Source organism: Phaenicophaeus curvirostris, chromosome 34 (genome assembly GCF_032191515.1).
Source record: "Phaenicophaeus curvirostris isolate KB17595 chromosome 34, BPBGC_Pcur_1.0, whole genome shotgun sequence".
Classification (NCBI taxonomy): Eukaryota; Metazoa; Chordata; class Aves; order Cuculiformes; family Cuculidae; genus Phaenicophaeus; species Phaenicophaeus curvirostris.
In genome coordinates, this window is record NC_091425.1 from 1 (window position 1) to 68,595 (window position 68,595).

Here is a 68,595-nt window from a genome sequence, read left to right on the forward strand (position 1 = left end):
GCACGCGCGGGGCGGGTGCATTTCCTTATAAGGTCAACGCGTCGCTGGGCGGGAAGAAAAAAGGGGGCGTGGCTAAAGCAGCCCCGGGGGCCACTTCCGGTTCCGGTCGGCGGCCCCGGTTCCCCCCCCCCCCCCCCGCCATGGCCGCCCCCAGCGCCATGTCCTGCGGGTAACCCCCGAGCCCCCCAGGCCCCCCCCCCCCCCCCCAAAAAAAAGGGGCCGCGATGTCGTCCCGCTCCGCCCTGGCGGCGGGGAACGAGCGGAACGCGGAGACGGTGAGCGGGGGGGTAACTGGGGGGACTGGGGAGACTGGAGAGGGACTGGTTAGACTGGGAGGGGGGCGCTGGTTAGTGGGGGGGGGCTGGTTGGAGTGGGGGGGGCTGGTTAGACTAGAGAGGGAGGGGGGAACTGGTTAAACTGGAGAGGGAGGGGTAGTGGGTCCAGTTAAACTGGGAGGGGACTGGTTAGACTGGAGAGAGAGGGGGGTCCAGTTAAACTGGGGGGGGCACTGGTTGAACTGGGGGGGCACTGGTTATACTGGAGAGGGAGGGGGGAACTGGTTATACTGGAGAGGGAGGGGCAGTGGGTCCAGTTAAACTGGGAGGAGGACTGGTTAACCTGGGGGGCACTGGTTAACCTGGGGGGTGGGACTGGTTATACTGGGGAGGACTGGTTATACTGGAGAGGGAGGGGGGAACTGGTTAAACTGGAGAGGGAGGGGCAGTGGGTCCAGTTAAACTGGGAGGGGACTGGTTAGACTGGAGAGAGAGAGGGGGGCACTGGTTGAACTGGGGGGGCACTGGTTGAACTGGGGGGGCACTAGTTATACTGGAGAGGGAGGGATTAACTGGGGGGTACTGGAGAAACTAGGAGGGACTGGTTATACTGGGGAGGACTGGTTGTATTGGAGAGGGAGGGGGGAACTGGTTTAAACTGGAGAGGGAGGGGCAGTGGGTCCAGTTAAACTGGGAGGGGAGTGGTTAGACTGGAGAGAGAGGGGGGTCCAGTTAAACTGGGGGGGGCACTGGTTGAACTGGGGGGGCACTGGTTATACTGGAGAGGGAGGGGGGAACTGGTTATACTGGAGAGGGAGGGGCAGTGGGTCCAGTTAAACTGGGAGGGGACTGGTTAGACTGGAGAGAGAGAGAGGGGGGTCCAGTTGAACTGGGGGGGGCACTGGTTGAACTGGGGGGGCACTGGTTATACTGGAGAGGGAGGGGCAGTGGGTCCAGTTAAACTGGGAGGGGACTGGTTAGACTGGAGAGAGAGGGGGGTCCAGTTGAACTGGGGGGGCACTGGTTATACTGGAGAGGGAGGGGGGAACTGGGGGAGGACTGGTGAAACTAGGACGGGCTGGTTATACTGGGGAGCACTGGTTATACTGGAGAGGGAGGGGGGAACTGGTTAAACTGGAGAGGGAGGGGCAGTGGGTCCAGTTAAACTGGGAGGGGACTGGTTAGACTGGAGAGAGAGGGGGGTCCAGCTGAACTGGGGGGGGGACTGGTTAACCTGGGGGGTGGGACTGGTTATATGGGGGGAGACTGGTTATACTGGGGAGGGAGGGATTAAGCTTGGGGGACTGGTTAAACTGGGAGGGACTGGTTATATTGGAGAGGGAGGGATTAAACTGGGGGGGACTGGTTAAACTGGGGGGGCTGGTTATACTGGAGAGGGAGGGATTAACTGGGGGGGACTGGTTATACTGGGAGGAACTGGTTAAACTGGAGAGGGAGGGGTTAAACTGGGAGAGGAGAACTGGTTAAACTGGAGAGGGAGGGACAGTGGGTCCAGTTAAACTGGGAGGGCGACTGGTTAAACTGGAGAGAGAGGGGGAACTGGTTGAACTGGGGGGCACTGGTTATATTGGGGGGGGACTGGTTATACTGGAGAGTGAGGGGTTAAACTGGAGAGGGAAGGGGGTCCAGGTAAACTGAGGGGGGTTAAACTGGGGGTGGGGGCGACTGGTTAAACTTGGGGCGACTGGTTAAACTGGGGGAACTGGTTATACTGGAGAGGGAGGGGGTTCCAGTTAAACTGGGGGGGGGTAGTGGTTATTCTGGGAGGGACTGGTTATACTGGAGAGGGAGGGGGGTTAAACTGGGGGGGAACTGGCTAAACCTGGGGGGGGACTGGTTATACTGGTATGGGACTGGTTAAACTGGAGGGGGGGTTATACTGGAGGGGAACTAGTTAAGCTGGGGGGGTCTGGTTAGACTGTGTGGGGGACTGGTTAAACTGGGGAGGGAGGGGGGAACTGGTTAAACTGGAGAGGGAGGGGCAGTGGGTCCAGTTAAACTGGGGGGGGGACTGGTTAGAATGGAGGGGGGGGTGCTGCTTAAACTGGAGAGGGATGGGGGGTTAAACTGGGGGGGGAACTGGTTAAATTGCGGGGGACTGGTTAAACTGGGGGTGTAGGGGGGGTTAAACTGGTGGGGAACTGGTTAAACCGGAGAGGGAGGGGGGTCCAGTTAACTGCGGGGGGTGGTCTCAGCCCCCTCTCTCACTGCTGTGATGAATTGGGGGGGTCTCAGCCCCCTCTCTCACTGCTGTGATGAGTTGGGGGGGCTCTCAGCCCCCTCTCTCACTGCTGTGATGAGTTGGGGGGTCACTGCTGTGATGAGTTTGGGGGGGTCTCAGCCCCCTCTCTCACTGCTGTGATGAGTTGGGGGGGTCACTGCTGTGATGAGTTGGGGGGGTCTCAGCACCCCACTCGCTGCTGTGATGAGTTGGGGGGGTCACTGCTGTGATGAGTTTGGGGGGGTCTCAGCCCCCTCTCTCCCTGCTGTGATGAATTGGGGGGGGTCTCAGCCTACTCTCTCACTGCTGTGTTGAGTTGGGGGGGTCACTGCTGTGATGAGTTTGGGGGGTCTCAGCCCCCTCTCTCACTGCTGTGATGAATTGGGGGGGTCTCAGCCTCCTCTCTCACTGCTGTGATGAGTTGGGGGGGGTCTCAGCCTTCCACTCACTGCTGTGATGAATTGGGGGGGGTCTCAGCCTCCTGTCTCACTGCTGTGATGAGTTGGGGGGGGTCACTGCTGTGATGAGTTGGGGGGGATCTCAGCCTCCTCTCACTGCTGTGATGAGTTGGGGGGGGGTCACTGCTGTGATGAGTTTGGGGGGTCTCAGCCCCCTCTCTCACTGCTGTGATGAGTTTGGGGGGGTCTCAGCACCCCACTCGCTGCTGTGATGAGTTGGGGGGGGTCACTGCTGTGCTGAGGTTTGGGGGTTCTCAGCCGCTCAAGTCACTTGTGTGATGAGTTTGGGGGTTCTCAGCGGCACCAAACACTGCTGTGATGAGGTTTTTTTTTGGGGGGGGGGGTTGTCTCACCTGTCTCTCCCCACCCCCCCCAGGTGTCGGGCCTGGGGGGCAGCCGCTCGGAGAAGGGCTCGGGCTGGTCGAGCCGCTCGCTGGGGGCTCGGTGCCGCAATTCCATCGCCTCGTGCCCCGAGGAGCAGCCCCACGTGGGCAACTACCGGCTCCTGAGAACCATCGGCAAGGGCAACTTCGCCAAGGTCAAGCTGGCCCGGCACATCCTCACCGGCCGAGAGGTCAGGGGGGGATCGGGGGGGCCTGGGGGGGTCCTGGGAGGGGGAATTGGGGGGCCTGAGGGGGAATGGGGGGGGGAAATGGGGGTCTTGAGGGGGAATAGAAGGGTGATGGGGGTCCTGGGGGGGGAAATGGGGGCCCTGGGGAGGAATTGGGGGGGGAATTGGGGCCCTGGGTAGGAATTGGGGGGGGGGAAATGGGGGTTCTGGGAGGGAAATGGGGTTCCTGGGGTGGAATTAGGGGTTAAATGGGGGTTCTGGGGGGGAAATGGGGGTCCTGGGGTGGGATGGGGGGGAGGAATGGGGGTCCTGGGGAGGAATTAGGGGTCCTGGGGTGGGATGGGGGGGAAAATGGGGGTCCTGGGGGGGGCCATGGGGGTCCTGGGGTGGGATGGGGTGGAAATGGGGGTCCTGGGGGTGGAAATGGGGGTCCTGGGGTGGGATGGGGGGGGCAATGAGGTCCTGGGGGTGAAATGGGGGTCCTGAGGTGGGATGGGGGGGGAACTGGGGGTCCTGGGGGGAGAACTGGGGGTCCTGGGGTGGAACTGGGGGGGGAATTAGGGGTCCTGGGGAGGAAATGGGGGTCCTGGGGTGGAACTGGGGGGGGAATTAGGGGTCCTGGGGAGGAAATGGGGGTCCTGCGGTGGGATCGGGGGGAGGAAATGGGGGTCCTGGGGAGGAAATGGGGGTCCTGGGGTGGGATGGGGGGGAAAATGGGGGTCCTGGGATGGAATTAGGGGTGAAATGGGGGGCCTGTGGGTGAATTGGGGGAAGTGGGGGGTCCTGGGTGGGAATTGGGGGTCCTGGGGTGGAATGGGGGGGGAATTGGGGGCCCTGAGGGGGAAAGTGGGGGCAGAAATGGGGTTCCTGGGGTGGGATGGGGGGGAGGAATTGGGGGTTCTGGGGAGGAATTGGGGGTCCTGGGGTGGGATGGGAGGGGAAATGGGGGTCCTGGGATGGAATTAGGGGTGAAATGGGGGTTCTGGGAGGGAAATGGGGGCGTCCTGGGGGGGAAATGGAGGTCCTGGGGTGGGATGGGGGGGAGGAATGGGGGTTCTGGGGAGGAATTAGGGGTCCTGGGGTGGGATGGGGGGGAGAAATGGGGGTCCTGGGGGGGGAAATGGGGGTCCTGGGGTGGGATGGGGAGGGAACTGGGGGTCCTGGGGGGAATTGGGGGTCCTGGGGTGGGATAGGGGGGAGGAATGGGGGTCCTGGGGAGGAATTGGGGGGCCTGGGGTGGGATGGGGGGGAAATGGGGGTCGTGGGGGTGGAACTAGGATTCCTGGGGTGGAATTGGGGGGGGATTGGGGCCCTGGGGAGGAACTGAGGGGGGAAATGGGGGTCCTGGTATGGAATTAGGGGTGAAATGGGGGTTCTGGGGGGGAACTGGGGGGAAATGGGGGGTCCTGAGGGGGAATGGGGGGGGAAATGGGGGTCCTGGGGAGGAATTAGGGGTCCTGGGGTGGGATGGGGGGAAGGAATGGGGGTCCTGGGGTGGGGTGGGGGGGGAATTGGGGGATTAGGGGTCCTGGAGTGGGATGGGGGGGGTGGAATTGGGGGTCCTGCGGTGGGATAGGGGGGAGGAATTGGGGGCCCTGGGGTGGAATGGGGGGGCAACGGGGGTCCTGGGGTGGGATGGGGAGGGAACTGGGGGTCCTGGGGGGGGCAATGGGGGTCCTGGGGTGGGATGGGGGGGGAACTGGGGGTCCTGGGGGGGAATTGGAGGGAAATGGGGGGTCCTGAGGGGGAATGGGGGGGGGAAATGGGGGTCCTGAGGTGGGATGGGGGGAAGGAATGGGGGTCCTGGGGAGGAGTTAGGGGTCCTGGGGTGGGATGGGGGGGTAATGGGGGTCCTGGGGGGGAATTGGGGGTCCTGGGATGGAATTAGGGGTGAAATGGGGGACCTGGGGTGGGATGGGGGGGAGGAATGGGGGTCCTGGGGAGGAACTGGGGGTCCTGGGGTGGGATGGGGGAGGAATTGGGGTCCTGGGGAGGAATTGGGGTGGGGAAATGGGGGTCCTGGGGGAGGAAATGGGGGTCCTGGGATGGAATTAGGGGGGAAATGGGGGTCCTGGGGGTGGAATTGGGGGTTCTGGGGTGGAACTGGGGGTCCTGGGGGAGAACTAGGGGGGGAAACTGGGGTCCCAGGGTTGCCTGCGCCCTTACCCCCCCCCCGCTTTTTCCTCTCAGGTCGCCATAAAAATCATCGACAAGACGCAGCTGAACCCCACGAGCCTGCAGAAGGTGGGGGGGTTCTGGGAGCAAGGTTGGGGGGGGGGGTCCTGGGTGCAGGGGGGGGTCCCCAGCCCTCCCTCACACCTCTGTTACCTCTCCAACCCCCCCCCCCCCAGCTTTTCCGGGAAGTTCGGATCATGAAGGGGCTGAATCACCCCAACATCGGTGAGGGGGGTGAAAAGGGGGGGGCACTGGGGAGATGGGGGGGGTTGAGGTGGATATTGGGGATTGGGGGCGTCACGGGGAGTTTGAAGGGGTTTGGGGGGGTCACTGGGGGGGTTTGGAGGGCACTGGGGGAGTTTGGGGGGTCACTGGGGATTTTGGGGGGGTCATTAGGGGGGTTCTGGAGGCTCACTGGGAGGTTTGGGGGGGGCACTGGGGGCTTTGGGGGGGTCGCTGGGGAGGTTGGGGGGCATTGGGAGGGTTTGGGGGGGCCTGGGGGGCACTGAGGGGATCACTGGGGGTGTTGGAGGTTCACTGGGGGTGGGGGGTTTGGGGGGGCACTGGGGGAAGAAGGGGATGGGGGGGGGGGTTGGGGGGCCGCCAGGAATTCTGCGGAGGGGTTTCAGGGGTCCCTGACCCTGCCCCCCCCCCCGCCCCCCCCAAACCCAGTGAAGCTCTTCGAGGTTATCGAGACTGAGAAAACACTTTACCTGGTGATGGAATATGCGAGCGCAGGTGAGACACCCCCCCCCCAAAATCTGAGACAACCCCCCCCAAATATAGGGCTGAGACCCCCCCCCCCAACTCTTAGACCCCCCCCCCAACTCTTAGACCCCCCCCAACTCTTAGACCACCCCCTTGTAGTCTGAGACACCCCCACCCTCAACTTTGAGACCCCCTCTCATGTTTTTGGGGTCAGAAAGGAGGGATTTGGCTCTGGGGGGGTGGGTTTGGTGGGGGGGGGGGGGTGTCTCACCTGTGCCCCCCCCCCCCCCCAACCTGTGCCCAGGTGAGGTGTTCGATTACCTGGTGTCTCACGGGCGCATGAAGGAGAAGGAGGCGCGAGCCAAGTTCCGACAGGTGGGGGGGTCTGGGGGGGTCTTGGGGGGGTCTAGGGGCACTGGGGGGGGGTCTAGGGGGAGGTTGGAGTGTCTGGGGGGGCTTTGGGGGGATCTGGGATGGGGCTGGGGGGGTTTTGAGGGGGGTTGGGGGGCTTTTTGGGCTTCTGGGGGGTTTTGGGGGGTCTTTGGGGGGAGTCTGGAGGTGTTTTGGGGGTCTGGGGGCACTTGGGGGGGTCTGGGAGGGTCTTGGAAAGGTCTGCAGGGGTTTTGGGGGGTCTGGGGGTCTTGGAGGGGTCTTGGGGGATCTGGGGGCACTGAGGGAGGGTCTGGGGGTGGGAGTTGAGGATTCTGGAGGTCTTGGGGAGTCTGGAGGGGTTTTGGGGTGTCCTGGGGGTGTCTTAGGGGGGTCTGGTGGGATCTGAGGGGGGTTTGGGGGGGGTCTGGGGGTGTTTTGGGGTGTCTGGGGCCCCCTGGGTGGCCGCTGATGTCCCCGTGTCCCCAGATCGTGTCGGCCGTGCACTATTGTCACCAGAAGAACATCGTCCACCGCGACCTCAAGGTGGGAGCTCGGTCCCCGTCTTGGTGTCCCCATCCTGGCCATGGTCCCCATCTTGGTGTCCCCATCCTAGATGTGGTGTCCCCATCGTGGCGTCCCTGTCATGTTGTCCCCATCCTGGACACGGTCCCCATCCAGGATGTGGTCCCCATCGCGGTGTCCCCATCGTGGTTTCCCTGTCTTGGTGTCCCCATCCCAGACGTGACATCCCCGTCTTGATGTCCCCCTCGTGGTGTCCCTGTCCTAGACGTGGCATCCCTGTTGCAGCCCTGGTCCCCGTCGCCGCGTCCCTATCGTGGCATCACTGTCTCGGTGTCCCTGTGCTAGATGTGGTGTCCCCATCGGTTGTAGTGTCCCTGTCACAGTGTCCCCATCCTGAACATGGTTCCCATTGCCATGTCCTCATCCTGGACGTCCCCATTGCAGCATCTCCATCGTGGACACGGTCCCGGTTGTGGTGTCCCCATCCTGGACACGGTCCCCGTCATGTTGTCCCCATCCTGGTGTCCCCATCCTGGACACTGTCCCTGTCACAGCGTCCCCATCCTGAACATTGTCACCATCCTGGTGTCCCCATCCTGGACGTGGTCCCCATCGTGGTGTCCCCATCCTAGACGCGGCGTCCCCATTGTGGTGTCCCCATCTCAGTGTCCCCATTGTGGCGTCCCTGTCATGGTGTCCCCATCCTAGATGTGGTGTTCCCATCCTGGCCATGGTCCCCAGCTTGGTGTCCCCATCCTAGATGTGGTGTCCTAGATGTGGTGTCCTAGATGTGGTGTCCCTTTTGCCGCTGTGGTCCCCATCGCAGTGTCCCTATCGTGGTGTCACTGTCTTGGTGTCCCTATCCTAGATGTGGGGTCCCCATCCTGGACATGGTCCCCATCCTGGCGTCCCTGTCATGGTGTCCCCATCCTGAACGTAGTCACCATCATGGCATCTCCATCCTGGACATGGTGTCCCTAACCTAGATGTGGCTTCCCCATCGTGGTGACACCATCTTGGTGTCCCTCTCCTAGATGTGGCATCCCTGTCGCAGTGTCCCTGTCACGGCATCCCCATGCTGGACATGGTCCTCATCTTGGTGTCCCCATTGTGGACGTGGTCCCCGTTGTGGTGTCCCCATCACATCGTCCCCATCCTAGACGTGGTGTCCCTGTCCTAGACTTGGTGTCCCCATCGCGGTGTCCCCATCATGACGTCCCCATCCTAGACGTTGCGTCCCCATTGCAGCATCCTTGTTGGTTGCAGTGTCCCTGTCATGGTGTCCCCATCACGGATGGTGTCCCCATCGCAGTGTCCCTATCCTGGACACGGTTCCAATCCTGGACGTGGTCCCCATCGTGGTGTCCCCATCTTGGTGTCCCTGTCCTGGACGTGCCATCCCTATCGTAGATGTGGTGTCCCCATCCTGGATGTGCTCCTCATCACGACATCACCGTCCTGGCGTCTCCATCGTGGATGTGGTCCTCATCCTGGTGTCCCCATCCTAGATGTGACGTCCCCATTGTGGCCTCCCTGTCACAGTGTCCCCATTGTAGACATGGCAGCCCCATCACGGTGTCCCCATCCTTGACATGCTCCTATCTTAGACGTGATGTCCCCATCGCGGCGTCCCTGTCGTGTTGTCCCCATCCTGGACGTGGTCCCCATCATGGTGTCCCTGTCACGACGTCCCTATCGTAGATGTGGCGTCCCTTTCCTGGATGTGGTCCCCATCGTGGTGTCCCCGTCGCAGCGTCCCTAACCTAGATGTGGGGTCCCCATCATGGTGTCCCTGTCTTGGTGTCCCCATCCTAGACTTGGCATCCCCCTTGTGGCATCCCTATCATGATGTCCCCGTCGTGGACATAGTCACCATCTTGGGGTCCCCATCCTAGATGTGTCCCCATCCTAGACGTCCCCATCGCATTGTCCCCATCCCTCCACCGTGGTCCCTGTCCCTCAGCCCCTGTCCCCGTCATGATGTCCCCATGGTGGTGTCCCCATCACGCTGTCCCCACCCCTCCACCCTGGTCCCTGTCCCCTTCGTGGTGTCCCCATCCTGGACACGGTCCCCATCCTGGACCTGGTGTCCCTGTCTTGGTGTCCCTATCCTAGATGATGTCCCCATCCCTCCACCCTGGTCCCTGTCCTTCGCCCCCTGTCCTCATCGTGGTGTCCCCATCCTAGACCTGGTGTCCCCATTGTGCTGTCCCCATCCCTCCACCCTGGTCCCTGTCCCCATCGTGGTGTCCCCATCCCTCCACCCTGGTCCCTGTCCCCATCGTGCTGTCCCCATCGTGCTGTCCCCATCGTGCTGTCCCCATCGTGCTGTCCCCATCGTGCTGTCCCCATCGTGCTGTCCCCATCCTAGACCTGGTGTCCCCATCGTGCTGTCCCCATCCCTCCACCCTGGTCCCTGTCCTTCAGCCCCTGTCCCCATCGTGCTGTCCCCATCGCAGACCTGGTGTCCCCATTGTGCTGTCCCCATCCTAGACCTGGTGTCCCTGTCTTGGTGTCCCCATCCTAGATGGTGTCCCCATCGTGCTGTCCCCATCCCTCCACCTTGGTCCCTGTCCCCATCGTGCTGTCCCCATCCCTCCACCCTGGTCCCTGTCCTTCAGCCCCTGTCCCCGTGGTGGTGTCCCCATCACACTGTCCCCATCCTAGACCTGGTGTCCCCATCGTGGTGTCCCCATCCCTCCACCCTGGTCCCTGTCCTTCAGCCCCTGTCCCCATCACACTGTCCCCATCCTAGACCTGGTGTCCCCATCGTGCGGTCCCCATGCTGGTGTCCCCGCAGGCGGAGAACCTTCTCCTGGACGCCGACGCCAACATCAAAATCGCCGACTTTGGCTTCAGCAACGAGTTCACGCTGGGCTCGAAGCTGGACACCTTCTGCGGGTCCCCCCCCTACGCCGCCCCCGAGCTCTTCCAGGGCAAGAAGTACGACGGCCCCGAGGTCGACATCTGGAGCCTGGGGGTCATCCTCTACACGCTCGTCAGCGGCTCCCTGCCCTTCGACGGACACAACCTCAAGGTGGGGACGGGATCCAGGGTTGGGGACGGAGCCGGGGGGGACCCATGGCCGTGGGCGGCACCGGGGATGGTTCTGTGGGGCCGTGGAAGGAGCTGTGGAAGGAGCCGTGGAAGAAGCCGTGGAAGAAGCTGTGGGGTCATAGAAGTTAGGGAATTGTGGAAGAAGCTGCAGGGCCATGGAAGTTAGGGAATCGTGGAAGAAGCCGTGGAAGTTAGGGAATCGTGGAAGAAGCCGTGGAAGTTAGGGAATCGTGGAAGAAGCTGTGGGGCCGTGGAAGTTAGGGAATTGTAGAAGAAGCCGTGGGGCCATGGAAGAAGCCACGGGGCCATAGAAGTTAGGGAATCGAGGAAGAAGCCGCGGGGCCGTGGAAGAAGCCGTGGGGCCATGGAAGTTAGGGAATCATGGAAGAAGCCGTGGGGCCATGGAAGAAGCCGCGGGGCCATGGAAGTTAGGGAATCGTGGAAGAAGCCAGGGGGCCGTGGAAGAAGCCGCGGGGCCATGAAAGTTAGGGAATCGTAGAAGAAGCCGCGGGGCCTTGGAAGTTAGGGAATCGTGGAAGGAGCTGCAGAGACGTGGAAGTTAGGGAATCGTGGAAGAAGCCGTGGGGCCGTGGAAGTTAGGGAATCGTGGAAGGAGCCGCAGAGACGTGGAAGTTAGGGAATCGTGGAAGAAGCCGTGGGGCAGTGGAAGTTAGGGAATGGTGGAAGAAGCTGCGGGGCCATAGAAGTTAGGGAATCGTGGAAGAGGCTGTGGAGCCTTGGAAGAAGCCGCGGGGCCGTGGAAGTTAGGGAATTGTGGAAGAAGCTGCGGAGCCCTGGAAGTTAGGGAGTTGTGGAAGAAGCTGCGGGGCTGTGGAAGTTAGGGAATCGTGGAAGGAGTCGTGGAAGTTAGGGAATCGTGGAAGGAGTCGTGGAAGTTAGGGAATCGTGGAAGGAGCCGTGGAAGTTAGGGAATTGTGGAAGAAGCCGCGGGGCTGTGGAAGTTAGGGAATCGTGGAAGGAGCTGCGGGGCCATAGATGTTAGGGAGCCGTGGAAGAAACCGCTGGACCGTGGAAGAAGACTTTTGGCCGTGGAAGTTAGGGAATTGTGGAAGAAGCTGCGGGACCGTTGAAGTTAGGAAATCGTGGAAGTAGTTGCATGGCCAGGGAAGTAGTTGCAGGGCCGTGGAAGTTAGGGAATCATAGAAGAAGCCGCGGGGCCGTGGAAGTTGTTGTGGGGCCTTAGAGGAAGCTGCGGGGCTGTAGAAGTTAGGGAATCGTGGAAGTGAGTGGTGGGATCGTGGAAGTGAGTGGTGGGATCGTAGAAGAAGTTATGGAGCCGTAGGAGTTAGTTATGGAGTCCTCGAAATGAGTGAAGGAGTCGTAGAAATGAATGAAGGAGTTAGTTATGGAATCGTAGAAGTTAGGTAGTTAGTTATGGAATCGTTGAAGTTAGTTCCTTAGTTAGTTATGGAATTGTAGAAGTTGGTTAGTTATGGAATTGTAGAAGAAGTTATGGGATCATAGAAGTGAGTGGTGGGATCGTGGAAGGGATGGAGTCTTAGAAGTGAGTTATGGAATCGTTGAGGTGAATGATGGAACCATAGAAACGAATGATGGAATTGTAGAAGTGAGTGATGGAATCGTAGAAGAAGTTATGGACTTGTAGGAATAGTGATGGAATCAATCGTAGAAAGTGAAGGAGGGAGTTGCGGAAATGGAAGGAAGGAGTCGTGGAAGGGATGGTGGAGTCGTAAAAGTTAGGGATGGAATCATCGCGGAAGAGGGTGGTGGAATCATCGTAGAAGTTTAGTGATGAGATCATAGAAGTTGTTAGCGGTGGAATCGTAGAAAATGATGGGAAGTTAGTTGTGGAGTTGTAGAGGAGATGGAATTATGGAAATGACGGAATCAGTCATAGAAATCAATGAAGGAGTTGTGGGAATGGATGAAGGAGTTAGTTACAGAGTCGTGGAAATTAGTTACGGAGTCGTGGAAATTAATTATTCAAGAGTTGTAGAAATTATTCAGGAGTCATAGAAATGAATGAAGGAGTTAGTTGTGGAATTGTAGAAGAAGTTATGGAGTTGTAGAGGTGAATTATGGAGTCATAGAAGTTTCTTATGGAATCAGAAGTTAGTTACGGAGTAGTAGAGCTGAGTGGTGGAATTGTAGGAAATGATGATGGAATCATGGAAATGAAGTGGTGGAATCATAGGAAGTGGTCGAGTCGTGGAAGTGAAGGAGCCGTGGAAATTAAGGAGTCGTAGAAGCTGGTGACGGAATCGTAGAAGTGAAGTAGTGGAGTCGCAGGAACTGATAGAATCGTAGAAGGGAGTGATGGAATCGTAGAAGTGATGATGGAGTCGTGGGAAGTGGTGGGATCGTAGAAAATGGAATCATGGAAGGGATGATGGAATTGTGGAGGGGATGGGATCGCAGAAGACGTTGCTTATGGGATTGCAGAAGAGGTTATGGGATCGCAGAAGAAGTTAGTTGGTTATGGGATCGCAGAAGACGTTAGTTGGTTATGGGATCGCAGAAGACGTTAGTTGGTTATGGGATCGCAGAAGACGTTAGTTGGTTATGGGATCGCAGAAGACGTTAGTTGGTTATGGGATCGCAGAAGAAGTTGGTTGGTTATGGGATCGCAGAAGAAGTTGGTTGGTTATGGGATCGCAGAAGACGTTGGTTGGTTATGGGATTGCAGAAGAAGTTGGTTGGTTATGGGATCGCAGAAGACATTAGTTGGTTATGGGATCGCAGAAGACGTTAGTTGGTTATGGGATCGCAGAAGACGTTGGTTGGTTATGGGATCGCAGAAGAAGTTGGTTGGTTATGGGATCGCAGAAGAAGTTGGTTGGTTATGGGATCGCAGAAGAAGTTGGTTGGTTATGGGATCACAGAAGAAGTTGGTTATGGGATCGCAGAAGAAGTTATGGAGTTGCAGGAGTGAATTATTGACTCGTGGAAATAGTGGTGGAAGGAGTGGTGGAGTTGTCGTGGAAGAAGTGGTGGAAGAGTCGTGGAAGGAGCGGTGGAATCTTCGTAGAAGAGATGGTGAAATCATGGAAATTGTGGAAACGTAGAAGTTGGTGGTGGAGTCGTGGACGAAGGTGGTGGTGGAGTCGTGGACGAAGGTGGTGGTGGAGTCGTGGACGAAGGTGGTGGTGGAGTAGTAGGAAGTGATGGAGTCGTAGGAGTTAGGGATGGAATCGTGGAAATAGCGGAATCGTAGAAGTGAGTGGTGGAGGAGAAGCGAGTGGTGGAATCCAACCCGTTCCGGTCCCTTTGGAGCCTCCCTGCGCCGTGGGGCTGGGCCTGGCCGCCGTGGGGCTGGCTGTGGGGCGGCGAGCGGTCTCTGTGCCCCACGGCGCCCGCCCCACGGCCGCTCCCGGCCTGGTTGTCGCCGCAGGAGCTGCGGGAGCGAGTTCTGCGCGGCAAGTACCGGGTGCCCTTCTACATGTCCACCGACTGCGAGAACATCCTGCGCCGCTTCCTCGTGCTCAACCCGGCCAAGCGCTGCACGCTCGAGGTGAGGAGGGGCTCCCGGTGGGCCCCACGCTGCTCCTGGTGGTCCCTGTGCCACCTACATCACCCATAGTGGCATCTATGTCACTCCTAGTGGCCCCTGTGCCACCCACATCACCCGTGGTGGCCCCCGCGTGGCTCCTGGTGGCCCCCACGCAGCTCCTGGTGGCCCCTGCGCTGCTTCCAATGGCCCATGTTCCACCTACATCACCCGTGGTGGCCCCCACGTGGCTCCTGGTGGCCCGCACGTGGCTCCTGGTGGCCCGCACGTGGCTCCTGGTGGCCTCTGTGCCACCCACATCACCCTTGGTGGCCCCCACGTAGCTCCTGGTGGCCCCTCTGTTGCTCCTGGTGGCCCCTCTGTTGCTCCTGGTGGCACCCGCATTGCTCCTGGTGGCCCCTGTGCCACCTCCATCCCCTGTGGTGGCCCCCACCTAGCTCCTGGTCCCCCTATATGTGGCTCCTGGTGGCCCCATGTTGCTCCTGGTGGCCCCTGTGCTGCTCACATCACCCTTGGTGGCCCCTCTGTTGCTCCTGGTCCCCCGATGTGGCCCCTGGTGGCCCCCGCTTTGCCCCTGGTGGCCCCCACATGGCTCCTGGTGGCCCCCGTGCCACCCACATCGCCCTTGGTGGCCCCCCACGTTGCTCCTGGTCCCCCTATGTGGCTCCTGGTGGCCCCCACGTTGCCCTGGAGGCCCCTGTGCCACCCGTATCACCCTTGGTGGCCCCTATGTAGCTCCGGGTGGCCCCTCTGTTGCTCCTTGTCCCCCTGTGTGGCCCCTAGTGGCCTGCACCTTGCCCCCGGTGGCCCCTGTGCCACCCACATCACCCATGGTGGCATCTGAGTTGCTCCTGGTGGCCCCATTGTTGCTCCTGGTGGCTCCCAGTGGCCCCTGTTCCACCTACATCACCCGTGGTGGCCCCCGTGTTGCTCGTGGTCCCCCTGTGTGGCTCCTGGTGGCCCCCGCGTTGCTCTGGGTGTCCCCGTGTCCCCACGTGCCGTTTGTGTCCCAGCAAATCATGAAGGACAAGTGGCTCAACATCGGCTACGAGGGGGACGAGCTGCGGCCGTACCGGGAGCCCGAGGAGGACCTGGGGGACGCCCAGCGCATCGGTGAGGGGGGACACGCCGTGGGGCTGGGGGGGACACCGTGGGGACAGGGACACGCCGTGGGGCTGTGGGGGGGACGATGTGGGGCTGGGGGGGGACGATGTGGGGCTGTATGGGTCACGCTGTGGGTCCCTGTGGGTCCTCGTGGGTCTCTGTGGGTCCCTGAGGGTCATGCTGTAGGGTCCCCGTGGGTCTCGGTGGGTGACGCTGTGGGTGACACTGTGGGTGATGCTGTGGGTCTCCGTGGGTCACACTGTGGGGTCCCTGTGGGTGACGCTGCGGGTCTCCGTGGGTCCCGCTGTGGGGTCACTCTGTGGGTCCCTGTTGGTCTCCGTGGGTGACACTGTGGGTCCCTCTGGGGTCCCCGTGGGTGACGCTGTGGGTCTCTGTGGGTCTCCATGGGTGACACTGTGGGTGACACTGTGGGTGACACCGTGGGTCCCTGTGGGTCTCTCTATGGGTTGCTGTGGGTCCCTGTGGGTGACGCTGTGGGTCCCTGTGGGATCCTGTGGGTCCCCGTGGGTGACGCTGTGGGTCCACGTGGGTCCCTGTGGGTGACACTGTAGGTCCCTGTGGGTCTCTCTATGGGTCCCTGTGGGTGACACTGTGGGTGACACTGTGGGTCTCTCTATGGGTTGCTGTGTGTCCCTGTGTGTGTCCCTGTGTGTCCCTGTGGCACTGTGGGTGACGCTCTGGGTGACGCTGTGGGTCCCCGTGGGTGACACTGTGGGTCCCTGTGGGTCCCCGTGGGTGACACTGTGGGTCCCTGTGGGTCTCTCTATGGGTCCCTGTGGGTGACGCTGTGGGTCCCTGTGGGTCTCCATGGGTGACACTGTGGGTGACACTGTGGGTCCCTGTGGGTCTGTCTATGGGTCCCCGTGGGTCCTTGTGGGTGACGCTGTGGGTGACACCGTGGGTCCCTTTGGGTCTCTCTATGGGTCCCCGTGGGTGACACCGTGGGTCCCTGTGGGTGACACTGTGGGTCCCCATGGGTCCTTGTGGGTGACGCTGTGGGTCCCCGTGGGTGACGCGGTGTCCCCCGCGTGTCCCCGCGCAGAGGTGATGGTGGGCATGGGCTACAGCCGCGAGGAGATCCGCGACGCCCTGGGCTCCCAGCGCTACAACGAGGTCACCGCCACCTACCTGCTGCTGGGACGCGCCCCGCAGGTGAGGGGACACCGGGGACACCCGCTGGCCCTGCGACACTGGCCCCCTGGCCCCGGGGTGGCACCGTGTCCCCTGCTCTGTCCCCAGGGTGGCACCAGGTGTCCCTTTGCCACTGTCCCCTTGTCCCCAGGGTGTCACTGGTGTCCCCATGCAATTGTCCCACACCCCAGGGTGGCACCTGTCACCCAGCTTGTCCCCAGGGTGGCACCGTGTCCCCTGCTGTGTCCCCAGGGTGGCACTAGGTGTCCCCATGGTATTGTCCCCACATCCTGCGGTGTCACCAGGTGTCCCTGTGCCATTGTCCTCACACCCCAGGGTGGCACCGTGTCCCCTGCTCTGTCCCCAGGGTGGCACCAGCTGTCCCTTTGTCACTGTCCCCTTGTCCCCAGGGTGGCACCTGTCACCCAGCCTGTCTCCAGGGTGGCATCATGTCCCCTGCTCTGTCCCCAGGGTGGCACCTGTCACCCAGCCTGGCCCCGGGGTGGCACCGTGTGTCCTGCTGTGTCCCCAGGGTGGCACTGGGTCCCTTGTCCCATGCTGAGGGTGGCATCATGTCCCCTGGCCTCGCTCTGAGGTGGCACCGTGTCCCCTACTGTGTCCCCAGGGTGGCATCAGGTGTCCCTGTGCCATTGTCCCCACATCCCCAGGGTGGCACCATGTCCCCTCCTGTGTCCCCAGGGTGTCACTGGTGTCCCCATTCAATTGTCCCACACCCCAGGGTGGCAAATGTCACCCAGCTTGTCCCCAGGGTGGCACCATATCCCCTCCTGTGTCCCCAGGGTGGCACTAGGTGTCCCCATGGTATTGTCCCCACATTCTGCGGTGTCACCAGATGTCCCTGTGCCATTGTCCTCACACCCCAGGGTGGCACCGTGTCCCCCAGCCTGTCCCCTGGGTGGCACCGAGTGTCCCTCTGCCATTGTCCTCACACCCTGGGCTGTCCCCATGTCCCTGTGCCATCGTCCCCTCACCCCAGGGTGTCACTGGTGTCCCTGTGCCATCGTCCCCATGTCCCTGGGGTGGCACCGTGTCCCCTGGCCTGGCTCTGGGGTGACATTGTGCCCCCTACTGTGTCCCCAGGGTGGCACTGGGCGTCCCTGTGTCATTGTCCCCACACCCTGGGCTCGCACCCTGTCACCCAGCTTGTCCCCAGGGTGGCATCACGTCATCCAGCCTGTCCCCAGGGATATGGGGACAGACCCTGGGGACACGATGGGTCACACGGTGCCACCCTGGGGACACGGATCCACCTGGTGGCACCGAGTGTCCCTGTGTCGCTGTCCCCACACCCTGAGGTGGCACCAGGTGTCCCCGTGCTGCTGTCCCCATGTCCCTGGGGTGTCCCTGTGCCACTATCCCCCTCACTCTGGGGTGTCCCCACACCCTGAGGTGGCACTGGGTGTCCCCGTGCCATTGTCCCCATGTCCCTGGGGTGTCCCTAGGCTGTCCCAATGCCATTGTCACCTCGCTCCGGGGTGTCCCTGGTGTCCTCGTGCCATCGTCCCCGTGTCCCCAGGGTGGCACCGTGTCCCCTGTCATGTCCCTGGGGTGTCCCCGTGTCGGTGTCCCCTCACCGCGGGGTGTCCCCGTGTCCCCAGGGGGAGGTTGGTGACAGTCGCTGTCGTTCCCGCGCCCCGAGCGAGGCCAACGGCTCCCGAGCTGCTCCCGGAAAAGGCTCCAGAGGCCCCTCGGGCCCCCGGCAGCGACGCCACAGCGACTTCTGTGAGTGACCCACAGGGACCCCTGCCCCATAGCGACCCCTGCCCCATAGCGACCCCCTGCCCCATAGAGACCCCCTGCCCCATAGCGACCCCTGCCCCATAGCGACCCCCTGCCCCATAGAGACCCCCTGCCCCATAGAGACCCCCTGCCCCATAGCGACCCCCTGCCCCATAGGGACCCCCTGCCCCATAGCAACCCCTGCCCCATAGCGACCCCTGCCCCATAGAGACCCCACAGCGACTTCTGTGAGTGACCCATAGGGACCCCCTGCCCCATAGCGACCCCTCAGCCCCACACCCTGCCCCATAGTGATCTCTCAGCCCCACATCCCGCCCCACAACGACCCCTCAGCCCCACACCCTGCCCCATAGCGACCCCCTGCCCCATAGAGACCCCACAGCGACTTCTGTGAGTGCCCCACACCCTGCCCCATAGCGACCCCTCAGCCCCACACCCTGCCCCACAGCGACCCCTCAGCCCCACACCCTGCCCCACAGCGACCCCTCAGCCCCACACCCTGCCCCATAGCAGCCCCTCAGCCCCAGCCCCTGCCCCATAGCAGCCCCTCAGCCCCACACCCTGCCCCATAGCGACCCCTCAGCCCCACACCCTGCCCCACATTCACCCCTCAGCCCCACACCCTGCCCCATAGCGACCCCTCAGCCCCACACCCTGCCCCACATCCATCCCTCAGCCCCACACCCTGCCCCATAGCGACCCCTCAGCCCCACACCCTACCCCACATTCACCCCTCAGCCCCACACCCTGACCCACATTCACCCCTCAGCCCCACACCGTGCCCCGTAGCGATCCCTCAGCCCCAGCCCCTGCCCCACAGCGACCCCTCAGCCCCAGCCCCTGCCCCATAGCGACCCCTCAGCCCCAGCCCCTGCCCCATAGCAGCCCCTCAGCCCCACACCCTGCCCCACAGCGACCCCTCAGCCCCACACCCTGCCCCACAGCGACCCCTCAGCCCCACGTCCTGCCCCATAGTGACCCCTCAGCCCCACACCCTGCCCCATAGCGACCCCTCAGCCCCACACACTGCCCCACAGTGACCCCTCAGCCCCACACACTGCCCCATAGCGACCCCTCAGCCCCAGCCCCTGCCCCATAGCGGCCCCTCAGCCCCACACCCTGCCCCATAGGGACCCCTGCCCCATAGCGACCCCCTGCCCCATAGCGACCCCTCAGCCCCACGTCGTGCCCCACAGCGACCCCTCAGCCCCACGTCGTGCCCCATAGCGACCCCTCAGCCCCACACCCTGCCCCATAGGATCCCCGTAGCAGCCCCTCAGCCCCACGTGCTGCCCCCCGTGTCCCCCTCAGCCCCAGCCCCTGCCCCACGGCTGCCCCACGTCGTGCCCCGCAGGCGGCCCCGCGGCGCTGCCGGCGCCCCCCAAGCGCAGCCCCACAAGTGTGGGTCCGTCGGAGCTGGAGGAGCGCGGGGGGCGCAAGGGCAGCGTGGGGGGCGGGGGCGGCGCGCGGGGGGCGCCCCACGGCAGCCCCATGGTCGGCACCGCGGCCAACCCCAACAAGGCCGAGATCCCCGAGCGGCACCGCGACCCCAGCAGCACCGTGAGTGGGGAGATGGGGGGCTGTGGGGCTGGGGCTCTATGGGGCTGGGGCTCTACGGGTCTGTGGGATCTATGGGTCTGCGGGATCTATGGGGCAGGGGCTCTATGGGTCTGCGGGATCTATGGGGCAGGGGCTCTATGGGGCAGGGGCTCTATGGGTCTGCGGGATCTATGGGGCAGGGGCTCTATGGGTCTGCGGGATCTATGGGGCAGGGGCTCTATGGGTCTGCGGGATCTATGGGGCTGGGGCTCTATGGGGCTGCGGGATCTATGGGGCAGGGGCTCTATGGGTCTGCGGGATCTATGGGGCTGCGGGATCTATGGGGCAGGGGCTCTATGGGGCTGCGGGCTCTACAGGTCTGTGGGATATATGGGTCTGCGGGATCTATGGGGCTGGGGGATCTACGGGGCTGGGGCTCTATGGGTCTGCGGGATCTATGGGGCAGGGGCTCTATGGGTCTGCAGGATCTATGGGGCTGTGGGATCTATGGGGCTGGGGCTCTATGGGGCTGCGGGATCTATGGGGCAGGGGCTCTATGGGTCTGCGGGATCTATGGGGCTGGGGGATCTACGGGGCTGGGGCTCTATGGGTCTGCGGGCTCTATGGGGCTGGGGCTCTACAGGTCTGCGGGATCTACGGGGCTGCGGGATCTACGGGGCTGGGGGATCTACGGGGCTGGGGGATCTACGGGGCTGGGGATCTACGGGGCTGGGGATCTATGGGGCTGGGGATCTATGGGTCTGCAGGATCTATGGGGCTGGGGGCTCTATGGGTCTGTGGGATCTGTGGGGCTGGGGATCTATGTTTCTGTGGGATCTATGGGGCTCTGGGATCTATGGGGCCAGGGCTCTATGGGGCTGTGGGCTCTATGGGGCTGGGGCTCTATGGGGCTCTGGGATCTATGGGGCTGGGGCTCTATGGGGCTCTGGGATCTGTGGGTCTGCGGGATCTATGGGTCTGTGGGATATATGGGGCAGGGGCTCTATGGGGCTGGGGCTCTATAGGTCTGTGGGATCTATGGGGCTGCGGGATCTATGGGGCTGGGGCTCTATGGGTCTGCGGGATCTATGGGGCTGCAGGATCTATGGGTCTGGGGATCTATGGGGCTGCGGATCTATGGGGCTGGGGATCTATAGGTCTGTGGGATCTATGGGGCTGGGGCTCTATGGGTCTGTGGGCTCTATGGGGCTGGGGCTCTATGGGTCTGCAGGATCTATGGGGTTGGGGATCTATGGGGCTGGGGGATCTATGGGGCTGGGGGATCTATGGGGCTGGGGGCTCTATGGTGCTCTGGGATCTATGGGTCTGGGGCTCTATGGGGCTGGGGCTCTATGGGTCTGTGGGATCTATGGGTCTGCGGGATCTATGGGGCTGGGGCTCTATGGGTCTGTGGGATCTATGGGTCTGCGGGATCTATGGGGCAGGGGTATCTGTGGGGCCGGGCGCTGTTGCCGTGGGGCAGCCCCACTGATTCTGTCCCCCCCAGCCCCACGTGCCCCCCAGCGCCATGGGGCGGCGCAACACGTACGTCTGCGCCGAGCGCCCCGGGCCCGAGCGGCTCCCGCTGCTGCCCCACGGCCACAGGTAACCCTGCCCCACAAGTGACCCCCGCTGCCCCATAAGTAACCTCCCTGCCCCACAAGTGACCTCCTGTGCCCCACAAGTGACCCCACTTGCCCCATAAGTAACCTCCCTGCCCCGTAAGTGACCTCATGTGCCCCATAAGTGACCCCCCCTGCCCCATAAGTAACCTCCCCATACCATAAGTGATCTCCTGTGCCCTACAAGTGACCTCTCCTGCCCCATAAGTAACCTCCCCATACCATAAGTGACCTCCTGTGCCCCATAAGTGACCTCTCTGCCCCATAAGTGACCTCCTGTGCCCCATAAGTGACCCCCCCTGCCCCATAAGTAACCTCCCCATACCATAAGTGATCTCCTGTGCCCCATAAGTGACCTCTCCTGCCCCATAAGTGACCTCTCTGCCCCATAAGTGACCTCCTGTGCCCCATAAGTAACCTCTCTGCCCCATAAGTGACCTCCTGTGCCCCATAAGTAACCCCCTTGCCCCATAATTAAGCTCCACCACCCCACAAGTAACCTCCCCCTGCCCCACAAGTAACCCCCCTGCCCCACAAGTGGCATCCCCTGCCCCACAAGTAACCCCCCTGCCCCACAAGTGACCTCCCTGCCCCACAAGTGCCCCCTATCCCCCTCCCCCAGCCCCACAGATTCCCCTGCCCTATAGATTCCCCTGCCCTATAGCTGCCCCCTGCCCCACAGATACTCCCCATGCCCCCAAGTGCCCCCTAACCCCCCTCTGACCCCCCAAGTGCCCCCTAACCCCCAACCCAGCCCCCCAAGTGCCCCCTAACCCCCCTCTGACCCCCAACCCAGCCCCCCAAGTGCCCCCTAACCCCCCTCTGACCCCCCCCAGCCCCCCAAGTGCCCCCTAACCCCCAACCCAGCCCCCCAAGTGCCCCCTAACCCCCCACTGACCCCCAACCCAGCCCCCCAAGTGCCCCCTAACCCCCCACTGACCCCCAACCCAGCCCCCCAAGTGCCCCCTAACCCCCCACTGACCCCCAACCCAGCCCCCCAAGTGCCCCCTAACCCCCCACTGACCCCCCCCAGCCCCCCAAGTGCCCCCTAACCCCCAACCCAGCCCCCCAAGTGCCCCCTAACCCCCCACTGACCCCCCCCAGCCCCCCAAGTGCCCCCTAACCCCCACCCCAGTCCCCCCCCAGCCCCCCAAGTGCCCCCTAACCCCCACCCCAGCCCCCCAAGTGCCCCCTAACCCCCCTGTTGGCAGCTCGCTGGGGCCCCGGGTGCCGCCGCCGTCCCCCTCGAGCCACTCTCTGGCCGGGGGCTCGGACCGGGGCCGTTTGGCTCGCGGCTCCGCCGGCCGCAGCACCTTCCACGGGGGCCACGTGCGCGACCGGGCCCCGCGGCCACCGCCGGCCACGGGCAACGGGCCCCCCGGCTCCCCCCCGGCCCCCGAGCCCCACGGCCGCCCCCGCCCCACGGCCACCCTGCTCAGCAAGATCACCTCCAAGCTCACGCGACGGTGAGTCCCGCGGGCTACTGAATCCTCGGGGTGGCTACCTTGTCCTCGGGGTGCTTGCTGTGTCCTCAGGTGGCCACCATATCCTCGGGGTGGCTACCAGGTCCTCGGGGTGGCTACTGTGTCCTCAGGGTGCTTGCTGTGTCCTCAGGTGGCCACCATATCCTCAATGTGGCCACCAAATCCTTGGGGTGGCTACCTTGTCCTTGGGGTGCCTGCTGTGTCCTCACGTGGCCGCCATATCCTTAGTGTGGCTACCACATCCTTGATGTGGCTACTGTGTCCTCAGGTGGCCACCGTATCCTCAGTGTGGCTACCATGTCCTCTGTGTGGCCACTGTGTCCTTGGGGTGCCTGTTGTGTGTTCAGGTGGCCACCATATCCTTGGGGTGGCCACCATATCCTCAGGGTGGCTACTATGTCCTCCACGTGGCTACCATGCCCTCAGGGTGCCTGCTGTGTCCTCAGGTGGCCACCACATCCTTGGGGTGGCTACCATGTCCTTGGGGTGCTTGCTGTGTCCTTGCGTGGCCACCAAATCCTCGAGTGGCCACCAAATCCTCACGGTGGCTACCAAGTCCTGGGGGTGGCCACCATTTCAGCCGTGCCGTCCCCCTCCCCAGGGTGACCCTGGACCCCTCCAAGCGCCAGAGCTCCAACCGCTGTGTCCCGGGCAGCCCGGCCGCGCCGGCCACCAAGATCCGTGAGTCACTGGCCACCTGGGGCCACCCAGGGGCCACCAGTAGCCACCAGTGGCTACCGGGAGCCGCCCCAGTGCTGCTGCCCCCCCCCCAACCTCGTTCCCTCCTCGTCCAGGGTCACAAACGAACCTGAGGGAATCGGGGGATCTGAGATCACAAGGTGAGACCCTGCCCCATGGATCCTGCCCCATGGATCCTGCCCCATAGATCCTGTGCCCCGTAGATCCTGCCCCCCATAGATCCTGCCCCCCATAGATCCTGCCCCCCATAGATCCTGCCCCCCATAGACCCTGCGCCCCATAGATCCTACCCCATAGACCCTGCGCCCCATAGACCCTGCGCCCCATAGATCCTCTGCCCCATAGATCCTCTGCCCCATAGATCCTCTGCCCCATAGATCCTGCGCCCCATAGACCCTGCGCCCCATAGATCCTCTGCCCCATAGACCCTGCCCCATAGATCCTGCCCCCCATAGATCCTGCCCCCCATAGATCCTGCCCCCCATAGACCCTGCCCCATAGGCCCTGCGCCCCATAGACCCTGCGCCCCATAGAATCTGCGCCCCATAGAATCTGCGCCCCATAGACCCTGCCCCCCATAGACCCTGCCCCCCATAGACCCTGCCCCCCATAGACCCTGCCCCCCACAGATCCTGCCCCATAGACCCTGCGCCCCATAGATCCTGCGCCCCATAGACCCTGCCCCATAGACCCTGCGCCCCATAGACCCTGCGCCCCATAGACCCTGCGCCCCATAGATCCTGCCCCACAGACCCTGCGCCCCACAGACCCTGCGCCCCATAGATCATGCCCCATAGATCCTCTGCCCCATAGATCCTGCGCCCCATAGACCCTGCGGCCCATAGAATCTGCGCCCCATAGATCCTGCCCCATAGATCCTGCCCCCCATAGACCCTACCCCGTAGACCCTGCGCCCTATAGACCCTGCCCCATAGATCCTGCGCCCTATAGACCCTGCCCCATAGATCCTGCGCCCCATAGATCCTGCCCCATAGACCCTGCGCCCCATAGATCCTGCCCCATAGATCCTGCGCCCCATAGATCCTGCCCCATAGACCCTGCGCCCCATAGACCCCTTTGCCCCCCAGACCCTGTGCCCCCCAGGATCACCTTGTCCCCCCCCTCTCTCCGCAGTTGCCATCTACCTGGGGATCAAGCGGAAGCCGAACCCCGGCTGCTCGGAGGCCGCGGGGCTGTGAGGCTGCCGAGCGCCGGCCTCGCGCCAACCCCGGCCCTTCCCGCCCTCGGCCTCGACCCTTCGACGCCTCCGGTGCCGGGAGCACCGCGGGATTCACCGGATCCGGCACCCAGGGCTCTGTCGGTGCCGGGAGCGCCGAGGGATTCACCGGATCCGGCACCCAGGGCTCTGTCGGTGCCGGGAGCGCCGAGGGATTCACCGGATCCGGCACCCAGGGCTCTGTCGGTGCCGCGAGCGCCGAGGGATTCACCGGATCTGGCCCCGGGGGCTGTGCTGGCACCAGAACCACCCGAGGATTCACCGGATCCGGCCCCTACGGCTTCACCGGCCCTTCGATTCACCCCGAGGACCTCCAGGATCCGGCCCCCGGGGCTCTGTCGGCGCTGGGACCACGCCGGGAGGCGCTGGCTCCGGCCCTGGGTTCTCTGGGAGCCCCCACGCCCCCAGCTCTGGCGCCACCGGGACTCGGGGGGGTCCCAGCGCCCCCCTGTACAGCTGTAAATCCGGCGCTGGGCCCCGCGGCGCCGCCCCCTCCCCACCACGTTTTTAAGTTATTCCAGCCCGGTTTGTGCCCCCCGAGCCCAATAAAGAGAGGAACCCAGCGCCCGCGGCTCCTCGGCACCAACCGCCAGGGCCGGCGGCTCCGGTGGGAGCCAGAGCCCTTCGGAACAAGGATTGGTGCCGCTTGGCATTGGCTCCTGGCGCCATCAGGGCTCCATTTGCCATCGGAATCGGCACCAAGAACCGTTGGTGTTGGTTCCCTTCACCATCAGAATCTTTACTGACGACCCTTGGTTTTGGCTCCCTTCCCCGTTGGAATCGGCACCAACAACTGTTGGTGTTGGCTTCTTTCACCATCACACTTGGAGCTGGAAACCATTGGGTTTGGCTCCCTTTGCCATCAAAATTGGCACCAGCAACCGCTGGTGTTGGCTCCTTTCCCCATCGGAGCTGGCACCAACAACCGTTGGTGTCGGATTCTTCCACCACTGGAATCGGAGCCAATAACCGTTGGTTTTGACTCCCTCCCCATCGGAATCTGCACCAAAACCCATTGGTGTTGGCTCCTTTCCCCATCACAATCGGCACCGACAACCGTTGCTTTTGGCTCCCGTTGGAATCGGCACCAACAACCATTGGTGTTGGTTCCCTTCCCCATCGGAATCGGCACCAACAACTGTCAGTGTTGTCTTCCTTCTCCATTGGCACCAACAACTGTTGGTGTTGGCTCCTTTCCCCATCGGAATCGGCACCAACAACTCTTGGTGTTGGCTCCTTTCCCCATCGGAATCGGCACCAACACCCCTCGGTGCTGGTTCCCGTCGCCGCTGGCCCCGCCGACCCTCGGCTCCTTCCACCGTTGGTGCCGGTGCCGATCGGACTCGGCGCCCACCGGCAACGCCGTCCTGACCATGGGACCCCCCGAACACCCCCTGGTTCTCCCCGAAACTCAGACTCTGGTGCTCAGAGCAGAACCGGCGGCGTTTATTGAGGGAATCTTGGATCCTGTTGGTTCCTGATGATTCCTGGTGATTCCCGGTGGATCCTGGTGGCTCCCGGTGATCCCGGAGCCTATTTCTGAGCGGGCACCATGTCGTCGATGGGCTGGTTCTGCTCGAGCTTCTTCTCCATCTCCACCATGAGCTTGACGCCGTCCACCACCATCTGCACCTGCTCCACCTCGGAGGAGCCCAGCCGGTCCGCGTTGGAGATGTCGAAGACGGCGCCCACGGCCGCCGTGTCCACCCCGCCTGGGGGGAACCCCGGGGGTCAGCGCCCCACGGCGACCCACAGAAGCCACCCGAGACCCACAGCGCCCATGGGGACCCACGGCGACTACCCATGACCCATAGGGCCCATGGTGATCACCCATGACCCATAGGGCCCACAGTGACCCACAGCACCCCACAAAACCCTATGGTGCCCACCTGTGACCCGTGGTGACCCACGGTGCCCACCCGTGACCCATGGTGACCCACAGAAGCCACCCGAGACCCACAGCGCCCATGGTGAACCACGACGACTACCCATGACCCATAGGGCCCATGGTGACCCACAGTGCCCCACAGAACCCTACGGTGCCCACCTGTGACCCATGGTGACCCACAGAAGCCACCCGAGACCCACAGCGCCCATGGTGACCCACGGTGACTACCCATGACCCATAGGGCCCCACAGAACCCTACGGTGCCCACCTGTGACCCATGGTGACCCACAGAAGCCACCCATGACCCATAGGGCCCATGGTGACCCACAGTGCCCCACAGAACCCACCTGAGACCCACAGCACCCATGGTGACCCATGGTGACCACCTATGACCCGTAGCGCCCCACAGAACCCCCCCGTGCCCCACAGCACCCATCGTGCCCCATGGCACCCACAGCAGCCTATGGCCCCCCCCACCCATTGACCCCCCCCACTGCTCCCCAAATCACTCCCACAGCCCCCCACATCCCCCCCACACCCCACAGCTCCCCCCACTGCACCCCACATCCCCCCCACATCCCCCCTCACCCCACATCCCCCCTTCACCCCACATCCCCCCCCACATCCCCCCTCACCCCACATCCCCCCCCCTCACCGGTGCCGCGTTTCTGCAGCCGCAGGCGCTTGAGGATCTCCTCGAACTTGGGGTGCTGGCTGAGCTTGGGCAGCCGCACGTGGACGCCGCCCCGCAGCCCCGTGCCCAGGTTGGAGGGGCAGGTGAGGACGTAGCCCAGGTGCTCCGTCCACATGAAGGGGTGTCCGGCCTTCTTGAAGATCTCCTCGATCTGCGGCACGCGGGGAGTCACCCCCCGCTGCCCCCCGGGTCCCCCCAGGACCCTCCATGGCCCTTTTATCAGCCCTGTGGCCCCCGGTGACCCCAACACCCTCCGTGTCCCCAAGAACCCCACGTGTTCCCAAGTCCTTCGTGTCCCCAACGACCTCCCTCGTGTCCCCAGAGCTCCCTAAGACCCCCCCAGCTCCTCCATGTCCTCCTCTGTCCCCAAACTCCTCGTCCCCAACACCTTCCATGTCCCCAAAGCTCCCTAAGAAGCCCCCCAACTCCTCCATGTCCTCCTTTGTCCCCAAACCCCTCATCCCCAACACCTTCCATGTCCCCAAAGCTCCCTAAGTCCCCCCCCAACCCCTCCATGTCCTCCTCTGTCCCCAAACCCCTGGTCCCCAATACCTTCCGTGTCCCCAAAGCTCCCTAAGAACCCCCCTAACTCTTCCGTGTCCTCCTGTGTCCCCAAACCCCTCGTCCCCAACACCTTCCATGTCCCCAAGAACCTCAGGTGTTCCCAAGCCCTTCATGTCCCCAACACCTTCCCTCATGACCCCAAAGCTCCCATGTCCCCTGTGTCCTCCATGTCCCCCATGTCCCCAAGAGCCCCCCCAACCCCTCCGTGTCCCCCTCTGTCCCCAAACCCCTCATCCCCAACACCTTCCATGTCCCTGTTTCCCCAAGACCCTCTAAGCCCTCCGTGTCCCCAAAGTCCCCATCTCCTCACAGTCCTCCATGTCCCCAGGACCCTCAATGTCCCAATCACCCCTGTGTCCCTAAGACCCACCCCGTGTCCCCAAAGTTCTCATATCCCCACGTGTCCTCCAAGATCCTCATGTCCCCAACACCCTCCATGTCCCCAAGAACCCCACATGTTCCCAAGCCTTTTGTGTCCCCAACACTCTCCCTCATGATCCCCATGGACCTAAGAACCCTCCAACTCCTCCATGTCCTCCTGTCCCCAAACCCCTCATCCCCAACACCCTCCACGTCCCCAAGAACCCCACGTGTTCCCAAGCCCTTCATGTCCCCAACCCCCTCCATGTACCCAGAGCCCCTCATGTCCCCTCTGCCCCCACCCACCCCATCCCTGACCTTCTGGAGGCCGACGCAGAAGCGCCGGAACACCTCCTTCATGTTTCCTCCCTTCTCCATGGAGATGACGCGCAGGTGATCCTCCTCGTTCACCCACACCAGGAAGGTCTTGTTGTCATTGTGCCTGGGGGGGGGGTGACGATGACACAGGACACCCCCCCCAGCACCCCCAAGGGTGCCCCCATCACCCCCTCTGGTTGGACCCGGCTCTTGGGGTGCTCCTGGAACCCCTCCTGGTTGGGGTCCCTGCTGTCTAGGAGTCCCTGTCAACTCTTGGAGGGGTCTTCGCTCTTGGGGAGGCCCCAGTGCCTCCCTGGTTGGGTTCCTCACCCCCTGGTTGAGTTTCCTCACCCCCTGGTTGGGTTCCTCACCCCCTGGTTGAGTTTCCTCACCCCCTGGTTGGGTTCCTCACCCCGTGGTTGGGTTCCTCACCCCCTGGTTGAGTTTCCTCACCCCCTGGTTGGGTTCCTTGCCCCCCAGTTGGCTTCCTCACCCCCTGGTTGAGTTTTCTCACCCCCTGGTTGGGTTCCTCACCCCCTGGTTGGGTTCTTCACCCCGTGGTTGGGTTCCTCACCCCCTGTTTGAGTTTCCTCACCCCCTGGTTGGGTTCTTCACCCCGTGGTTGGGTTCCTCACCCTGTGGTTGGGTTCCTCACCCCCTGGTTGAGTTTCCTCACCCCCTGGTTGGGTTCCTCACCCCCCGGTTGGGTTCCTCACCCCCCAGTTGGTTTCCTCACCCCCCTGGTTGACCCCTCAGACCCACCAGATGCCGCGGGCGTCGGGCCAGTCGCGGGCCATGCCTGAGGCCAGCAGCAGGGGGGACACGGGTTTGTCGAAGAGGAAGTGGTCGTCGATGAGCTGCTGCTGCTCCTGCTCCGTCATCGTCTTCAGCGGGTAGTAGCGGCCCTTGAACTCACCCTCAAGGCTGTTGAGCGCTGAAGGGGGAGGGGGGCGCGGTGAACACACACCCCACAGCACCCCAAAACCGTCACGAAACCCACAAACCAGCACAAAATTCCAAAAAAAACCAAGCAGAAAGGTCCCAAAACCAGCACGAAGCCCAAAAATTAGCACGAAAGTCAAAAATAAACAAGCAGAAAGGCTCAAATCCAGCACGAAGCCCAAAAATTAGCACAAAAGGCCCCAAAACCAAGCAGAAAGGCCCAATAAACCAGCACAAAGCACAAAAATTAGCACAAAAGTCCCCCAAAACAAGGAGAAAGGCCCCAAACCAGCACAAAGCCCAAAAAAAAGCACAAAAGGCCTCAAAAAACAAACAGAAAGCCTTAAAAACCAGCACAAAGCCCCAAAACTAGCACAGAAGTCCTCCCAAAACAAGCAAAAAGGCCTCAAAAACCCGCACAAAGTCCAAAAACTAGAACAAAAGGCCCCGAAAACAAGCAGAAAGGCCCCAAACCAGCACAAAGCCCAAAAATCAGAATAAAAATCCACCCGAAACAAGCAGAAAGCCCCTAAAACCAGCGCAAAGCTCCCCAAATCAGCAAACAGACCCCCCAAACCAGGCACAGAGCATCCAAAACCAGGCAAAACGTCACACAGAACGGGGCACGTAACCATAGAAAACCCCAAAAAACAGGATACAGCCCCGAAACCAGGCACAGAGCCCCAAAACTAGCAAAAAGACCCCTCAAACCAGTAAAAAGCCTCCTAAAACCAGCAAAAAGGGCCCCAAAACCTGCAAAAAGCCCCCTAAACCCCCCAATCTGACCCACAAACCAGGCCCACAGAAATCCCCAAACCAGGCAAACAGCCCCAAAAATCAACAAACAGTCCCCCAAATGGGCACAGAGCCCCAAAACCTGCAAAAAGCCCCCTAAAACCAGTAAAAAGCCCCCTAAAACCAGCAAAAAGCCCCCCAGAATCAGGCCCACAGCCCCCAAAACCAGCAAACAGCCCCAAAATGGGCACAGAGCCCCAAAACCAGGCACAGAGGCACCCCAAAACCAGCACAGAGCCCCAAAACCAGGCACAGAGCCCCCCCCAAATGTTCAAACACCCCCAAAACCAGGCACAGAGGCCCCAAAAATGAGTAAAGAGCCCTAAAACCAGGCACAGAGCCCCAGAAGAGCCCCAAAAGCAGGCACAGAGCCCCCCAAAATGAGCCAAGAGCCCCAAAACCAGGCACAGAGCCCCCCTCAATGTTCAAACACCCCCAAAACCAGGCACAGAGGCCCCCCAAATGAGTAAAGAGCCTTAAAACCAGGCACAGAACCCCAAAAGAGCCCCAAAAGCAGGCACAGAGCCCCCCAAAATGAGCCAAGAGCCCCAAAATCTAGGCACAGAGGCACCCCAAAACCAGCACAGAGCCCCAAAACCAGGCACAGAGCCCCCTCCCCAATGTTCAAACACCCCCAAAACCAGGCACAGAGGCCCCCAAAATGCGTAAAGAGCCCCAAAACCAGGCACTGACACCCCCAAATGAGGCAAAGAGGCCCCCCAAATGAGCCAAGAGCCCCAAAAGCAGGCACAGAGCCCCAGAAGAGCCCCCAAAGCAGGCACAGAGCCCCCCAAAATGAGCACAGAGCCCCCAAACCAGGCACAGAGCCCCCCTAAATGAGCCAAGACCCCCAAAACCAGGCACAGAGCACCAGAAGAGCCCCAAAAGCAGGCACAGAGCCCCCTGAAATGAGCACAGAGCCCCCAAACCAGGCACAGAGCACCAAAAGAGCCCCAAAAGCAGGCACAGAGCCCCCCAAAATGAGCAAAGAGCCCCAAAACCAGGCACAGAGGCACCCCAAAATCAGCACAGAGCCCCCAAACCAGACACAGAGCCCCCCAAATGAGGCACAGAGGCCCCCAAAATGAGCCAAGAGCCCCAAAACCAGGCACAAAGCCCCCCTCCCCAATGTTCAAACACCCCCAAAACCAGGCACAGAGGCCCTCAAAATGAGTAAAGAACCCCAAAACCAGGCACTGACCCCCCCAAATGAGGCAAGGAGGCCCCCCAAATGAGCCAAGAGCCCCAAAACCAGGCACAGAGCCCTCTGAAATGAGCAAAGAGCCCCAAAACCAAGCACTGCCCCCCCCAAATGAGGCAAAGAGGCCCCCAAAATGAGCCAAGAGCCCCAAAACCAGGCACAGAGCCCCCCAAAATGACCACAGAGCCCCCAAACCAGTCACAGAGCCTCTCAAAACGATCAAACACCCCCCAAATCAGCCCCCTCACCGGTGACCGAGAGCTTCTCGACGGCTCGACGCTCCCCGCGGCTGCAGTGGGGGGGCAGCGAGTACCCCTTGATGCTTCGCCCCGTGCGCACGCGGCTGCTCAGCACGTACTTGGGATCCAGGTCCTCACCCCCCTGGGTGGGAGGGATGGTCAGCGGGACCCCCCCCCCCCAAGGAATCAGGGAACCGACCCCCCCCCCAACCCCCCCGAATCCCTGGAAATGGGGAACCTCCCTGGGAAATGGGGGGACACCGTCTGCACCCCCACAAACCTCCCAGAACATGAGAGTCCCCCCAGCCCTTTCCTTATCCAAGGGTCCCCCCCAACTCGTGAATCCAGGGGGATCCAGGCACCCCAAGACCCCCAGAGCTTCACCCCATTCCCAGTGTCCCTGTCCCCATTCCCAGGGCCCTGTGCCCCCATTCCCAGTGTCCATTCCAAGTGTCCCCATTCCCAGTATCCCCATTCCCAGTGTCCCTGTCCCCATTCCCAGTGTCCCAGTGTCCCCATTCTCAGTGTCCTTGTCCCCATTCCCAGTGTCCCCGTTCCCAGTATCCCCATTCCCAGTGTCCCTGTCCCCATTCCCAGTGTCCCCATTCCCATTGTTCCAGTGTCCCCATTCCCAGTGTCCTTGTCCCCATTCCCAGTGTCCCCATTCCCATTGTTCCAGTGTCCCCATTCCCAGTGTCCTAGTCCCCATTCCCAGTCTCCCCATTCCCATTGTTCCAGTGTCCCCATTCCCAGTGTCCTTGTCCCCATTCCCAGTATCCCCATTCCTAGTGTCCCAGTGTCCCCCATTCCCAGTGTCCCTGTCCCCATTCCCATTGTTCCAGTGTCCCCATTCCCATTGTTCCAGTGTCCCCATTCCCATTGTTCCAGTGTCCCCATTCCCAGTCTCCCCATTCCCATTGTTCCAGTGTCCCCATTCCCAGTGTCTTCATTCCCATTGTTCCAGTGTCCCCATTCCCAGTGTCCTTGTCCCCATTCCCAGTCTCCCCCATTCCCATTGTTCCAGTGTCCCCATTCCCAGTGTCCTTGTCCCCATTCCCAGTATCCCCATTCCTAGTGTCCCAGTGTCCCCATTCCCAGTGTCCCTGTCCCCATTCCCATTGTTCCAGTGTCCCCATTCCCAGTGTCCCCATTCCCAGTGTCCCCATTCCCATTGTTCCAATGTCCCCATTCCCAGTGTCCTTGTCCCCATTCCCAGTCTCCCCCATTCCCATTGTTCCAGTGTCCCCATTCCCATTGTTCCAGTGTCCCCATTCCCAGTGTCCCTGTCCCCATTCCCAGTATCCCCATTCCTAGTGTCCCAGTGTCCCCATTCCCAGTGTCCCTGTCCCCATTCCCATTGTTCCAGTGTCCCCATTCCCAGTGTCCCCATTCCCACTGTTCCAGTGTCCCCATTCCCAGTCTCCCCCATTCCCATTGTTCCAGTGTCCCCATTCCCAGTGTCCCCATTCCCAGTATCCCTGTCCCCTCACCTTGAGGTTCTCGTGGTTGAGGTCGGTGCGGTGCTTGTCCGTTAGGTTTGTAGCCGCCGTGCCGGTCCTGGATGACGGGGTCGAAGAGCTCCTTGAACACCTCGTACGACTCCTCATCCCCCGCCACGCAGCCCACGGTCATGATGAACGGGTGGCCTGGGAACCGGGATCGGAATGGGAACGGGAACGGAGGTGGAGATGGAGGTGGGGGAGATGGGAATGGAGATGGGAGAGATGGAGATGGAGATGGAGATGGAGATGGAGATGGAGATGGAGGGGATGGAGATGGAGGGGATGGAAATGGAGATGGGGGAGATGGAGATGGAGGGGATGGAGATGGAGGAGATGGAGGGGATGGGGATGGAGGGGATGGAGATGGAGATGGAGATGGAGATGGAGATGGAGGAGATGGAGATGGAGGGGATGGAAATGGAGATGGGGGAGATGGAGATGGAGGGGATGGAGATGGAGATGGAGATGGAGATGGAGGAGATGGAGATGGAGGGGATGGAAATGGAGATGGGGGAGATGGAGATGGAGGGGATGGAGATGGAGATGGAGATGGAGGAGATGGAGATGGAGGGGATGGAAATGGAGATGGGGGAGATGGAGATGGAGGGGATGGAGATGGAGGGGATGGAGATGGAGGAGATGGGGATGAAGGGGATGGAGATGGAGATGGAGATGGAGATGGAGATGGAGATGGAGATGGAGATGGGCGGGTTGGGAAAGGGAACAGGAATGGGGACAGGGCGCTGCCTCCCAGTACAGCACTGGGACATGGCCCTGGCACTGGGATGTGGTGCTGGTCTCTCAGTCTCCCCAGTTTGGCTCCCTGGTCTCCCATTCTGGCACTGGTCTGGGTCCCTGGTCTCCCAGTCTCCCCAGTCCAGATCCCCAGTCTCCCAGGACCGTTGCCCGGGTCTCGCAGTCTGGCACTGGTCTGGGCCTGTGGTCTCCCAGTCTCCCCAGTTGGGGTCCCTGGTCTCCAAGTCTGGCTCTGGGAAGGGGCTCTGGTCTCCCAGTCTCCCCAGTTCAGGTCCCCAGCGTCCCAGTCTCCTCAGTCAGGATTCCCGGTGTCCCAGTCTCCCCAGTCTGGTTCCCCGCTGTCCCAGTTGGGTCCCGGAGCCCTCACCGGGGTTGTCGACGCCGGTCTGGATGCAGTCGTCGAGGGTGAAGCCGCTGGGCGTCTCCTTGTCCCTCAGGCGCTGGTAGAGGGCGGGCGTGAGGACCTTGGCCATGTGGTTGTTGTGCTTGGACAGGTCGGGGAACTCGTCCTCGGCCGAGAACTTGAGTTTGTACTTGTTGTGGGTGTTGCTGAACGGCATCGCGGCGCCTGCGGCACAACCGGAGGGGACACGGCGTCACCGAAACACCTCCAGGACATGGTACCAAGACGGGACACGGCGCCATCACGGAGACACGGGGGCACGGAACAACCATGGGACGTGGCAGCACCATGAGGCACATAAGCACCACGAGGACATGGCACCATCGCGAGGACGTGGCACCATCACAAGGACATGGCACCACATGGGGCACAGAACAACCATGGGGCATGGAGCCACCATGAGGACATGAAGTCATCATGAGGACATGGTAGCGCCATCATGAGTACATGGTAGCACCATCATGAGGGCATGGAGCCATCATGAGGACATGGTAGCACCATGAGGATGTGGAGCCATCATGAGGACATGGTAACACCACCATGAGGATATGGTAGCACCATCATGAGGACATGGTAGCACCATCATGAGGGCATGGAGCAATCACGAGGACATGGTAACACCACCATGAGGACATGGAGCCACCATGAGGACATGGTAACACCACCATGAGGACATGGAGCCACCATGAGGACATGGAGCCATCATGAGGACATGGTAACACCATCATGAAGACATGGAGCCATCATGAGGACATGGAGCCACCATGAGGACATGGAGCCATCATGAAGACATGGAGCCACCATGAGGACATGGAGCCACCATGAGGATGTGGAGCCATCATGAGGACATGGTAACACCATCATGAGGACATGGAGCCACCATGAAGACATGGAGCCATCATGAGGACATGGAGCCACCATGAAGACGTGGAGCCACCATGAGGACATGGTAGAACCGTCATGAGGACATGGTAGAACTGTCATGAGGACATGGTAGCACTATCATGAGGACATGGAGCCACCATGAGGACATGGAGCCATCATGAGGACATGGTAGCACCATGAGGATGTGGAGCCATCATGAGGACATGGTAACACCATCATGAGGACATGGTAACACCATGAGGACTTGGTAGCACCATCATGAGGACGTGGAGACACCATGAGGACATGGAGCCGCCATGAGGACATGGGGCCGCCATGAGGACATGGAGCCACCATGAGGACGTGGAGCCACCATGAGGACATGGTAGCACCATCATGAGGACATGGTAGCACCATCATGAGGGCATGGTAGCACCATGAGGACATGGTAGCACCATCATGAGGACATGGTAGCACCATGAGGACATGGCACCACATAGGGCACAGAACAACCATGGGACACGATACCCCCACAAGGACGTGGCACCACCATGAAGGACGTGGAGCCACCGTGGGACACTGCCCCCGTGAGGCCACAGCACCGCCATGGGGCACAGTGAAGGACACGGCGTGACCTTGGCTGTGGGGCAGGAGACGTGGGGCACGGCCTTGGGGGGACACGGGGGGGTGCTGGGATCGGGGGGAGGGGCTTTATGAGGGGTGGGGCCAGGAGAGGGGGAGGAGCCAAAGGGGAGGGGGCGGAGCCTATTCGAGGGGGCGGGGCCTTCCCTGCCAGGTCCTTGTTTGGCCTTTCTGGGCTGGGGTCTCTATTTATAGCCTGGGGGGGGGGGTGGGGGCTGTATCGGTGACCCCGGTCTGGGGGAGGTGGGGTTCGATCCTGCTGTTAGTCAGGAGGGAGGTGGATCTTGGGGATCCTGGGGGGGTCCTGGGGGGGTCTTTGGGCTCTGAGTGGTTTCCAAGGGGGGATTCTTGGGGGCTCCGGGGGTCTCAGTATTGGGGGGGGGGTTCTGATGGGGGGGAGGAGGAGTTTGGGGAGGAGTGGGTCCCAGGGGGTTCAGGGGGGAAGGGTCCGAGCTTCCCAGGGGTCCTGGGGGTGGATTAAGAGCAAGGGGGGTCCTTGTGGTTCCCAGGGGTCCCAGGAGAGGGGGGGTTACTGGAGGGGGGGGGGTGTTACTTGTGCGGGATTGGGGTTACTGGTCTGGGGGGGGGGTTATTGGTCTGGGGGGGGGGTTACTGGTCTGGGGAGGGGGGGGTTACTGGTCTGAGGGGTGTGTGTGGGGGGGTTACTGGTCTGGGGGGGGGATCCCAATGTTACCCGAGGGGGGGGTTCCCCGTGGGGTCCTGAGGGGATTAAAAGCAAGGGGGAGTTCTCTGTGGTTCCCAGGGGTCCCAGGGGGGTCCCGGGGGGTTCCCGGGGGGGTCCGGGTTATTACCTTGTGCTGGTGCGGGGGGGGCAGTCGGGTCGCTCTGGGTCCGGGGGGGGCGGGCAGTGGCGGTGGGACAGGACCCCGCTTTTATCCCCAATGGGGGGGGTGGGGGGGGGGGCGAATGATGGGGGGTGGGGGGGCGGCTCCATCGGGGACCGCCCCCCCCCCCCCCCCCAACCCGATCGAGTGTCAGTCTTGACCTTGAACCCCCCCCCCCCGACCCTGGCTCTGGTTACTGGGACCTGGGAGCCACTGGGAATTGGGGGTGGGGGCAAAAAGAAGACAGGGGGAGACCCGTTTCTGGGAGGGGGGAGGCACCCAGCACCCCCTAAATCTCTCCGGGGGGGGGGGATCCCGGAGGATCCGCTGGGTCAGTGGCAATTCAAGACGGGGGGAGGCACCGCCCCCCCCTTCTGACCCCCCCCAGCACCCCCTCCCCGTTCGGCCCCCCCCCGCTTCTGACCGCACCCTGACCCCCCCAGCACCCTCCCCGTTAGCCCCCCCCCTTCTGACCCCACCCTGACCCCCCCATCCCAACAACCCCCATTCTGACCCCCCATTTCAACGACCCCTATTCTGAACCCCTCATTCTGACCCCCCCCTCCTGCCCCCCCCGCCCCCCCATTCTGATCCTCCAATCATGACCCCCCCATTCCGATCCCCCCATCCTGCCCCACATCCTGACCCCCCTCACCTTGACACCCCTAATTCCACCCCCCATCCCCCCATCCCCCAATCCCCCCATCCCAATACCCCCTCTAAACCCTCCCCATTCCGACCCCCCCATCCTGACCCCCCGATTCTGATCCTCCAATCCTGCCCCCCCCACCCCGACACCCCCAATTCCACCTCCCCGTCCCAGTATCCCCCATCCCAGTATCTCCATCCCAGTATCCTCCCTCAACACCCCCAATCCCAACCCCCCCGACCCCCTAAATCCTGACCCCCCCACCTTGCCCACCCCTCCTCCTGACCCTTTCCCGACCCCCCCCACCCCCAAAATTCCACCCCCTACCCCCCCCAATCCTGATATTTTTAGGTCGGATCCAGTTTCTCTGCTCGGATCCGATGTCGGGGTGGAATTTGGTGGGGGGAGACACTAAGGGGGGGCCCCTTGAACCCACCAGAGACTCCAAATCAATGGGAATTGGGGGGGGGGGGGATTAAGAGCCCCCCAGGACCCCTCTCAGAGCCCCCCAGGATCCCTCTGGAGACCCCCAAGATCCCTCTAAAGTCCCCAAAACCCTTTCAGAGCCTGCCAAGTCCCCTCTAGGAACCCCTAAGAACCCTTTAAGAGCCCCCCAGGACCCCTCTAGAGCCCCCCAAGAACCCTTTGATAGCCCCCCAAGAACCCTCTAGAGCCCCCCAAGGTCCCTTCCAGAGCCCCTCAAGATCCCTTCCAGAGCCCCCCAGGACCCCTCTAGAGCCCCCCAGGACCCCATTAGGACCCATCTAGGAATGACCAGAACCCCTCTAGGAACCCCAAGACCCCTCAAGGGACCCCCAAAACCCTTCTAGGGACCCCCAGGGCCCAAGACTCTCTAGAGCCCCCCAAGACCCCTCTAGAGCCTCCAAGAACCCTTTCAGAGTCCCCCCAAATCCCTCTACAGCCTCTAAGAACCCTTTCAGAGCCCCCCCAAGACCTCTCTGGAGAGACCAGCAGGACTCCTCTAGAGCCCCCAAGAACTCTTTCAGAGCCCCCCAGACCCCTCTAGAGCCCCCCAAAGTCTTCCAGACCCCCCCCGGACCCCTCTAGGACCCCCCAGAGCATTGTGGGGACCCCCAAGACCACTCTAGAGACACCCAGGACCCCTCTACAGACCCCCAGGATAATCCTAGAGCCCCCCCAGACCCTACTAGGACCCCCAGGACCACTCTAGGGACACCCAGGACCCCTCTAGAGTCTCGAAGACCCCTCTCGGTTCCCTCACCACCCCCCAGGACTTCTCTAGGACCCACCAGGACCCCTCTAGTGGCACCCAGAACCCCTCTAGGGTCTCTCAGAACCCCTCTAGTGATGCCCAGGACCCCTCTACAGACCCTGTGGACCCTTCTAGGACCCCTCTACAAACCCCCAGGACCACTCTAGGGACACCCAGGACCCCTCTAGAGCCTCAAAGACCCCTCTCAGTTCCCCCATGACCCCCCAGGCCCCCTCCAGGGACCCTTCTCAGGACTCCTAGGACCCCCAGGATCCCTCTAAAACCTCCCAGAACCCCTCTAGAACCCACCAGGACCCCTTTAGGGAACCCCAGCACCCCTGTAGAGACCCCCAGATACTCCTGTAACTCCTCCAGACCCCCTCACATCCGTTCTAGGGACCCGCAGGATCCCTTAAGAGCCCCCACTGGATTCCTCTACTGACCCCTGGGACCCCTTTAAGGAGGGGACCCCCACGATTCCTCTAGGGACCCCCTCTAGGAGCTCTCCAGAGTCCCCCAAGACCTCTTCAGGGACCCCTAGGACCCCTCTAGAGCCCCATAGCACCCCTCTAGGGACCCCCAGGGACTCTTTAAGGGGTCCCCAGGTCCCATCTAGGGACCCCCAAGACCCTTTTTAGGACCCCCAGGACCCCTCAAGTGTCCTCCAAGACCCCTCAAGCGCCCCCCAGGACCCCCCAGGACCCCTCTAGGACCCCCAGGATCCCTCTAGGCCCCCCAAGGTCACTCTAGAGTCCCCCTGTACCGCTCTAGGGACCCTCCCAGGGTTCTAGAGGGGTGCTGGGGGGGTCAATAAAATGGTCCTGGTGGCCATTGAGGTGTCCTGGGGGTCCTAGATGGGTCCTGGGGGGCTCTAGAGGGGTTCTAGGGGTCTAGAACTGACATTTTTAGGGCTAGAACTCCCATTTTGGGGGCCAAAGTATTTCTTTTTGGGGCCAGAACTACCATTTTTGGGTCGAGAACACTAATTTTTGGGGTCAAAGAGTACTGGCCCCCAAAAATCACTGTTCTGCCCCCAAAAATCTATTTCTGGTTCAAGAAATCGGTGTTCTAGCCCCCAGTATGGGAGTCCCAGCAAAATAAAACGGCAGTTCTGGCCCCCAAAAAGCAATTTCTCACCCCACATCATTGTTCTGGCCCTCAAAATGGAAGTTTCGGACCTAAAATTGGTGCTCTGGCCCCCCAAAAACCAGTCTTCTCTCCCAAAATAATAGGAGTTCTTGCCCTTTTTTTTTTGCGAAGCCAGAACACTGATTTTGGGGCGAGAACTCCCAGTTTTAGGACCACAACACTGAATTTTGGGGCCAGAAATCCCAGTTTTAGGACCAGAACACCCAATTTCAGGGCCACAACACTGATTTTGGGGGCCAGGACTCCCAGTTTTGCGGCTAGAACACTGATTTTGGGGGTGAGAACTCCCAGTTTTCTGGCCAGAACACTGATTCTGGGGACCAGAACTCCCAATTTTAGGGCCAGAACACTCATTTTGGGGACCAGAACTCCCAATTTTAGGGCCACAACACTGACTTTGGGGACCAGAACTCCCAATTTCAGGGCCACAACACTGATTTTGGGGGCCAGAAATCCCAGTTTTATAGCCAGAACTCCCAGTTTTGTGGCCAGAACACTGAGTTTTGGAGCCAGAACACTGATTTTGGGGGACAGAGCATCCATCCTTCCCTCATGGTGCGGTGAAGCCCCGACCCCCCCATCATAGCTGCTCCTCGTCTTCCATCTCTGGGTGTCGTGCAGCCCATACGTCATCGCCCCGTGCCACACCGGGGGGTTGGGGGAGGGACGGCATCTGGGGAAGGGGTTGGGGGGCTCTGGGAGGGGCTAGAGAGTCTCTGGGGGGGCTGGGGAAGGGGCTTGAGGGGCTCTGAGGGGGCTGGAGGGGCTCTGGGGGAGCTGGGGAAGGGGCTGGAGGGCCTCTAGGGGGGATGGGGAAGGGGTTGGGGGTCACTGGATGCGCTGGGGAAGGGGCTGGAGGGGCTCTAGGGGGCTGGAGGGTCTACGGAGCTCGGGGCTGGAGGGGCTCAGGGGTTTCTGCAGGACTCTGAGGGGGTTCTGGGGGGCTCGGGTCCAGTGGTCGCTGCTCAGCGTTGGGGTTCGCCGTGCCCGGTGCTGTCGGGGTGATCCAAGAAGCAGTTGCTGTTATGATAAACGGAACATTCCGACTTAAGCTCGAGTGGAGCTGAGTTTCATCTAAGAAATCGTATTTTTTTGCAAGTTAGTCCTTCTAAGCTTTCCTTCACACGGTGTTTTCCCCGACAGTGCTCGTTCTTCAGAGATGAGAACGTCTTACGTGCACAGGATGGTTTGAGTTGTAAGGGACCTTAAACATCATCTAATTCCAACCACCCTGGCAGGTTCTGGAGCATTGGAACAGCTCCCCAGGGAAGAAGTCACAGCACCAAGCGTGACAGTGTTCAAGAAGCCTTTGGTCAAGGCCCTCAGACACCCCGGGTGGGTTTTAGGGTTGTCGTGTGCAGGGAGATGGACTTGGTGACCCTTGTTGGTCCCTTCCAGCTCGGGGCATTCCATGACTCACCACGCTCCTCCCAGCCCCACAGTCAACCTCCCCTCGCTCCTCTCCTGCTGCCCAGGCCACCCCAGCTGGGGTCCAGGCTGCTCTGCCTCGCAGCTCGGCCGTGCCCGTGTGGCAGCTCCTGTTCTCCGTGCCCCAAGCGATGGAGAGAGTCTCGCTGGGGCCGTTCAACTGGCATCAGGCGGAACACGATCGGCTCCCTCTGCACTTTGCCTGAGGACACCGAGATCCTTGAGTTGCTGGTGAATTAGCACCCAAAGCCCTGGTGGCCTCGGCCGCTGGGTCACTGCTGCCTTTCTTCCAGGGCCTGGCCTGTAAGGACTTTGAAAATGAAACCTTTGAGGGACTCTACAAATTCTGGAGATCCCTGAGATGCGCAAGCCCAGCCTTGTGCCCAGCGGTTCTCCAGGGTCTCCTCGCGCTCTCTCAGAGACCTGAGACGGTGACCACGGCCTGGCCGAGGGCAGCTAGGGCGGTGGGGAAGGTGATGGCTTGGTCTTGGCTGGAGTCAGGTGGTGGGTGATGGCCCCAAGCACCATCCCTGCCAGGGCGGCCACCTGGGGAGCTTTCCAGGCACGGAGCTTTTCCCAACAAGGAAACTCTCTTCTTCACGCAGGCAAGAAGAACGGAGATCCTCCTGCTGGACCTGACCGAGGACCTGGAGCACAGCAATGCAGATGTTGTTGTGAAGGCCCTGCTGATCCTGCAAAACATTCTGGGTCACCTAAAGAAGAAGGAGGCCAGCTCCATCGCTGTGCAGCTGGTGGAGAAGCTGCTGCCCTTCTTCCATCATGTAAGGCTATGGGAGAGCCTGAGCCCTGCAGAGGGTCACTGGGCATGGGCAACTGCAGCACCTGGAGCAGGGCTTCTGCTCACCTTTCTCCCCTGGGTTTTGCAGCCCAGGTTCTCCCTAAGAGCTGCTCTGAGAGCCCCGAGGGCTCCTCCTTCCCTAGCAGCGCTGGGGAACAGGACCAGATCTTCTGCATGGCCCACAGGCATTGCTGAGGACCAGCCCATCTCCTCCTCGGCTCGTTTTGGTGGGAACTCATCCCTAATGTGGCTGGTGGAGCTGGTGGGGAGCACTGGGTGGTCAGGAGAGCCCAATGAGGGGCCCCGGACAAGTTTGGGGCCGTTGAGCTGCACCCACCGAGTTGTCCCACGCCTCCAGTGACCAAATCCAAGCCTGAAGCATCCTGCTCACCATGGGCAAAGAGTTCTTGGTTCTGAAGTACTGCTGTCCTCCTCCCTTCCAGGGGCAAGGCCAGGTGAAAGAACAAGCCATCAGGTTCTTCACGGAGCAGCAGAAGAGCGTGGTGTGGAGCCACAAGGGGGACATGAAGGACAAAGTGCAAACGGCCCTGTTCCTACTCTTCGCTCACCTACGTGACGAAACGCCAAGCGTGAGCGAGGTACGGATTTGCAAAGCTGAGCTGGGAGGCAGGGAGAAAATTCCCAGGCACATGGGCCAGGGCAGGTGCCACCTTCCTAAGGCCACCATGGCCCCACCAACAAAGCCAAGAGGAGAAGGACGCCCCGTCTCCTTGTCCGGGCTGTGCTGCCATCTCCCACCTTCTTCTGCTGCTCCACAGGCCTCCCGGGAATGTCTCCTGGCTGCGGCAAAGTTCCTGGGCTGGAAACTGCCCAAAGATATCATGAAGCCAAAGCTGCCGTGGCTCGTTGGAGATCGCTGGGTGAGAAGAACCCCCCAGCCCCCAGGCTGGATGAGGGCTGCCCCACATTTCGAGGGTGTGGGTCTCACCCACCGTGCTCCAGCCTGGAGCCCACAGCCTGGAGATGTGTCCTTGCTCCCTGGCCTCAAGGACAGAGCCCCAAGGGGTGGGGTCCACTGCGCAGGAAGACTTCAAATCCAAATAGCGTATTCCCATAAGTCCCAAGAGTGGATTGTGCTACATTCTACATGAATCTTGTGATGGAAAGAAGTAAGAAGGAAGGACATCCAGCAGTTCATGCCTTTGATATTTCATTCCATGGTGAACTAAGTTCTCTGGGTTACGCAGCAGCGAAGAGACGGACCAGAGGTGTGGATCTCTTCAAGCAGGATATTGTCTTAGTCCCCGTCTACCGGAATCACCATCTTACTCTTGCGGTGAGTCAAACTGGCTTTTTGTTTGGAATTGGATGGGGAGAGAAAACTGGTGAGAAAAGCCGTGTTGATTTTGATGTGTGTGTGCAGCAGAAGTTTGTGCTTTGTCTGACAGTCCCCTTGTAATCACAGGTCACCGACATGAGAAAGAAGACCATCAAATACTTTGATTCTGTGGCGTCTCTCTTCGGAGGCTGCTCTCCCTTCTCAGCCTGCCAAGAACTTGGATTGTGACACCCAAGCGAAGAGATGATGTGTGGTCAATCAGGTCTGTTTCCTGAGTTGTGCGATGGTGAATGGATTGTCCCGCATGTCTGTTAGGATGGGTAACGTGTGCTGCTTCCAAACTGCCTCTCTTTTATGGTATTGGAAAATTCTGCTTCTTTGCATTCCTTAGGAAATCCCTCAGCACCAGAACGGAAGCGACTGTGGAGTTTTTGTCTGCAAGTCTCAACCTCACCCTCCCCTGGCATCTTCCAGCCATTCCATCAGGTCCCGAGTTCCGCAGCAGCTGCTGATTGTGCCTGGAGCAGGGATGGGGGTTCTATCCCTCGCTGTGGGGTTGGTGCGTGGCTGGTGGGGTTGGAGCTTCACAGTGGCCTCGGAAGGGCAGAGCTGTGTTCTCCATCCTTACATCTGGTGTCTGCTTCCTACTTCCCTACACGAGATGCCGCAGCTGGTGGGTTAGGGATACCTGGCCCTTATGTCTCCTGGAGAAGAGGGTTTCCCCCTGTTGATATTTGTGCATATTTTCTGCCTCGACTTCGTGTTTAAAGGATTTTTCCTTTTCTTTCCAGAGTGACATCCTTTACTTCCGCAAGAGGATGGTGTGGGAGATCATCCATCAGCAGCTGCTGCGAGAGATGCACTATGAGAGCAACACTGATCACCTCAGGGTGACTGATAAGGCATATAGTTATATTTCAAATAATTTATTTGGATAGGTAGTAGACACACAAATTTTCCTCTTTAGGCTACGCAGTAGTGGTTAAGGAGGGGTGGTGGTTTCCCCGTTACGGAGGCAGCAACTCTCACTGACATTAACTAAGGCACCTGATGACACACAAGCAGAACGGTGGCTGTGACGGGGAAGAGCCAGCACTGTCAGCCCCCGTCACTGAGATGCAGCACACGTGGCCACGTTACCGACAAAGAGGACTCTCACCCGCGGTGCTGGTGACCCCTGCGTTAGCTGAGCTCATGTGGGCTCCGTGCTTGGCTCCTCGAGGCGAGTTCCCTCTGTTTGCAGGATGGCTACGATCTACTTGACTGCTAAAAACTGGATTTGTGAGGCCCTTCTGCCACGGTTTAGCTGAGGACACCCTAGAGAGTGAGCACTTGCCACCTTCTGATTTTTGGCAGGGGGGGGAGTTGTCTGGCCATACCTTGTGTGCACAACTTTCTGTGGTTGCTAATATGAAAATAAAAAAACCCTTCAGTTTGCTTTGACTTCTTCCCTGAAATGTGTAACTTTCACTCTCGTTCTCCAGCTCCCTCGGTGTTGCTCACATTTGTGTTTGTGTCCACGTGGTGGTGTTTTTCTAAGCTCTTCTGGAACTCCTCCAGGCTGCTGTACTAGGGGAGACCTGCAGCTGCTTCCCCCCACAGCCAGTGTCCAACTTCTCCTTTAAATCCAGACACTTCATAGATGCGAGAGATTAAATAGGGAGGTCAGAGCAGTGGCTGCTGGGGTCTCCAGTGGCAGCAGGGCCACAGTCAGGAAGGTGGAGGTCTCTGAGCTTGCAGCGCATCAGGAGGTGGAGAGGCTGGAGAGGCTGGAGAGGTGGCCGCTGGAGTGTTCCTGTGGCTGCACAAGCAGGTGGAGGTCACAGAGCTGGTCCCGCAGCAGCAGGGACCCCCACAAGGATCTCGGGTTGTCCGAGGGTCCATGTGGTATTAAGCTCTTCCTGGAGGCTGCTAAGCTGGTTCCAGTGCACTGGGGCTGTGGTGAGGCCACAAGGACCATTTCAGTGAGAGCCACATCTGGCAGCTGCACAGCTGGTTCTCCTTCATCTGGGACGAGCTGCTTGCGGAGCGATGACTCTCCAGGCAGGAGCGGGGGCTGCTGGAGCGGGTCCTGAGGCAGCAGGGCCACCACCAGGCAGGTCTCCGAGCTGGCATCGCAGCAGGAACCCCTACAGGGAGCTGGTGGGGGTTGGAGAGGCGGCAGCTGAGGTTTCCTGAGGCAGCAGGGCCGCTACAAGGCAGGTGGAGGTCATGGAGCTTGCACCACAGCAGCAGGGACACCCACATCAAGCTGGCTGATACGGCTGACAGGTCTATCCAGCTCCGGACGCCAAGTCTACCCAGCTCCGGACGCCAAATCTACCCAGCTCAGCAAGTGGATACTGCATAGACCTGGCGGCTGGTGCTGGGTAGACCTGGTGCCCGTCCCTGGTGCTGGTGACACCTAACAGCCATCACTGTCTGCCCCCAGAGCGGAGCCAGCACACCCACTGTTGGGGCCACAACTCCCATTTGTAGGGCCAGAACACTGATCTTATCTGATTTTTTGGGGTCAGAATACCAACTTTTGACCGAAAACGCTGATTTTAGGACAAATGACCAGGTCTCACAGAGTACAGGGGCGGCTGACAGGTCAATCCCTCTGCGTCCGCCAGGTCTTCCCACCTCAGTTCGCCTGGTGTACCTAGCTCCGGCTCCCAGGTCTACCCAGTTCTAGCTACCAGGTCTTTCCACTGGCTGCCTGGGCTTACCCGCTCTGGCTGCCACGTCTACTCAGCTAAGCAGGTCGGTGCAGGGTAGACCTGGTGTCCGTCCCCAGAGCCAGGGACACCTGAGGGCTGAGAAGATGCCCCAAGTAGTGCACAGGTAGCCCAGGGACGCTGTGACTGCACCGCCCCTGGAGGTGTTCAAGGCCAGGTTGGATGGGGTCTTGGGCAGCCTGATCCAGTGGGATGTTCCTGACCACGACAAGTGGGTAGGAACTAGATGATCTTGAAGGTCCCTACCGACCCAACCTATTCTATAATTCTATGATCTTAGAAGTGTCATAGAGGGCTCAGAGAAGAGCTGGGCTACAGAAGAGTAGAAGTAGGGTGATAGAAGAGGCAGGTCAAAGAAAGGTCATAGAAAAGTTGTATTATAGAAGAATATGGTTGGACTCGATGATCTGGTGGGTCTCGTCCAACCTGGTTATTCTATGATTCTATGATTCTAAGACTTGGATAATACAAGAGTCAGGACATAGAAGGGCCTGAACATAGAAATCTGGGTCATAGAAGTGGCCTTGTGGGCTGCACAGGGAGGAAAGCAGCACCGGCAGCCAGGCCAGGCTGGACATGCTCCCTTGGGGAAAGGGATGTCCTTGGAGAAGTGCAAGGGAGCATTTCTGTGGCTGCAGAATCCACAAGAAAGATAATCCTCTTCCCGCAGGTCCTCGTGTGAGGCAGGCTGCTCTGCTGCTGAGCTCAGACTCTCGCCCTGGCCTGGGCAGAAGGGCTGGAACGGAACGGTGAGGACACGGTCTGTGGTGGCATCTGCTGGATTGAAACCAGGAGTCCTGGATTTCCGTTGCTCTTTGTGTCCAGCCTCTCTTCTTGCCCAGAGCTTGTCAGAGCCCAGAGCAGGGCTGTGTGCAGAGCCCAGAGCAGGGCTGTGTGCAGAGCCCAGCGTGGGACACGGCTGGGACCTCATCCCAGTCTTGAGCTTCCTCAAGGAGGGCAGTGAAGGGGAACGCGCTGATCTCCTTTCCCTGGTGACCAGGGTAGGTCACAAGGAAAAGGAATGAAGCTGCATCAGGGGAAGTTCCAACTGGACATCTGGAAAAGGTTCCTCATGGAGAGGGTGCTCAGTCACTGGAACACCCCAGGGAAGTGGTGATGGCACCAAGCCTGTCAGAGTTCAAGGAGCATCTTGACAATCATCTTAGTGATATGGTTCCATTTTACACAGTCGTATGAGGATCAGGGAGCTGGACTCAGTGATCCTCATGAGCCCATTCCAACCCAAGATATTCTAGAAGCCTGATTCTAGAAGTGATCTTCAAGCTCAAAAAACAGTCTGCCCATCCACTACCCTTCCCTTGACATTCCTTCTTCCTGACAAGTTCCTCCTTGTGACTCTTTCCTCTCCCAGACATCATCCTAGCTCTCCATATTGTTCTGTATTTGGGTCCTACCGGTACACTCCCTACCTGCATTTGCTCCTCTCTGCACTTGGTGCTTGATCGCAGGCTGCTTAACACCTATTTCTGCACATGGCACATCATCCCCAGACACCACTAAACCCTTATCCAGTCATAAATTTTTATAATAAAATCAGTTTTTGTGCACATATAGAAATTTCCAGAAACTGTAATAACTTCATGCAATCCCTGTGGGCAGAAGAAATGTCAAAGGGCCCGAGGTGCCCCCTGACTGTAAGGGATTTGTGTCTGTGACGCTGCTGGGGCAACAGAAGGAACACAAGGCATTTGCCCCAGAGATGCTGTCAGCAGATCCTGGCAGGTGCCGAGGTGTGAAGGACCCGTGGTGCCCCCGTACCGTAAGGGAATTTCCTGGTGATGCTGCCAGCCTGTTCCTGGCCTGAGGAGGCTCCGTTGTGTTTTCCATCCGTCCCCAAGCCCTCTCCCTGCACAGGTCCTGTGGGGGCTTGGGCAGAGCTCCTTTCCCAGCCGTGTTCCTGCTGCTGCCCCGTCACCTCCAGAGACAGAACTGACCTCACCGTCCCCGTCACAGTCAGATGTTTCCTGCTGGATTCTGAGTTTCTGAGACACAACTGACATCCTAACCCCCTACTCATCCATCACCTCCTCATGTCCTAGGACCTGAACAGGTAAAAGTACGCTTGCCCCACATCATGAGGAATGAACATGGGGACCTTGGTTCGTGGAGGGACATCCAAGTGCTATATTGAGGCGAATTCCCATGTCTTGTTACTTGCAATGAGAAGAGACTTCGAGGCAATATCTGTCCCAGAGATCTTCGTGGAAACTGAAGAAACTGCTCTGTCTACACATTCAGGTTCATCTCAGCTCACAGACATGATGTGTGCGCTCACATCTGATCCGTACAATGCCAAATTGGCCTTTGGTCTACTCAATCAGTGTCCTCTCATGGAAGAACAAAGAAACTCTCCAAGCTGGGGTGAGAGGCCGGTGCTGGGAATGGTGGTTGGCAGGGGTTTCACCAGGATTATTGCCTCTGGGACAAATGCTTGAGTCAGTTCCTGAGAGAAAGTTTAGAAGAAGCCCCAAGCCTTGAGGCTCTGCCCTGAGGAGGTCCCCTTGCTCTATGGAAAGGCTGTTCTGGAGGCAGCTCTGTCCCACAAGCAGCATGGCTGTGACCAAGCTCAGAGCCCTCAGGCCTTACAGCAAGGCAAGGGGGGAGAAGGAGAGTGTGGAAATGGAGAGAGAACAGCTCTGGGGGATCAAGTGCTGGTGCCTGGCAGTGCTGCCCTGCTGGGACTTTCTTCTTTTCCAGCCATGAGCAAAGGAATTGTTCCTGAAGCTCCAGAAAGCCTTGGACGAAGGGTCAGAGGAAGAGACAAGGTGCTGCAGTGGCTTTATTTTGATTACAATAGTGTGGGTTGTCATTACCTAACCCACAACCAACTCAAAAAGAGTTGAAAACACGATCACAAGCTAAAAAAACAGTAGAAATATAAAAATATAGAAGGCAGTAACACCAGCCATGAGTAACACCAGAACTGCTATGCAGAAGGTCAGGAATTTATTGCATCAGAGCTCTGTCCAGTTATAAGTTCCCGCAGCGCATCCTTGAGGTCCTTGTTCCTCAAGCCGTAGATGAGGGGATTCAGTGCTGGAGTTACCACTGCATAGAGAAATGACACAACTAAATTCATGGATGGGGAGGAGAAGGAGGGAGGCTTAAGGTAGGTAAACGTGCCAGTGCTGAGAAACAGGGAGACCACAGCCAGGTGAGGGAGGCACGTGGAGAAGGCTTTGTGCCGTCCCTGCTCCGAGGGGATCCTCAGCACGGCCCTGAAGATCTGCACATAGGACACCACAATGAAAACAAAACAGCCAAAACCTACAAAGAAACTAACCACAATAAGCCCAACCTCCCTGAGGTTGGCATGTGAGCAGGAGAGCTTGAGGATCTGGGGGATTTCACAGAAGAACTGGTCCACAGCATTGCCCTGGCACAGGGGCAGGGAAAATGTACTGGCCGTGTGCAGCAGAGCAGAGAGAAACCCAGCGCCCCAGGCAGCTGCTGCCATGTGGACACAAGCTCTGGTGCCCAGGAGGGTCCCGTAGTGCAGGGGGTTGCAGATGGCAACGTAGCGGTCGTAGGACATGACTGTGAGAAGAAAATATTCTGTACCAAGGAAGAAAATAAATAGAAACATTTGGGCAACACATCCTGAGTAGGAGATGGCCCTGGTGTCCCAGAGGGAATTGGCCATGGATTTGGGGACAGTGGTGGAGATGGATCCCAGGTCGAGGAGGGCGAGGTTGAGGAGGAAGAAGTACATGGGGGTGTGGAGGTGGTGGTCCCAGGCGATGGTGATGATGATGAGGCCGTTTCCCAGGAGGGCAGCCAGGTAGATGCCCAGGAAGAGCCAGAAGTGCAAGAGCTGCAGCTCCCGTGAGTCTGCGAATGGCAGGAGGAGGAACTGGGTGATGGAGCTGCTGTTGGACATCTGCTGCCTCCAGACACAGGACACTGTCATATGAGAGAAGGACAGTGACAAGTTAGGATAACCTCTGAGCCAAATCAAAGCCATTTCTCCTTCCCCTCCCTCCTGCTCACACCTTGTCCCCTTTTTTCAGCCCTTCCTCCAGCTCTGAGCCTGGAGCCCTGCTCGGTGCCGGCTGAATGTGCCGGGAGGAGCAGAGCCTCTGCCCGCTGGCTGCGAGGAGTCAGCCCTGCTCTGCAGCAGGGGACATGGGGACGGTGGGGACAGGGGACACTGCTGGGGCTCAGCGTTGTCCTGGGGAACTGCTCCTGGTGCAGAAGGGCCTGTCAGCATCTGCACTGCCGGGGATGAGGAGCTGAGAAGGTAGCAGGCTTAGAGGTTTCGAATGCCTAAAGGTGTGACGGGACAGGTTTGCATCTGTGAGGGCAGCATAGTGCTTGCGAGGAAAACTCAAGAAAAGCCAAATGTCCTAACGAGGATATCTTAGTGCAGACGAGATAATTAATTCCTCAGGAATGCACTGCCCAAGGCCACACAGAAGATCAGTGCCTGACTCTGCAACTCCCATCCCCAGAGAGACTGGCAGAGAGAACAAGAGAACAACAGCAACATCTCTGGTTTAAGTTTCCTCTCAATCTCTGATCCTATCCCTTCTCTCTGGAGGTTTTCCTCAATGGAGCTGATTCCCTGTCCCATGCCTTCTCCCTGTCAGCGCTCACAGATCCCATCTGACCCTCTCTGCATCCCCCTGGCCCTACACAAACATCTGCCTGGGTTAAGCTGGACGTAGGGTCTTGTTGATAAGCAGAAAAGGATGGAACAGACTGAGCCTGATGGGTCCAGCAGAGGTGATGCTGCTGCTGTCCATGGGCAGAGGACCAGCTGGAGACATATTTGGAGGCTCCTATCGGACCTGCTGACCGCTCAAGGATACTGCTCAGGAGTCTCAGTGACTTGTTTAAGCATGAAAGGCTCTGGTTCCATTTCTCCCACCAAATTCCCCAGGTGCAGGGAACTGAAAACACAGAGTCTGGGAAGTTCCTTATCTTTAATGCAAGAGCCCTCCTGACAGATCCCACAGGCTGTGGCTGTGCCGGCTTTAGGAGATCCCTCCAGCAACCGCACCTGCATTGTCCTGCACTCAGAGACTCACCTGGAGAAGGGCTGTGAAGAGTTTTCTCCAAATGAAGCCTCCTCTCTCCTGCCACCCCACCTGCCTTTCCCCTCTCTCTGCTCCCTCCTGTCCCCTCGCTGCCTGCAGGCAGTGTCCTCAGCCCTGCTGGGCTTGGCAGAGGAGCTGCTCCTGGCCAGACCTGGCTCTTTTATGATCTCCTGTCTCATGATGAGCTCCCTCCCTGCCAGGAGCCCAGCCCAGCTCAGCAGCAGAGGAGCAGCCCAAGGCAGCGCTTTCTCTGCTCCCTCTGGGCTCCCTCGAGGTGTCCCTGGGGCTCCAGGGGAACATTCTGAGAAACAGGCTGAAGCCATCCCTGATGCTTCCTTCATCATCTGGGCAGGCACACTTCTGTCCTGCAGTGTCATTGCTCCTGTTAGAAAAATAATAGGGAATGAGAATCAATTTCTTGTCTCACCATTAGACAGGACCTCAGAAAGGTGACAGCGAACGAAATCATTTCTCCAAAGTAGGAGGATCTGTCCCACGGAGTGAATTCAGGCATTTCATCCGAGGTCTTTAGACTTGGGGCTGGACGACACGCAGCTCCCTTTCTCCCAGATACGTCTTCTGCAAAGCTTATGCACACACAGGGTCTTGAAACCCTTGGTCGTGGTTTCCTCATGGCAGGGATGAGTTTGCCTGGTGCCACAGCTTCAGGGCTTCAGCCCTAATGGGCAGCAATGCCCTCAGCCAGGGGCACAGGCAGGAGGAGCTGGAGCCATTCCCATGGGAGACAGAGCTGGGACATGGTCACAGAGCTCAGGAGAGATGGTAGTCAAGGACAGCATCTTCCAAGCACTGCAAGGCTCCAGATAAACTGAGTCTCAGCTTGAAAGTCCATTCAAGGACCCATGATGAGATTTTGCTGCTTCAGGAACAGTTAAAGAAGAAAAATACCCTGCGTAGGCACTGCTGGATTTAGAAGGGTCAGGTGTAGACAGATCTGAGGTTCACTGTGTCCTCTGTCCCTGTCTTCCCCATCAAGGTCTCACAGGGCTTTGTGACTCATGGTAGGACTCTGGAGGAGTTTGACCAGTAGTGGGTAGAGGTCAAGTCAGGGATCTCTTGGGCAAAAGGAATTCTTCACGGTCTATGAGACAGGAGGGGCAGCATCGCAGGGAGCTGAGGGAACAGGAAGATGTCACAGTGTCTCCATCATCTTCCAGAGGTCATGGAGAGTGTGGGAACTCCCTGACCGCTGGTACCACTGCCACATCAGAAATGGCCAGTGGATGAGTAGGGGAGCAAAAGGCTTTGCCCCAGAATTTGTCTAGTAGGATCCCATTTCTGGGTGTCTGAAAGAGAAGGGGATTTTATTTCCCTTGGTAGATTATGTCTCACCATCCTTCTATGACCCAACTCTTCTATGATCTGATTCTCCCATGACCAGACACTTACATAAGCCACCTCTTCTAGGACGCAGGTTTTCTGTCACCTGAGCCCTCTTTGACTCTAGTGAATCTTCTATGACCCAAGACTTATACGACCCTTCTAAGACTTCTTTATGACCTGAATTTTTTTATGTCCAGACTCCTCTATGACCCTTAAATGACCCAAACTTTCTATGAAACTTTTATGACCAGACTCTTCTATAAACAGCACTTCTCTGTCCCTTTTATGACCTGATCTTTCTATAGCCCAAATCTTCTTTGATCCTTCTATGACCCAACACTTCTCTAAACCTTCTACAGTTGAATTCTTATATGACCCAACCCTCTATGACGCCAATCCTCTAAGATATGAGTCTTTTATGACCCAACACTTCTAAAAAAAGTCTTCTATGACCCAAGCCTTCTGTGACCCAACTCTCCTCTGACTCTTCCGTAACTTTCTATGACCTGACTTCTCTGTGATTCTTCTATGACCTGACTCTTCTATAACCCGACTCCTCTATGACCCGACTAATCTATGACCCGGCCCTTCTATGGCCTAAGCCTTTTGTGAACCGGCACTTCTATGACCCCTCTATGACCCGACTCAAGTTTCTATGAGTCGACTCTTCCATGACCCAAATATTCTATAATCCAAATCTTCTATGACTCAAATATTCTATGAGCTGACTCTTCTATGGACCATCTGTGACTGGGCTCTTCTATATCTCCTCTACGAGCCGACTTGTCTATGACTAAACTCTTCCACGACCATCTCTTACATGACCAGGTCCTTCTATGACTTAAGCCTTCTATGAACAAACCGTTCTATGACCCAGCTACTCTCTGACTCTTCAGTGCTGTGACTTTCTCCGATCCAGGTCTTCTGTGACTCTTCTATGACATGAATCATTTATGCTCCAACACTGCTATGACCAATATATGACCAGATGCTTCTGTGACCCGACTCTTCTAGGACCCAACTATTAACAAACCCTTCTATGACCTGACCCCTCTATGACTCTCTATGACCTGACTCATATGAGACATTTCCTTTATGAACTGACAATTCTGTGACTCTTGGATAACTCTTCTATAATGTGATACTTCTGCAGTCTTTCTATATCCTGATGCTTCTACAACGCACACTTTCTGTGCCTCAATGTTTCCATGAAACTTCTATGAGTGAACTCTTCTATGACCTTTCCATGACCAAACACTGCCAATGCCCGACTAAACTGTCACACTCGTAGGACTTGACTCTTCCATGACCTGAGTATTCTATGATCCACAATGATTTGAACGTTCTATGAACCATCTGTCCTTCTGTATTGCACCTCTATGACTCGACTCCTCTCTGACATGATCTTTCTCTCAAACGCATTTTCTGCCACTCTTCTACGATCCAACCCGTTAATAACCCTACCCTTCTATCCCCCAACTCTTCTGGTGCACGTGGAGCTGTGTGAGAGCCTTGGCATCTCAAGGAACCCTACAGGCCTGTATTTGGAATCACAAGAAATAACTGCTTCCACTTCAATTCAGCAATGTGAGAAGGCTCATGGCACCAACATCATTGCAGTCAAAGCCAGATCTCCCTGCCCAGGGCCTGGGGGTCAGGGCTTGGACTTTCTGCTTCACCAAGTGAACCCAGGCTTTTCTCAGCATCACAGTCGCCTGCACGGCGCCTTTGTCCTCCTGCAATCATGGCCTCCAATTCTCGGCTCTAATGAGTCCCTGGGGAGCCTTTGTCACTAACGATGCTCACTGAGACCAACTAAGACTTCAAGAAACTTTGAGCTTTGCTTTTGACTTCTTGAGAGCTTTGTTCCATCTCCTCTTAGCAGCTGAGGTTCAAGGACCCATCAGCAATTCCATCCTGGATCTCATTAACCTACAGAAAGCCTTAATGAGCTCTTTCTCTTCCTGTTGTTTTCTTCAAGTCTTCAAGCCTCGCATGGCTCCTTGTAGTCATTTCCCAGTGTGGTTACAGAGGAAGATTTCAAAGTGCACCTAAGAAAAACGTTTTATCTGAAACTTTCTAGAACTTTCAAACTCATACAATGGTTTGGGTTGGTAAGGACCTTAAAGCCCGTCCAGTTTCAACCCCCCTTCCCTGGGCAGGGACACCTCCCACTGGACCAGGCTGCTCCAAGCCCCATCCAGCCCGACCTTGAACCCCTCCAGGCAGGGGGCACACACAGCTTCCCTGGGATACCTGAGCCATGTCCTCACCACCTTCTTTGTGAACAATTCCTCCCTAATGTCTAATCTAAATCTTCCCTAGGACATAACACCACCCCGTCATCCTATCATTCCATGCCCTTGGAAAAAGTCCCTTGCCAGCTTTCTTGGTGACACCTTCAGGTACGGGAAGGCCTCTATAACGTCCCCCCGATGCCTTCTCTTCTGCAGGCTGAGGAAGTTCCAGGAGAAGATCAATATTTCTTTGTGAAATCCCTTTTGAAAGGGCATGGGATTGGTGGAGGTCTCTTGTTAGTGAGGAAGAGCAAGTGTTCTGGTGCCCACGTCCACCTCCTCAGGGCAAACTTCAGCTGGCCAGCCCTCTGTCCGTGCTTCTCCATGGAGATGTTTTTTTCATTTGAGGGCCAAGGTAAAAATAGATTAATAGACGAAAGAAAAAAAGATAAAAGGAATATAAAGAGAGAACAAACCCAATGCAATTTACATCACTTCCCACCTCCTGCTTGGGGCAGCCTGCTAAGTGGGTCTCTATTTTATGCTCATAGACAAACCTAGGGAACAAGAGAGCTCAGTTTAGACGTCAACAAGGCACCGAGGCCACGATTGAAAGAAAGGACTTTGGCACTTGACGGCTCCATGAACGCAGCTATCACCTGGCCAAGGCTCCTGTGACACCTGGGAACATCCAGCTTCTCATCCAGAGGAGCAGGATCCTTCTGGGATAGACAGGAGGGGAAAAGCCTTTGTGTGAACGTGGGGCAGCCTCGGCCGAGGCTCCAGGGCAGCGGGGGATTCTGCACCCCTGGGGGTTCAAACTCAGCAGATTTGATGCCTCGGGAGAGCTCGTCAGCCTTAACGGTTCTGTGCGTGTGCGACTGAGGGGCCAGAGCTCTGTGCAGCCAAAGCGCCTCCTGCCACAACCCCCAGCGCTATTTTGGGGCCAGATCCCCTCGTTTTGGTCCAAAACCCCGGTTCCCAGCCTGGGGCTCTGGAGGCAGACACTGCGTTTTGGGTCTCAGAGCTTCATGTTAGGGTACGGGCCCTAATACATAAGTTCCACCCCCTCCCCTTTTGATCTTCAAAGACTCATTTTAAGGCCCAGAGCACAATTTTTAAGGCACAATGTCTGGTTTTCTATGTCCACAGCTTCCATGTTGGAGACAAAAGCCTCTAACAGGGCTCAAAAGCTCAGTTCTAGCTCCCAAAGCCCCCTTTTCAGGCAACAAAGCCTCACTGTGAGGGCTCAAATCCTCTTTTTGAGCCTCTCAAGTCCCATTTTTAGGGTGAAAGCCACCCTGTTCACTACCATGGCATCTTTTTAGGGCAAAGAACCTGATGTCGGGGCTCAAAGATGCAATTTCAGTTTCAAAGCAACATTTGTAGGGCCCAAAGGCTCTTTTTGAAGCTCCAAACTCTCACATAAAGGATCCAACCTCCCCCTTTACAGCCTCAAGCCTCCATTGGAGCACCCAAAGTCCTGCAGTTTTGACCAGAGCTTCATTTCTTGAGGCAACAGAGGAACCAAGAGGTTTGTCTCCTTCGCAGGGACAAAAGACTTAACTTGTAGCACTGCACCCATCTCTTTAGTGCCCCAAGTCTCATATTTAGGGTGGAAATCCTTGATTTTAGGGTTCCAACTTGTCTTTTAACACTTATAGCTTTTCTTAGGAGGCCCATAGTTACATTTTGAGTCTCAACCCTCGTTTTTTAAGTCTAAAGACACATTTCATTGTCCCGGAGCATAATTTTTAAGGATCAAAGTTGATTCTGGATGTCTGAAACCTCAGTGTTATGGGCCAAAGCCTTATTTTTAGCTCCTTTCTAGCTTCCAAAGCTTCCTTTTCCGGGAACAAAGCTTCATTTTTGGAGTTGTTTGCAGTTGTAAAGGCCTAGATCCTCATTTTTAGCCTCTCAGGTATATTTCAAGCTGCAAAGCTGTTGCCTTTGGTACCACAGCTTCATTTCAGGCATGAAACCCGAGGTCCGGGCTCAAAGCCTCAGTTTCACTTTCAAAGCACCACTGGTAGGACCCAAACCCTCCTTTTGAAGCTCCAGACTGTCATGGAAAGTATCCAACCCCCTCCTTTACGGCTCGAAGCCTCTACTGGAGTGCCTAAAGCCCTGCATTCAGGACCAGAGCTTCATTTCTTGGAAGCAAGAGGTTCTCATCCCTTGAGGGATCAAAAGACACATTTGTAGCTCCACACCCATCCTTTTAGTGCAGAAGTCTCATGTTTTGGACTGAAATCTTCAATTCCAGGGTTCTAACCTGTTTTCTAGGACCCATAGACATTGTACTCCCAGCAGATATCAGGCAGATTGAAGTCTCCCACAAGAACGAGAGGCATTGATCTAGAGATTGACCGCAGCTGTTTATAGAAGAGCCCATCAGCTGCTTCTCCTTGGCTGGGTGGTCTGTAACAGACTCCCATCACAATATCTACCTTCTTATGGGCTCCTCTGATTTTGACCCACAGGCACTCAACCTCCTGATCGCCACACTCCATCTCAACGGAGTCCAAGTCCTCCCTTACAAAGAGGGCTACCCCGCCTCCTCTCCTACCCTTCCTATCCCACCTGAAGAGTTTGTACCCCACCATAGCCGTACTCCAGTTATATGAGTCGTCCCACCACGTTTCTGTGATGGCAACGACATCATAGGCCCCTTGCCCTACGACAGCTTCCAGCTCTTCCTTCTTATTCCCCATGCTGCGTGCATTGGTGTAAATGCCCTTCAGCTGAGCTGCCGAGCCTTCAGCCCTCTTAGAGGGAACAGAGTTTGTTCCCAATTGCCTGGTAACTGGAGTAGCTCGCTCCAGAGTGCCTGTATCTCCTTGAGCACCCCGAGGTGTGTTCTCCCCCACTTTCTGGTTGGTGAGGTACTGGTGGTCCTCACCAGCACACCCTCTCCCAATCACCAATTCCCCACGTCCAGGCTCGTTCCTGTCTAGCCTGGGCTCAACCCCCTCCCCCTTCACATCTAGTTTAAAGCTCGATTTATGAGCTTAGTTAGGTTTTTAGCAAGGGCATTAGCCCCCCTAGGAGGCCCACATGTCCCACCCTTAGCGTGAAAGCCTGGGGGTGCGTGAGCCACCCCATGATCAAAGAAGCCAAAGCCCCTCTCCTCGCACCAGGCTCGGAGCCAGGTATTAATCGAATTCTTCTTCCTGGCTTCCCGCTCCTCCCTATTTAGCCTTGGGATGGAGCAGAATACTACTTGTGCCCCAGAGCCCTCCATCACTTTCCCAATGGCCCTGAAGTCTTTCTTGATGGCTTTGGCCTTTTTGTTTGTTAGGTCGTCATTACAAGTTTGGACTATCAGAGGATAGTAGTCTGTCTCGTGGACCAGGGAAGGAAGTTTTCTAGCTCCCTCCTTCCCTGATGCCCCCGGTAAGCAGCAGACCTCTCTGTGTAGCGGGTCTGGTCTGCAAATGGGTCCCTCTGTTCCTTTTAGGAGGGAGTCCGCTAGAACAATCACCCTCCTCTTCTTCTTGATGGAGGATGTTTTTATCTTTTTCTGAGGATGGTGCAGCCTAGGGAAGGATTCTAGGCTGTGGGAACCATCATCCTCATCCTCAGGGTTAGATTCCACCTGCAGCACCTGGTACTTGTTCACCAGGGGGATCTGGGGCTTTGCTGTCTGGGTGAGGGGAGCAGGTTTCCTTCCTCTGGCAGGAACTTGCTGCCCTTCCCCATCTCTTGTTCCCCCAACCTTACAGTTTGCAGGTGGATGATGTTCGGACACAACAGCCCCAGCAGCCCCTGAGTTAGTGAGAGGGTCCTGCTCCACTGGTCTATCTCTCTCTCGCACTCCCTGATGGACATAGAAGGGCCTGAACATAGAAATCTGGGTCATAGAAGTGGCCTTGTGGGCTGCACAGGGAGGAAAGCAGCACCGGCAGCCAGGCCAGGCTGGACATGCTCCCTTGGGGAAAGGGATGTCCTTGGAGAAGTGCAAGGGAGCATTTCTGTGGCTGCAGAATCCACAAGAAAGATAATCCTCTTCCCGCAGGTCCTCGTGTGGGGCAGGCTGCTCTGCTGCTGAGCTCAGACTCTCGCCCTGGCCTGGGCAGAGGGGCTGGAACGGTGAGGACACGGTCTGTGGTGGCATCTGCTGGATTGAAACCAGGACTCCTGGATTTCCGTTGCTCTTCGTGTCCAGCCTCTCTTCTTGCCCAGAGCTTGTCAGAGCCCAGAGCAGGGCTGTGTGCAGAGCCCAGCGTGGGACACGGCTGGGACCTCATCCCAGTCTTGAGCTTCCTCAAGGAGGGCAGTGAAGGGGAAGGCGCTGATCTCCTTTCCCTGGTGACCAGGGTAGGTCACAAGGAAAAGGAATGCAGCTGCATCAGGGGAAGTTCCAACTGGACATCTGGAAAAGGTTCCTCATGGAGAGGGTGCTCAGTCACTGGAACACCCCAGGGAAGTGGTGATGGCACCAAGCCTGTCAGAATTCAAGGAGCATCTTGACAATCATCTTAGTGATATGGTTCCATTTTACACAGTCGTGTGAGGATCAGGGAGCTGGACTCAGTGATCCTCATGAGCCCCTTCCAACCCAAGATATTCTAGAAGCCTGTGATCTTCAAGCTCAAAAAATAGTCTGCCCATCCACTACCCATCCCTTGACATTCCTTTTTCCTGACAAGTTCCTCCTTGTGACTCTTTCCTCTCCCAGACATCATCCTAGCTCTCCATATTGTTCTGTATTTGGGTCCTACCGGTACACTCCCTACCTGCATTTGCTCCTCTCTGCACTTGGTGCTTGATCGCAGGCTGCTTAACACCTATTTCTGCACATGGTACATCATCCCCAGACACCACTAAACCCTCATCCAGTCATAAATTTTTATAATAAAATCAGTTTTTGTGCACATATACAAATTTCCAGAAACTGTAATAACTTCATGCAATCCCTGTGGGCAGAAGAAATGGCAAAGGGCCCGAGGTGCCCCCTGACTGTAAGGGATTTGTGTCTGTGACGCTGCAGGGGCAACAGAAGGAACACAAGGCATTTGCCCCAGAGATGCTGTCAGCAGATCCTGGCAGGTGCCGAGGTGTGAAGGACCCGTGGTGCCCCCGTACCGTAAGGGATTTTCCTGGTGATGCTGCCAGCCTGTTCCTGGCCTGAGGAGGCTCCGTTGTGTTTTCCATCCGTCCCCAAGCCCTCTCCCTGCACAGGTCCTGTGGGGGCTTGGGCAGAGCTCCTTTCCCAGCCGTGTTCCTGCTGCTGCCCCGTCACCTCCAGAGACAGAACTGACCTCACCGTCCCCGTCACAGTCAGATGTTTCCTGCTGGATTCTGAGTTTCTGAGACACAACTGACATCCTAACCCCCTACTCATCCATCACCTCCTCATGTCCTAGGACCTGAACAGGTAAAAGTACGCTTGCCCCACATCATGAGGAATGAACACGGGGACCTTGGTTCGTGGAGGGACATCCAAGTGCTATATTGAGGCGAATTCCCATGTCTTGTTACTTGCAATGAGAAGAGACTTCGAGGCAATATCTGTCCCAGAGATCTTCGTGGAAACTGAAGAAACTGCTCTTTCTACACATTCAGGTTCATCTCAGCTCACAGACATGATGTGTGCGCTCACATCTGATCCGTACAATGCCAAATTGGCCTTTGGTCTACTCAATCAGTGTCCTCTCATGGAAGAACAAAGAAACTCTCCAAGCTGGGGTGAGAGGCCAGTGCTGGGAATGGTGGTTGGCAGGGGTTTCACCAGGATTATTGCCTCTGGGACAAATGCTTGAGTCAGTTCCTGAGAGAAAGTTTAGAAGAAGCCCCAAGCCTTGAGGCTCTGCCCTGAGGAGGTCCCCTTGCTCTATGGAAAGGCTGTTCTGGAGGCAGCTCTGTCCCACAAGCAGCATGGCTGTGACCAAGCTCAGAGCCCTCAGGCCTTACAGCAAGGCAAGGGGGGAGGAGGAGAGTGTGGAAATGGAGAGAGAACAGCTCTGGGGGATCAAGTGCTGGTGCCTGGCACCTCCTCCTGGGGAGGAGAAGGAGGGAGGCTTAAGGTAGGTAAACGTGTCAGTGCTGAGAAACAGGGAGACCACAGCCAGGTGAGGGAGGCACGTGGAGAAGGCTTTGTGCCGTCCCTGCTCCGAGGGGATCCTCAGCACGGCCCTGAAGATCTGCACATAGGACACCACAATGAAAACAAAACAGCCAAAAGCTACTAAGAAACTAATCACAAGAAGCCCAACCTCCCTGAGGTTGGCATGTGAGCAGGAGAGCTTGAGGATCTGGGGGATTTCACAGAAGAACTGGTCCACAGCATTGCCCTGGCAGAGGGGCAGGGAAAATGTACTGGCCGTGTGCAGCAGAGCATTGAGAAACCCAGCGCCCCAGGCAGCTGCTGCCATGTGGACACAAGCTCTGGTGCCCAGGAGGGTCCCGTAGTGCAGGGGGTTGCAGATGGCAACGTAGCGGTCGTAGGACATGACTGTGAGAAGAAAATATTCTGTACCAAGGAAGAAAATAAATAGAAACATTTGGGCAACGCATCCTGAGTAGGAGATGGTCTTGGTGTCCCAGAGGGAATTGGCCATGGATTTGGGGACAGTGGTGGAGATGGATCCCATGTCGAGGAGGGCGAGGTTGAGGAGGAAGAAGTACATGGGGGTGTGGAGGTGGTGGTCCCAGGCGATGGTGATGATGATGAGGCCGTTTCCCAGGAGGGCAGCCAGGTAGATGCCCAGGAAGAGCCAGAAGTGCAAGAGCTGCAGCTCCCGTGAGTCTGCGAATGGCAGGAGGAGGAACTGGGTGATGGAGCTGCTGTTGGACATCTGCTGCCTCCAGACATGGGGCACTGTCATATGAGAGAAGGACAGTGACAAGTTAGGATAACCTCTGAGCCAAATCAAAGCCATTTCTCCTTCCCCTCCCTCCTGCTCACACCTTGTCACCTTTTTTCAGCCCTTCCTTCAGCTCTGAGCCTGGAGCCCTGCTCGGTGCCGGCTGAATGTGCCGGGAGGAGCAGAGCCTCTGCCCGCTGGCTGCGAGGAGTCAGCCCTGCTCTGCAGCAGGGGACATGGGGACGGTGGGGACAGGGGACACTGCTGGGGTTCAGCGTTGTCCTGGGGAACTGCTCCTGGTGCAGAAGGGCCTGTCAGCATCTGCGCTGCTGGGGATGAGGAGCTGAGAAGGTAGCAGGCTTAGAGGTTTCGGATGCCTAAAGGTGTGACGGGACAGGTTTGCATCTGTGAGGGCAGCATAGTGCTTGCGAGGAAAACTCAAGAAAAGCCAAATATCCTAACGAGGATATCTTAGTGCAGACGAGATAATTAATTCCTCAGGAATGCACTGCCCAAAGCCGCACAGAAGATTAGTGCCTGACTCTGCAACTCCCATCCCCAGAGAGACTGGCAGAGAGAACAAGAGAACAACAGCAACATCTCTGGTTTAAGTTTCCTCTCAATCTCTGATCCTATCCCTTCTCTCTGGAGGTTTTCCTCAATGGAGCTGATTCCCTGTCCCATGCCTTCTCCCTGTCAGCGCTCACAGATCCCATCTGACCCTCTCTGCATCCCCCTGGCCCTACACAAACATCTGCCCGGGTTAAGCTGGACGTAGGGTCTTGTTGATAAGCAGAAAGGGATGGAACAGACTGAGCCTGATGGGTCCAGCAGAGGTGATGCTGCTGCTGTCCATGGGCAGAGGACCAGCTGGAGACATATTTGGAGGCTCCTATCGGACCTGCTGACCACTCAAGGATACTGCTCAGGAGTCTCAGTGATTTGTTTAAGCATGAAAGGCTCTGGTTCCATTTCTCCCACCAAATTCCCCAGGTGCAGGAAACTGAAAACACAGAGTCTGGGAAGTTCCTTATCTTTAATGCAAGAGCCCTCCTGACAGATCCCACAGGCTGTGGCTGTGCCGGCTTTAGGAGATCCCTCCAGCAACCGCACCTGCATTGTCCTGCACTCAGAGACTCACCTGGAGAAGGGCTGTGAAGAGTTTTCTCCAAATGAAGCCTCCTCTCTCCTGCCACCCCACCTGCCTTTCCCCTCTCTCTGCTCCCTCCTGTCCCCTCGCTGCCTGCAGGCAGTGTCCTCAGCCCTGCTGGGCTTGGCAGAGGAGCTGCTCCCGGCCAGACCTGGCTCTTTTATGATCTCCTGTCTCATGATGAGCTCCCTCCCTGCCAGGAGCCCAGCCCAGCTCAGCAGCAGAGGAGCAGCCCAAGGCAGCGCTTTCTCTGCTCCCTCTGGGCTCCCTCGAGGTGTCCCTGGGGCTCCAGGGGAACATTCTGAGAAACAGGCTGAAGCCATCCCTGATGCTTCCTTCATCATCTGGGCAGGCACACTTCTGTCCTGCAGTGTCATTGCTCCTGTTAGAAAAATAATAGGGAATGAGAATCAATTTCTTGTCTCACCATTAGACAGGACCTCAGAAAGGTGACAGCGAACGAAATCATTTCTCCAAAGTAGGAGGATCTGTCCCACGGAGTGAATTCAGGCATTTCATCCGAGGTCTTTAGACTTGGGGCTGGACGACACGCAGCTCCCTTTCTCCCAGATATGTCTTCGGCAAAGCTTATGCACACACAGGGTCTTGAAACCCTTGGTCGTGGTTTCCTCATGGCAGGGATGAGTTTGCCTGGTGCCACAGCTTCAGGGCTTCAGCCCTAATGGGCAGCAATGCCCTCAGCCAGGGGCACAGGCAGGAGGAGCTGGAGCCGTTCCCATGGGAGACAGAGCTGGGACATGGTCACAGAGCTCAGGAGAGATGGTAGTCAAGGACAGCATCTTCCAAGCACTGCAAGGCTCCAGATAAACTGAGTCTCAGCTTGAAAGTCCATTCAAGGACCCATGATGAGATTTTGCTGCTTCAGGAACAGTTAAAGAAGAAAAATACCCTGCGTAGGCACTGCTGGATTTAGAAGGGTCAGGTGTCACAGATATGAGGTTCACTGTGTCCTCTGTCCCTGTCTTCCCCATCAAGGTCTCACAGGGCTTTGTGACTCATGGTAGGACTCTGGAGGAGTTTGACCAGTAGTGGGTAGAGGTCAAGTCAGGGATCTCTTGGGCAAAAGGAATTCTTCGCAGTCTATGAGACAGGAGGGACAGCATCGCAGGGAGCTGAGGGAACAGGAAGATGTCACAGTGTCTCCATCATCTTCCAGAGGTCATGGAGAGTGTGGGAACTCCCTGACCGCTGGTACCACTGCCACATCAGAAATGGCCAGTGGATGAGTAGGGGAGCAAAAGGCTTTGCCCCAGAATTTGTCTAGTAGGATCCCATTTCTGGGTGTCTGAAAGAGAAGGGGATTTTATTTCCCTTGGTAAATTATGTCTCACCATCCTTCTATGACCCAACTCTTCTATGATCTGATTCTCCCATGACCAGACACTTACATAAGCCACCTCTTCTAGGACACAGGTTTTCTGTCACCTGAGCCCTCTTTGATTCTAGTGAGTCTTCTATGACCCAAGACTTATATGACCCTTCTAAGACTTCTTTATGACCTGAATTTTTTTATGTCCAGACTCCTCTATGACCCTTAAATGACCCAAACTTTCTATGAAGCTTTTATGACCAGACTCTTCTATAAACAGCACTTCTCTGTCCCTTTTATGACCTGATCTTTCTATAGCCCAAATCTTCTTTGATCCTTCTATGACCCAACACTTCTCTAAACCTTCTACAGTTGAATTCTTATATGACCCAACCCTCTATGACGCCAATCCTCTATGATATGAGTCTTTTATGATCCAAGACTTCTAAAAAAAGTCTTCTATGACCCAAGCCTTCTGTGACCCTACTCTCCTCTGACTCTTCCATAACTTTCTATGACCTGACTTCTCTGTAATTCTTCTATGACCTGACTCTTCTATAACCCGACTCCTCTATGACCCGACTAATCTATGACACGGCCCTTCTATGGCCTAAGCCTTTTGTGAACCGGCACTTCTATGACCCCTCTATGACCCGACTCAAGTTTCTATGAGTCGACTCTTCCATGACCCAAATATTCTATAACCCAAATCTTCTATGAGTCAAATATTCTATGACCTGACCCTTCTATGGACCATCTGTGACTGGGCTCTTCTATATCTCCTCTATGAGCCGACTTGTCTATGACTAAACTCTTCCGCGACCATCTCTTACATGACCAGGTCCTTCTATGACTTAAGCCTTCTATGAACAAACCGTTCTATGACCCAGCTACTCTCTGACTCTTCAGTGCTGTGTCTTTCTCCGATCCAGGTCTTCTGTGACTCTTCTATGACATGAATCATTTATGCTCCAACACTGCTATGACCAATATATGACCAGATGCTTCTGTGACCCGACTCTTCTAGGACCCAACCATTAACAAACCCTTCTATGACCTGACCCCTCTATGACTCTCTATGACCTGACTCATATGAGACGCTTCCTTTATGAACTGACAATTCTACGACTCTTGGATAATTCTTCTATAATGTGAACTGCAGAATATATGTAAATGCAGAATATATAATGTGACTGCAGAAGCAGTCTTTCTATATCCTGATGCTTCTACAACGCACACTTTCTGTGCCTCAATGTTTCCATGAAACTTCTATGAGCGAACTCTTCTATGACCTTTCCATGACCCAACACTGCCAATACCCGACTAAACTCTCACACTCATATGACTTGACTCTTCCATGACCTGAGTATTCTATGATCCACAATGATTTGAACGTTCTATGAACCATCTGTCCTTCTGTATTGCACCTCTATGACTCGACTCCTCTCTGACATGATCTTTCTCACAAACGCATTTTCTGCCACTCTTCTACGATCCAACCCGTTAATAACCCTACCCTTCTATCCCCCAACTCTTCTGGTGCACGTGGAGCTGTGTGAGAGCCTTGGCATCTCAAGGAACCCTACAGGCCTGTATTTGGAATCACATGGAATAACTGCTTCCACTTCAATTCAGCAATGTGAGAAGGCTCATGGCACCAACATCATTGCAGTCAAAGCCACATCTGCCTGCCCAGGGCCTGGGGGTCAGGGCTTGGACTTTCTGCTTCACCAAGTGAACCCAGGCTTTTCTCAGCATCACAGCTGCCTGCATGGCGCCTTTGTCCTCCTGCAATCATGGCCTCCAATTCTCGGCTCTAATGAGTCCCTGGGGAGCCTTTGTCACTAACGATGCTCACTGAGACCAACTAAGACTTCAAGAAATTTTGAGCTTTGCTTTTGACTTCTTGAGAGCTTTGTTCCAACTCCTCTCAGCAGCTGAGGTTCAAGGACTCATCAGCAATTCCATCCTGGATCTCATTAACCTACAGAAAGCCTTAATGAGCTCTTTCTCTTCCTGTTGTTTTCTTCAAGTCTTCAAGCCTCGCATGGCTCCTTGTAGTCATTTCCCAGTGTGGTTACAGAGGAAGATTTCAAAGTGCACCTAAGAAAAACGTTTTATCTGAAACTTTCTAGAAGTTTCAAACTCATACAATGGTTTGGGTTGGTAAGGACCTTAAAGCCCATCCAGTTTCAACCCCCCTTCCCTGGGCAGGGACACCTCCCACTGGACCAGGCTGCTCAAAGCCCCATCCAGCCCGACCTTGAACCCCTCCAGGCAGGGGGCACACACAGCTTCCCTGGGACACCCGAGCCATGTCCTCACCACCTTCTTTGCGAACAATTCCTCCCTAATGTCTAATCTAAATCTTCCCTAGGCCATAAAGCCACATCCTGTCATCCTATCATTCCATGCCCTTGGAAAAAGTCCCTTGCCAGCTTTCTTGGTGACCCCTTCAGGTACGGGAAGGCCTCTATAACGTCCCCCCGATGCCTTCTCTTCTGCAGGCTGAGGAAGTTCCAGGAGAAGATCAATATTTCTTTGTGAAATCCCTTTTGAAAGGGCATGGGATTGGTGGAGGTCTCTTGTTAGTGAGGAAGAGCAAGTGTTCTGGTGCCCACGTCCACCTCCTCAGGGCAAACTTCAGCTGGCCAGCTCTCTGTCCGTGCTTCTCCATGGAGATGTTTTTTCCATTTGAGGGCCAAGGTAAAAATAGATTAATAGACGAAAGAAAAAAAGATAAAAGGAATATAAAGAGAGACCAAACCCAATGCAATTTACATCACTTCCCACCTCCTGCTTGGGGCAGCCTGCTAAGTGGGTCTCTATTTTATGCTCATAGAAAAACCTAGGGAACAAGAGAGCTCAGTTTAGACGTCAACAGGGCACCGAGGCCACGATTGAAAGAAAGGACTTTGGCACTTGACGGCTCCATGAACGCAGCTATCACCTGGCCAAGGCTCCTGTGACACCTGGGAACATCCAGCTTCTCGTCCAGAGGAGCAGGATCCTTCTGGGATGGACAGGAGGGGAAAAGCCTTGGCCGAGACTCCAGGGCAGCGGGGGATTCTCCACCCCTGGGGGTTCAAACTCAGCAGATTTGATGCCTCGGGAAAGCTCTTCAGCCTTCAGCACAATTCAGCACAATTTTTAAGGCACAAAGTCTGGTTTTCTATGTCCACAGCTTCCATTTTGGAGACAAAAGCCTCTAACAGGGTTCAAAAGCTCATTTTTAGCTCCCAAATCCTCCTTTTCAGGCAACAAAGCCTCACTGTGAGGGCTCAAATCCTCTTTTTGAGCCTCTCAAGTCCCATTTTTAGGCTGAAAGCCATCCTGTTCACTACCATGGCTTCTTTTTAGGGCAAAGAACCTGATGTCGGGGCTCAAAGATGCAATTTCAGTTTCAAAGCAACATTTGTAGGGCCCAAAGGCTCTTTTTGAAGCTCCAAACTCTCACATAAAGGATCCAACCTCCCCCTTTACAGCCTCAAGCCTCCATTGGAGCACCCAAAGTCCTGCAGTTTTGACCAGAGCTTCATTTCTTGAGGCAACAGAAGAACCAAGAGGTTTGTCTCCTTCGCAGGGACAAAAGACTTAACTTGTAGCACTGCACCCATCTCTTTAGTGCCCCAAGTCTCATATTTAGGGTGGAAATCCTTGATTTTAGGGTTCCAACTTGTCTTTTAACACTTATAGCTTTTCTTAGGAGGCCCGTAGTTACATTTTGAGTCTCAACCCTCGTTTTTTAAGTCTAAAGACACATTTCATTGTCCCGGAGCATAATTTTTAAGGATCAAAGTTGATTCTGGATGTCTGAAACCTCAGTGTTATGGGCCAAAGCTTTATTTTTAGCTCCTTTCTAGATTCCAAAGCTTCCTTTTCTGGGAACAAAGCTTCATTTTTGGAGTTGTTTGCAATTGTAAAGGCCCAGATCCTCATTTTTAGCCTCTCAGGTATATTTCAAGCTGCAAAGCTGTTGTCTTTGGTACCACAGCATCATTTCAGGGCATGAAACCCGAGGTCCTGGCTCAAAGCCTCAGTTTCACTTTCAAAGCACCACTGGTAGGACCCAAACCCTCCTTTTGAAGCTCCAGACTGTCATGGAAAGTATCCAACCCCCTCCTTGATGGCTCGAAGCCTCTACTGGAGTGCCTAAAGCCCTGCATTCAGGACCAGAGCTTCATTTCTTGGAACCAAGAGATTCTCCGCCCCTGAGGGATGAAAAGACGCGTTTGTAGCACCACGCCCATCCTTTTAGTGCAGAAGTCTCATGTTTTGGGCTGAAATCTTCAATTCCAGGGTTCTAACCTGTTTTCTAGGACCCATAGACATTTTGGGACCCACAGTTACATTTTGAAGGTCTAAACTCTCGTTTTTTCTGTCTAAAACCCAAGGTTAGGAGCCTCTATTTTAAAGCCCAAAGGTTAATATTGGAGTTCCAACACCTTAGTTTTAGAGGCCAAGCCCTTATTTATAGGTTCTAAAACTCATTTCTATCTTTTAAAGCCTCTTTCAGGGATGTCATCCTCTGTGATGCTGCCCGGTGTCCTAGGAGACCTCTCTGCTGTCCAGGACAAGCACCCTCTGGACTCACTCTCCAGCAGGATCTGGAGGAGGCAGGTGGTCTCTCCATCGGGAGATGCCTGCTCCTTGCTCTGTGTGTGAGATTGGGAGATCTTACGCATCCTAGGATTTGGAGATCCCAGGATTCCTGCTGATTTTCCACGTGGGAGATGTTCCCAGCCCAGGTGGTCCCGTTTTTGTTTAACTGTGCCAGCCTTGCCCCCTTCTCCTTCGCTCAGATCGGATTTGTTTCCCGAGTGCTTTGTCACTCACTCCAGGCTGTGTACGGAGCCATCCTGGCCTGGATGCTGAAGTTCTGTTCCAATTTAGCTGCCTGCTTGT

The 68,595-nt window shown here is 57.6% G+C and overlaps 4 protein-coding genes across 5 annotated transcripts; 2 read left to right on the plus strand and 2 right to left on the minus strand.

The window, feature by feature from the left end:
• The first annotated feature begins 154 nt into the window (after positions 1-154).
• MARK4 (microtubule affinity regulating kinase 4) lies at positions 155-25,031 on the plus strand. 2 transcript variants are annotated; one of them, XM_069879227.1, is made up of 18 exons: positions 155-275; positions 3,352-3,549; positions 5,737-5,790; positions 5,898-5,946; positions 6,394-6,459; positions 6,734-6,804; positions 7,288-7,344; positions 10,124-10,360; positions 13,754-13,873; positions 14,884-14,983; positions 16,038-16,147; positions 17,746-17,869; positions 19,242-19,447; positions 20,934-21,031; positions 22,260-22,514; positions 23,134-23,213; positions 23,327-23,371; positions 24,366-24,515. In XM_069879227.1, the coding sequence occupies exons 1-18, from the start codon at positions 225-227 to the stop codon at positions 24,428-24,430; spliced, it is 1,986 nt and encodes a 661-aa protein (XP_069735328.1). In that variant the 5' UTR covers positions 155-224; the 3' UTR covers positions 24,431-24,515. The 2 variants fall into 2 exon arrangements, with proteins under 2 accessions (XP_069735328.1, XP_069735327.1); XM_069879226.1 differs by having other exon boundaries at positions 159-275; positions 19,199-19,447; positions 24,366-25,031.
• An 862-nt stretch (positions 25,032-25,893) lies between these two features.
• On the minus strand, positions 25,894-36,540 carry LOC138732658 (creatine kinase M-type-like). The gene is given in 9 exon segments (XM_069879299.1): positions 25,894-26,180; positions 27,012-27,201; positions 28,293-28,416; positions 29,055-29,226; positions 31,479-31,611; positions 32,960-32,996; positions 32,998-33,115; positions 34,095-34,295; positions 36,449-36,540. Coding segments are annotated over 8 exon segments (1,146 nt in total). The 5' UTR covers positions 34,288-34,295; positions 36,449-36,540; the 3' UTR covers positions 25,894-26,001.
• On the plus strand, positions 35,546-43,297 carry LOC138732591 (uncharacterized). Its single transcript, XM_069879231.1, has 6 exons — positions 35,546-35,581; positions 41,547-41,723; positions 42,184-42,339; positions 42,520-42,621; positions 42,932-43,037; positions 43,167-43,297. The coding sequence occupies exons 1-6, from the start codon at positions 35,546-35,548 to the stop codon at positions 43,202-43,204; spliced, it is 615 nt and encodes a 204-aa protein (XP_069735332.1). The 3' UTR covers positions 43,205-43,297.
• Positions 43,298-48,719: 5,422 nt separating this feature from the next.
• On the minus strand, positions 48,720-49,661 carry LOC138732592 (olfactory receptor 14A16-like). Its single transcript, XM_069879232.1, has one exon. It carries the CDS (start codon positions 49,659-49,661, stop codon positions 48,720-48,722), a length of 942 nt encoding a protein of 313 aa, XP_069735333.1.
• Positions 49,662-68,595: the final 18,934 nt, after the last annotated feature.

Coding starts and splice junctions, on each gene's coding strand:
- LOC138732591 (XM_069879231.1), top strand. CDS start 35,546: ATGAAGGACGTGGAGCCACCGTGGGACACTGCCCCC. Junction 42,622..42,931: donor GGCTCGTTGGAGATCGCTGG/GTGAGAAGAACC, acceptor TGGTGAACTAAG/TTCTCTGGGTTACGCAGCAG. Junction 43,038..43,166: donor ATCACCATCTTACTCTTGCG/GTGAGTCAAACT, acceptor TTGTAATCACAG/GTCACCGACATGAGAAAGAA.
- MARK4 (XM_069879226.1), top strand. CDS start 225: ATGTCGTCCCGCTCCGCCCTGGCGGCGGGGAACGAGCGGAACGCGGAG. Junction 6,460..6,733: donor GATGGAATATGCGAGCGCAG/GTGAGACACCCC, acceptor ACCTGTGCCCAG/GTGAGGTGTTCGATTACCTG. Junction 6,805..7,287: donor CGCGAGCCAAGTTCCGACAG/GTGGGGGGGTCT, acceptor CCGTGTCCCCAG/ATCGTGTCGGCCGTGCACTA.
- LOC138732592 (XM_069879232.1), bottom strand. CDS start 49,661: ATGTCCAACAGCAGCTCCATCACCCAGTTCCTCCTCCTGCCATTCGCA.